Source organism: Pinus tabuliformis, chromosome 3_1 (assembly GCF_031772625.1).
Source record: "Pinus tabuliformis cultivar Carrire ecotype Pingquan chromosome 3_1, CPIR1, whole genome shotgun sequence".
Lineage (NCBI taxonomy): Eukaryota > Viridiplantae > Streptophyta > Pinopsida > Pinales > Pinaceae > Pinus > Pinus tabuliformis.
This window is the reverse complement of record NC_142301.1, coordinates 903,987,921-904,060,009: the sequence shown is the minus strand read 5'-3', so window position 1 is coordinate 904,060,009 and position 72,089 is coordinate 903,987,921. Positions and strand designations below refer to the sequence as shown.

At 37.1% G+C, this 72,089-nt stretch overlaps 1 protein-coding gene across 1 annotated transcript; it reads right to left on the bottom strand.

The window, feature by feature from the left end:
- Positions 1-43,274: 43,274 nt before the first annotated feature.
- LOC149190566 (uncharacterized) lies at positions 43,275-47,342 on the bottom strand. Its single transcript, XM_089410551.1, has 3 exons — positions 45,863-47,342; positions 45,381-45,502; positions 43,275-45,281 (listed from the first exon to the last, which is right to left on the bottom strand). Exons 1-3 carry the CDS (start codon positions 47,340-47,342, stop codon positions 43,275-43,277), a joined length of 3,609 nt encoding a protein of 1,202 aa, XP_089266677.1.
- Positions 47,343-72,089: the final 24,747 nt, after the last annotated feature.

Genomic DNA, 72,089 nt, shown 5'->3' with positions numbered 1-72,089 from the left:
CTTATACCCAATAAAGATGCACTTTTCAGATGTACTATCCAACTTGGTTCTTTCCTCCTTTGGAACATGTACATATGCATCACATTTAAATACCCTCAGATGTGAAGGAGAGGGTTTCTTACTAGTCAATACCTCTTGTGGATTCTTATCCTCCAATGCTAATGAAGGTGATCTATTGACCAGGTAACATGATGTCTCCACCGCCTCTGCCTAGAATTCCTATCCTAACCCGGCACTGCTAAGCATGCTTCTAGCCCTTTCCATCAACTTCTTGTTCATTCTTTCTACAACTCCATTTTTCTCAGGTGTGTATGGAGTAGTCTTCTGCCATGCTATACCACACTTATTACAAAATTCTTCAAATTCCTTGCTACAAAACTCTCCAACATTATTTGACCTCAACACCTTTATCTTCTTCCCTCTCTGATTTTCCACCAGAGACTTACATTTTTTAAACCTGTCAAAGACTTCAAATTTCTTCTTAAGGAAATATATCAACGTATCCCTTGAGAATTCATCTATAAATGATACATAGTACACAGACTTACCCAGTGATGGAACCTTCATAGGTCCAAACACATCACTCTGCACAAGCTCTAATATTTGTTTTTCCCTCTTACCACCAGAGGGGAAACTCACTCGATTCTGCTTCCCATATTCACAATTTCCACATAAATCAAAATCTAGAGATCTATTACTCATACCTTCTTCCATACCTTTACCATGAAGTATTCAAAAGCCCTTCTCTCCAATATTTCCAAGCCTTTGATGCCACAACATGGTATTCTCTCCAGATACCACTAGATTTTCTGCTCCACTTTAAGGAACCACAAAACTTTTGCACCCATCAACAACAGTGCAACCTTGCATCATGTACATAATTCCAATCCAAACTCCCCACATCAATACCAGTGCTCCCCGAACCATCTTGCAGGTATCCTTGAACACTATTTTTACAACTACATCATCCAGCTTGCTTATGGAAATCATATTTCTGGCCAATGCAGGAATATGCAGAACACCCAGAAGTGTTCTAACCCTTCCACCTTGCAACTTCATCTTTACTTTTCCATGACCAATGATTCTAGACTTCCTGTCATTCCCCAAGAAGGCATCACCACCATCATATTTTTCATACTTGCAGAACCACTCTCTATGGGGAGTGAAGTGAAAGGATGCACCTGAGTCAATCAACCATGCCTCGTGATCTACATGTGTACTTGAAGAATCCAAGTACACATACCCACCTTCATCTGAGGCGGTTTTCTCCTCTGTAGAAGGAGCATTATCAGATCCTTTTCCTTTGACAGGAGCTTTAGATTTACAGTCCCTTTTGTAGTGCCCTTCCTTTCCACATTTCCAGCAAACCACCTTTACAAGTTTTCCAAGAGATTTGGATCTCCCTCTAGATTTAGATCTCCCACTCGATGACTTATTTGTGTTTCTGTTCTGGGACCGTCCTCGTACAGACAAGGCATCACCATTCTGGATCTCCATATTTTTCCATCTCGTCTCCTCTGTGAGCAAGGATGAGACTATTTCATCAAACTGCAAGGCAGTTGCATTGCTACCTATTGCAATAACCAGACTATCCCACGAATCTGGTAGAGAACACAACAAACTGATGCACTTGTCTTCATTTGAAATTTTAATATCAACAGATAATAACTATGTTACCATAGTATTAAATGCGTTCAGATGCTCTGTCATAGAGTCTCCATCTTTCATCCTCAGGTTATACAGCCTTTTCCGTAGGAACAATTTATTCACCACAGACTTAGATTGTTACAATATCCCTAACTTGTCCCACAAAGCCTTAGCCGTAGCTTCCCCTGATACATTCAACAATACTAAATCTGAGACAAACAATCGTATTGTGCTCTTTGCCTTCCGATCCTTCTTCCATTCTTCATCAAACACTCTCCTTGGTTTAATACCTGGATCTACCACGATCCATTGATCTTTATCCACCAACAGATCCTCCATCTTGAGTTTCCACATCTGAAAACTCTTACCATTAATTTTTTTTATCTCTATCTTTCCACTTCTCGCCATTTTCTTTCACCACCAGAATCAATCCCGCAAATCTAACACTGAATAGGGTCTACCACAAGCCTGAGCCCCTAAGCAACAAAGGCATCCCCTTGAAGCCAAAACAGCTCTGATACCAAATGTAGGTTTTAACCCCATACAAAAAATAAACAATGTGAGAGCATAACACATAAAACACATATACACAGAGATTTTCCCTTGGATCCCAAAACTGGAACTACCAGCTTGTTTTTTTATTATTTTCCTTTCAATGTTACAATACATATTTATACATGTCGAAGCATCCAATACCATGGACCAAACACCATCGCATCCAAAACCATGGACCAAAAATCATCGTGTCCAAAACCATCGACCAAAAACCATCGTGTCAAAAACCATGTGTGAAAACCATGCACAATAGCATAGGTAGGTCTGCCCAACCTAATATAGGGTCCAAAAATATTTTCCTCAGGGTGCTTCCCCAAAATTTGTATAGGGGGGTTTCCTGCCCCCGTCAAACCCCCTGGATAGGGGGGGCTGTCGCCCCCCAAGTGACCCCCCCGCTACACAATGAGAACAATGAAGGGTGGGCTTCACCCCCCTTGTAACCCCCAGTAAACTACATAGGCTAGTCATGGAAAGAATATAAGACAACCCAACATATAAGCCATTTCTTCCTAAGTCTTGGGACACACCTCCTTAGTTTTAAATGGCTATCCAAACGTATACTAACTAGTTTTGAATTCTGCATAATAAATCTTTTCAACACCTTTTGTATGTGCTCACTCTGAGACAATGTTAATTTGCGATTCTTCCTATCTCTAATTATTCTCATACCAAGGATTTATTTTTCAGCACCCAAATCCTTCGTTGTAAATGAGTTTGCCAATTTTATTTTGAGAACATTTATTTCCTTCTTGTTAGAACCTACAACAAGCATGTAATCTACATACAATAACAAGATAATATAGATTCCATTAGTTTTCCTTTTGAGATAAACACAATGATCAGAGTGACATCTAGTATAACCTTGTTCAGACATAACCTTATCAAATTTTAGATACCACTGACTTGGAGCCTATTTTAAGTCATACAAGCTCTTCTTCAACATGCACACTAGTTTCTCCTTCCCTTTTACCTCATATCCTTGTGGCTACTGCATATATATCTCTTCCTCTAAATCCCCATGGAGAAAGGTTGTCTCTACATATAACTACTCAAGATGAAAATCTTCAGCTGCTACTAGACTTAAAATAGTTCTGATTGAAGTCATTTTAACAACAAGAGAAAATATCTCATCAATGTCTATACCATTTTTCTATGTAAACCCATTCACCCCAAGTCTAGCTTTATACATTTTTCTACCTCCATCTTCTTCCTTCAACCTATAAACCAATTTATTCTGCAATGTTGTTTTACCTACAAGAAACCTAACTAAGTCCCAAGTCTGGTTATGTGCTAAGGATTCCATCTCTTCTTTCAAGGATTTCTCTCACTTCTTCCTAGTTTCTACCTGCACTGCTTCTTCATAACATTCTGGCTCACCATAATCAATCAACAATACATAATATAATGAAGGAGAGTATCGTTCAGGGGGTCTACTGATCCAGGTATATCTTCTAACAATACTTTTAGGTGTTTGAGGTGCTTGTTACTGTTGTGGTTGTTGTTGTTGTTCTGACTATTGATCATTATGATTTTTAGGCACCTTTACTTTTTATGTGATCTCATCAAGCACTGTGTATTCTCTGTTTTCTTTTCCTGCATATGATCCTTATACAAAACCTTTTCATTGAATATCACATCTCTGCTCCTAATGATTTTGTGTTTTTTATAATCATAAAAGCAATAACCAAAATCATTAACACCATATCCAATAAAGGTACATTTCTTTGATTATGCCTCAAGCTTTGTTCTATTTTCTTTATTAATGTGGACAAAGGCTCCAGAACCAAAAGTCTTTAAAAATGAGTAGTTTACCTTTTTATCTGTCCATGCCTCCTTTAGAATACCACCATCCAAGAAACTTGAAGGCCCTCTGTTTATTAGATAAACATAAGTATCTATAACATCCACCCAAAATTGTAAAGACAATTCTTCATGCAATCTCATGCACCTTGCACGCTCCATGATTGTCCTGTTCATCCTTTCTAACACACCATTTTCTTGTGGTGTTCCTGGAACTATCTTCTTTTTGCAAATTCAATTCTCTAAATAGTACATATCAAACTCTTTCATGCAATATTCACCTCTATTTTCTGATCTGAGACACTTCCGCCTTTTTCCTTTCTCATTTTCATCCAAAGGTTTCCATTTATTGAAAGTATCAAATACATCAGATTTATTTTGAATACAATAAATCCAGGTTTTTCTGGTTGCATCATCAATAAAAGTAACATAATAACGAGAGACACCGAGAGATGATACCTGAGTAGGTCCCCATACATCTGTATACACAAGCTCTAATTTTTCTCTCTTCTTTTCTTTCCCAACTTTGAGGAATCTGAATCTCTTCTATTTTCCATAAACACAATTCTCACAGAATTCCAAATCAACATGCTTCAAACCTGGCAACAAATTTCTTGAGTGAAGAATTTGCATCCCCTTCTCACTCATGTGCCCGAGCCTATGATGCCACAATGTCGTATTTTCTCCTATAGAGGTTAAAGCATTAACAGAATTAGAAATACCATTACATAAATACAATGTACCAACCTTTTCTCCTTTTTCTATTACCAGGGCTCCTTTTGTGACCTTCCAGGTTTTATCTGTAAAATTAGTTACACAACCTTCATATCCCAACTTCCCTGTTGAAATTAGATTTTTCTTCAAATCTGGAACATGCCTTACCTCCTTCAACAAGCATTGATTTACATTATGTTATTTTATGAAAACTATACCCATTCCAATGATTTTACTGGGTTTATCATTAGCCAATCGGACCTGTCCAAAATCTCTTTGAACATATTCATGAAAATTTTCCTATCAGGTGTGGCATGCAATGAGGCCCCTGAGTCTACCACCCAGACATCAATAATATTTTCTAAGAAGAGAATCAAAGTATATTGCAACACATCACATGTCACATTCACTTTATGATTGTTTTCTTATTGCGTGTCTCCTTCTTTTCCCTTCCGATACTTGCAATCTTTCTTGAGGTGTCCTTTCTTCCCGCATTTCCAGCACATTATCCCCGATCTAGACTTGGATCTGCCTTTCCTTGACTTACTACGATATCCTGGGCTCTTTCCTCTTTCTATTTTTCTTCCCCTATTCTATGCAGTTAAAGAAATACGTGATGTCTCACAGGAGCTTTTCTGTCGCATTTCCTCGCTAAGAATTGCAGCAACAACATCATCAAACTAAAGTACTAGATCTAAAGACATAGTTACTAATGCCCATAACTAAACCATTCCAACTTTCTAACAATGAGCACATAAATTAAAAATCCCTAACTTCGTCATCAAAAGTTACCCCTACAGAACTTAACTGACTGGTGACTGTATTAAATTCATTTAAATGATCAGCAGCAGATCCACCTTCTGACATCTTCATATTAAATAAACTCTTCATAAGAAATACCTTATTTGAGGCTGAGGGTTTTTCATATAATTTGGCCAATGTTGAAATTAAACCCTCTTTTATTGTTCTTTGAAATATTAAAGGTTGTTGACACTGCTAGGCACATCCGTATTGTTCCAAGTGCCTTTCTGTCAAGAATATCCCATTCTGTGTCTATCATACTTGTCGACTTCCTTGTATTTCCTCTCAATGGTAGGTACAAATATTTTTGATATAAGTAATCTTCCATTTGCATCTTCCGCAGCTAGTAGTTTTTGCCGTTAAATTTTTTGACCCTAAACCTACCATCTTCCGCCATTGCTCCCACTCGAATCAGGAACCCTTCTCGCTTACAAGGTTATCAGCCAAATAGACCTCTGGCTCTAATACAAGTTGTTAGAAAAATATATATTACAATGCAATGGAACACATAAAATATTGCAAAAATATAAACACAGAAAACACATAAAACAAGAGAGATCCAGATATACGTGGTTCACCCAATTTTGGGCTATGTCCATGGAGAAACAACTAGTCCTTCCTTTTATATTATCCAGCAAAATGAATAGATAGAACCTAAAGCAGATCCATTGTAATTCCCTCTTGACTCTCACACAATATCCTCGCTCTTTCTTCCTCAGGATACACATCTACATAGATGCAATACAATCCCTTGATATATAGCGAGGGGTTGCCTTCTAGGGAAAAAAACCTTAAATTAAACATAACTTCTGTCGTTACATTTTTGCCTAATGAACGACCCAAATTGAGTACGAAATTAGAAAATTTTACAAGGCAATTTTACATCTATTTTTAGCTTCAGGGTCGTTGCCCTCGATCCCCGGCCAGGGGGGGCTCTAAATAATCATCATTTCCCCCCCTTGGACCCCCATGGTGGTGCTCATAAATGGGCAACATTGTCGCCACATTACGAACTGGGGTCCAATGCGGCGATTCCTTTGAATAAAGAAGATAATCAGGCTCCACACCCAACAACAGTCCATCGAGATAGTGTTTGTGCAATGTTCAACCTATGTTGATAGTCAAAGCCCACATTCATTGATAGTACCTCACTTTTGGTTTCAATTGTGCTTCTATTTCGATGAGTTTTTCCAACTGTCGCTTTTATGCACATTCACTTTTGTAAGTGTTGATTTCATTTTTACGACTATCACTTTTACTTATTTTTACTTTAATAAGTTTCATTTTCATGTTATATTCACTTTAGCATGTGTCACTTTCAATTTCATTCACATTTGCAAGTGTCATTTGTACTTTTCTCTTGCTATTGCAAGTGTCGTATTTTGGCATGGGAAGTGTCGCACATTGTAAAAGTAGAGTTATGGCTTGTTGTGAGAGGAAACTTTGGTACCAATGGGTCCTATTTACAACATAGGCATGTACTATACCCATTACCAAATTTTTGTTGCACTTTTGTACTAGTTTCATTATTGTCATCGCAAAGTGTATCTTAAGTATCACACCTAGTTGAAGGGAGTCAATTGTAAATTTTTAAAGGGAAGCTTTGATACATTCTCCTACACTACTATATCTCATTCATCATAAGGAAATACATCATACATATTCCCCAAGTCTTGAGCATGGTCATACTATTGTCGTCACTTTCTTTGCAAAGTACATTCTAAGTGTTGCACTTAGAGATGGTTTTTGTATTGTCATCGCATTATCGGGATCATGTTATTCTTGTGTAGTAAGTGTTCAATTTTGTGTCGTCAATTGTTCTGAGTGTGTGTGATCATTCATAAGTTCAATCCTGGTCTAAATTCTACCTTACTAATCTTACACTTAGTCAAATCCTGAAAACTTTTCTGCCCGACCAACTTGACCCAAGAAAACCTCCTTGAACTGTGCATTGCACAGTAGCAAGGCTCAAGCTCCCCCGTTTCCTGGAACTACAAAATACATAATCATTTCCTCCAAGTACTATACATTTCATAGTGGTAGTGGTCAAGATTAACCTCCTGATCCCTAAAACTACACAGTTCAACATTCCAATAAGCCTGTTTCTATGCATTGCGCAATTGCAAGCCTCATGTTCTGTCTTTGTCTCCTTGAACCGTGTAACTGCACAATCTTGTCACCCAACCTCTCTCCTGAACTACACACTTTTTAATATCAAGGCTCAAACCACCTCAATGAGCTCCTCAACTATGAAATCATATTTCCTAGGCCTCCAGAACTGTGCATTATGCAGTCTCATGCTTTAATCCATCACTCATGGCCCCTAAAATTGTGCATTGTGAAATCACTGAGTCTTCCTCCTTGTCGAGTACCTAGTGGCAACGCAACTAGTCATTTTAATGATGGAAAGTATACTTCGATATTTTGGTACTAATTTCATCTTTTCATGTGGATTCCACTTGTAGGTACTAAATCTTAACATGACAAGATGATGATCTCAGAGGAAGAGAAGGAGTACATATGAGAAGACACTTGTGAAGCTAGAACCATGAAGAAGTTATCGAGTAAGAATAGTAAGGGACACTAGCTTACCACATACGATCAAAGATCTAGGTCACATGAAGACTCCATATTGATCAAGCCCTTGGATGATGAAGATGAAACACATGCAATATCCATCATGGAGATGCAAACAAAGTGACACAAGGATCAGCTTGGTGATTCCACATCATCATGAATTTAAATGTCATCATTATCAAGAGCCATCTCAAGAGTCACATGTGTCATAATGTCTTACCACAACATTTGTGGAATTTAATTGTATAATTTCACCAAAATGAGAAAATGTTAAATAAGTGGAAGACCAATAGTCCCACATGGAATATGAAGAGTCACAATTGAGTTCTAGAGACATAGAAGTTCAAAGGTCATGTAATAATTTGAAAAGTCATTGTAGAAGTTTAAGAGTCATGAGGGGTGTCAAGAGTCACATGGGAGGTGGAGATTCACCTATTTTGTTATAAATAAACCCTCATAACACAACCAAATATAAATTTTGGGACTTGAACTTCCCACCTTGGCTTCTCTAGCATTTGCATAGGAGAGAACATATTTCTTTGGAGGAGAAAGTGGTGACATAATGTTCCACTATTGGGGCTAGTGTGGTAGCATTGTACTTGTATACCTTGAAACTTCCACTTAATATATGAAGCTTGATGGATGAGCACATTTTTGTGCATGTATCACGAATGTCGTAGGATTATTATTTATATTTTTTTGGTATATGTTTCTTCATATCTGTAATACCCTCCTCCCACATCTACCCACGTAACAGGCCAATCAGGTTAAACATGTGATGAGAGGATACTATGATTTGATTCAACCTTCTAGGTCACCTTTAGGAAGTGGAACCAACAAAACAAAACCAAATTGACCATCCACACATACTACATAACCTCCAGGAGTTACCCCACCTTTCTTGGTGACCAACCCTTGAGGAAAGTCAATAGTTCAAGAACATAGAGCCCCAGTCACTCCCTTGCTCAACCCTCCAAGTAAATGAGGGTCCCAGTCGCTCCCATGAGCCTACCTAAGTTCCACTATAGCATTTTTTTGCTAGTCCTATGCAGGTGATTGCGAGATTTAAGGCTACATTTTAGGGCTAATACCTAGTCACTACCAAGAAATTCATCGAATTTATAGAAATGAAATGAAACATAGAGAAAATTATTCCAATTCAAATTCTTGAACAAAGACTTGACTGGAAAACTACTATCCATGACAGACATTTCATCAAACATGTCACAAATATACATTCTACGGGTCATAATAATAGATCTGAGCATAGGGGTCTTATCTGAGAATCACTAAGAAGCATTGATGCCTTATCAAATTAGGTGCATTATCATCTAATAGGTCATGGATTTATTCCTCAATCATTTACAAATAAATACATGATGATAACCGTACATTTTCATTGTCATAAAACATATTCATAACTGACATATAAACAACAGAAATAATAAGGATACATCATCCATAAATGCCACATACAATCCAATACTTTGATACATAAATTAGCAAGGAACTCTTATTAATGAATGCAAAGGCCAAATCGGTATGGGACTACCACATTCCACCCAACCATATATATTGGCTGAGCCAAATCTCTCTTTAGCCAATCACCCATGTGCCATATTCTAAGCATGAATGTGGGACTCATACCCAAAACTGAACCAGGGCTTCTCAACGCTACACCACCTCACCCTCATCAATAGAACTTGGCTTTACAACAATACTCACCGAATCACTAGGCCATAACGAAGCATGGAATCTGTTGGATTTCTCCCCCTACCTCGTGAGGAATTTTCCTATCTCCTAGTCTCTAGGATTTACTACAGTCCATAGTCTGATCTAGAGATCAATAGGCCATAATCGAGACACCACTCTCCATTCTTTATCATATATCCCACCATTCCTTGACAAGGATTCACAAGCTTGATCAAGGGAAACCACCTCTAGGCTTTATTGTATATCCCTATATTCACTAGACAAGGATGCATAGGTCCACTGAGGCATACAATACATGGATTTACTACAACCTAGAGCGCAGTTCAGGGGTCACTAGGCCAGTGGATTTACCGACAAACTGATTTAGGGATCACTAGGACATGTGTTCTTTTATTTTTGAGATCAACTTCACTCAATTTCAAATCCATCCGACAATCCATCTCAACCAAAACATGAAAACCCATTATACCATGTCTATTTGAAAATGGAAAGGCAAGGCTGAAGAACACTATCACACCTAGAAAAACCCATGTCCATGGTAGTAAGAGAACCAAGAACAATCATGCATAACCATGCATTCTAAATCTAGCAAGGAATTCACACATGAAAATTGATACCTCCAAGTAAACCCGTTATTGTTGCTTGATCCTTCTCTATCTTGCTTGATCTTTTTCTTCCTCTTTGCCTTTTTTAATCCAATGCTGATGTGCTCCAAGAAAACTTTAAGTGTCGAAGAGTGAGAGAGAGAGAGAGAATAGAGAGATAACTCCAAAACTGAATTGACCAAAAACCATGAATTGATCCTCAGAAGCCTTTTTATTAACGTGGCCTCTATTTTCTTCCTTTTCCAATATTTTCCTTCATTTTCCTCCTCACATGCAACCTGTGACCTTTCACCTTCCTTTTCTCCTAATTTCCATTATTTTAATAAATAAATTGCAAAAAATGGAATTGTTCCTTTCCAAATCCCTTTCTATTTCCTTTTCCAATTTCCTAGCCATAATAATCGAAATGAACACCCACATTAGGATGTTTTGGCTAGCATTCAACTTGGAATAAGTGTCCAATAACCGTGGTTATTATTTTCCTTTATTAACTTTTATTACATGAAATTTTCACCAAGGATGTTACAGAACCCTCCTCCTTGGAGGCACACCGCCCTCGGTGTTCAATGACACCTATAACCAATGGGACTGCTGAAAGAAAACTAGACTACCAATGGAGCTGTATAACTTATCTCGTTGTAGTATTTAAAATGATCAACCTAGTGAGAATCAAACCAACATGACAACATAATAACATGGCAACTATAATGACATGACACCCATACTACTTATTGGAGCTTTATAACATAGCTCGTGGTGGTATATCAAGGACATTCACTTAACCAATGAATAGAGAAGGATACATAGCTTGCATTTTATCTTCCATCTCCCATGTAGCTTCATCGGGCCTAAAGTGCTTCCGCTGAACTTTAACCTTCTCGATTTCTCATTTCTAGAGAATGAGCACCTTTCTCTGTAATTTACACTGTGGTTTCAGCAAGAATTCTCCATTTGGCTCGCCCAACAATACAGACCAATCAATCACATGATCAACATATTTAACATACTTCTTAACCAATGACACAAGGAAACCATCATGGTCTTTCAATGTCGCAGGCAGTGCAAGTCAATATGTTACTGGTTCAATCCTTTTAAGAATAATATTTTAAGGTCCACAAGACGGAGGTGCCAGCTTGGCACATGATCCAATCCGCAAATAACTCTTCTTTGGCTGGATGTGCAAGTACACTTGTTCCCCAACCTAAATCTCCTTAAACAACATGTTCCGATATGTTTATATTTTCTTCCTATCCCATTCCACCTTTAGATTCTTCTTGATTACCAACATTTCTTGTTCCATTTTTGCTAACAAGTGTGGTCCAATCAATACCCTATTCACCAGGTCACTCCAACTAATGGGAGTATTGCAACTCCGCTTATACAATGCCTCAAACAAACTCATCCTTAGTGATTCCTGGTAACCATTATTGTAAGGAAACTCAATCAATGGAAGGTACTCCTCTCATCTCCTCTACTCATGCATCACATACATACTCAACATGTCCTCCAATATCTTGTTGTCCCTCTCTATCTGTCCATCTGTCTGTTGATGATAAGTTGTACCGAAGGCCAACTCTGTACCTAAACCTGCAAATAATTCCTTCCAAAACTTGGAAGTGAAATTTTCATCTCTGTCTGTCACAATATTCTTCGCAACACCACTAAATCTAACCACATCTCTGATGAACACCTTTGCCACATCACTAGTTGAATACGTAGTCTTCATTGGAATGAAGTTTTCTACCTTGGTCAACAATTCCACCACAACCATGATGGAATCATGTTATCTAGATGTCCTCGGAAAACCTGTGATGGAATCCATAGAAATTAGCTCCCAATTCTATTCTAGAATCGAAATCGGCTGTAGTAGTCCACCTGGATTCCTACACTCTACCTTTACCTACTCATAGTCCAAACATCTAGCCACAAACTGTGTCACATCATTCTTTAGATTCAGCCAATAATAAAACTTCTTTAGTGTTGTCAATGTCTTTTGATAGCCTAGGTGGCCTGAATACAATTTTGCATGAAACTCCATCAAGATAATATTCATTAGCTCACTACTATCTGACACATATATCCTGTCCCTAAATCTGATCAAGCCATCTACTGAGAGATGATAGTCCACATCCTGTGCACCTGTACCTCTACCTGTACATGCACTCTACTGTAACCTGTGCATGAGCTCTTTATACCTGTCATCTTGTTGGCCTACCTGTAAAATCTGATTCTGTAAGTTTGTCCCATAAGATCTCATAGTTGCAATGTGATTTACCTATATCCGCCTGCTAAGAGCATTTGCAACCCTGTTCTCTTTACCCTTGATGTACCTGATCTCAAAGTCAAACTCACTGATCATGGACAACCATCAATCTTGCCTGGAATTCATATTCGGCTGGTCAAACAAGTATCTCAACCCACTGTGATCACTCATCAATACAAACCTCCTGCTAAGAAGATAATGTTATCATCAAAAAAATGATCATCTAGCCTAATTTACTAGATGGATCGAAGTACACCATGCAAATCCAATTTTACCATATTAAAATTTCTTTCACTATGAGAAATTACCTAATAAACCAATTTTGTTAAGTAATTTATAGTTAAACCCATGAAGAATAATTCAATAAACCACTATTTATTTGATTTTCTTCTAGGAATAATTAATTAAACCATTGCTTTATTATTATTCCTTGTCAAATTTTACCCAATCATGAAAAATAAACAAATAAATCATTATTTATCTTATTTTTCTCTAAGAATAATTAATTAATCACTTATTAATTATTATTCTTTGTTAAATTTGACTAAAGCCCTTAGGAATAATTAAATAAATCCTTATTTGTTTATTATTCCTTAACTAATTCCTTGAGATGATAAATAAATCATTGATTTATTTATTTATTATTTATAAATAAAAGTTTAAATACTTTTTCCCTCCTAAACAAATATAATAAAATATTCCAAGTGGTTATTCTAAGAATGGGATCAATAATATTTTATTATTGCTCATTATTCGAGGATAACTCAATATTTTGTTATAAATAGAAGGGTTTTCCATTCATTATTCACTTTTGATTATTTTCATTGTTGCACTCATTGTTGTAACTTTGATTATTTTCATTGTCGCAGACCATATTTTTGTTGGGCTTATACATTATAGAGGAGAGAGACTATGCACAAGCTGAAGACGTTTGAGGATAGCCAAGAACCCATCCCATAGAGGGGGACTGGTAACATTTATCTGTTCTCTTCATACATATTATTATAAAATTATTCTTTACATATCTAGTTTCCATTAGATGATTGGAGTTATTACTCTTTCCTTTTGCTGTTTAACTATGATTGTGGCATAGATCTGGACTTTGGAAGGTTTTGTTTCTATCAGTTGTTGCAGATATACAATGTTTAACATCCATTTATATTGTTGAGATTGTTTGTCATCCACAATCTTAGGTGGGTTATTTTCGTATATCATTGCGAAGAGAACACTACAACAAAATTGGCAACTTCGTTGGGTTTTATACTTCAAATCCCGAAACCTAGGTGACCTTTGGCTTTCATCTTAGGGTTTCTTCTTTTTTCAATTCTCTCAATGTTTCCTAATGTTTTAATCCTAGATTTTTGATAAATTTCTGACTTCCGTAAGCTTTCTGGTTGTTTCCGTAGGTCATAGGAATTAGCCGTGACAAAGGCGACACCTTTTTCTGAAATTTGCAGACCGGGAGTCTCGGATCAAAAATCACAGTTTTCAGCCCAAAAGGTGTGATATGGGCTTTAGAATGCAGCTTTCACCCCAATATGTGCGATTTCATAAAAAAATGGGTCAGAACCTACAATTTCTGGGTTTTAGGGTTTTTCTTAGATCTATTTCTGGGTTTTGCTGAGAGCTATCTACTGGGTGCCTGGCCTTTGTCTCATCTTGCTTAGGCCTTGATCCACTCTGTTTTACTAGTCGAAGTCAAATTTAGCCTTCCCTAGGGCTTCTAGTACACTTCCACCTTTCTAGGAGGAGTTTAGCTGAGTGAGAAGTTTGAGTTTCTGCAGCACTTTCAACCACATTTTCCAAATTTGTAACCTTTTGTTTCAGATCTACTAAGATAGGTTTCTACCATCCATAGTTTCACATTCAAACTTTTTTGGTCATTCCCTTAGGGTCCCCTTCGTTGCCCTAGGTGTTTCACCCATCTCCCTATCTTTTTGCAGCAATCTTCCCCTCTGGTTTTTTGTTGTTATTGCACCACTTTCCAGCAGCTTAGAGTCACTTGATCCCAGTCACACTGACATTTAGATATCTTGACCATTTCAGTGTATTTTCCATCAGTTTAACCACCAAGCAATACAACGTTTGTAAACCTAGTTTGGGTGGGGTTTAGTTAATCGTTTTGCTGTTCATTTTCTGTCATTTATTTCAGTCTATTTTCAGCAAGGTTTTTTTTTTCTTACAAACAAAATCTAGTATTAATCAATTAATACACTTGCACACACAAGCACACCTTAAGAGAAGGGTGCTTCATTTACACTGCCAAGCCAAGACTTAACATAATAAATTTATCTCACCGCATTAGAGAAAAAAGTTATATTTTGATATCCCTTCACCATTTTTGTGTTTCGTCTATCCTACCATCATTGCACCACCAAGGCATGCATCGCAGACACTATTAGGCCTTCACCCCCAGTTTTTGCTTGGGCGTATTATCCCTCCCCATTGAGTTCAAGTTCATAGCCCTCTGAGTCCCCATACCGACTCTTCTCCTCATCCTTCTGATTCCTCATCTAATTCCAAGCCTCCTTCACTGCATATCGTCACCATGTCTGGACCCACAACTGGTCTAGGAACCTAAATTGGTGGTGGCTCTGGTGCTATACCGGTGGTCACATCAGGCGAAATAGTCTCAGGGACCATTTTGACAGCCCCCATGCTCCCCTTTATGGCTGGGCTAAGTCTACCCGATCTTAACCAGTTGATAAATGACCCCATACACCACGATGTTGGTTGGCCCTCTATGCCGACTAAGCTTCCCTTAGACATCCCAAAGTTTGAGGGCATTGCTGGAGAGGATCCTACTGACCATGTTTGATCCTTCCACATGTGGTGTTTGTTTAATTCCATAATCGATGACTCCATTCATCTTTGGCTCTTCCAATGCACGCTCATTGGAGACGCTGCAAAATGGTATGTAGAACAGCCCTCCGCCTCTCATTCCATTTTTGTGATGCTTGCTAAAGTGTTCCTTTTACATTTCCAGTTACCTCTCTAGTACAACACTGGTACGAAGCTATTGACTACATTCCATTAGTGCTCCGCCACTCTCCTTTGTGACGATGTTCAAGAGTGGCGTCAAAGGAGGAGCACATGTCATGGCTTGCCTTTTGAAGACCGTGTCTATTTCAATTGGTTTCTTAAGAGCCTTTTATTCCCCATCGGGAAAGATGTTGTGTCCCATTTTCCTTAGACCAGGGAAGAAGCTCTCCAAACTACTTTGAGATATGATTTGATTTATTCACAGTCCAGTTATGTCTATACCATCATTCCAAACCTCCCTCGTCCTAGAAGTGCCAATGCACCGGGGGCATATCACGTAGCTGACAGTATCATTGGATCCCTTTAACACTCTTTACCATATTCTTAGGAAAGTTATGGCTATCTGTAGGGGGCACCAGTTCCTCCAACATTTTTTCCCCTGCTGCTAGCAACATGTTTCCAGGGTCCCAACCCATCTACTAAATTGTTGCTTCTTCTTATGCATAGCCTGGTGCTCCAGCCCCTCAAGCATTAGCGCTACAGGATCCGATGCATCCTCATCCCTATTAGCCACCACCCCCTCAAGTCCAGGTGTTTGCGTAGCAGAGTGATACCAATCCCCAAAATTCGAATAAAAAGAACAAGGGGAAGGGTAACAAGGGTAACCAAGGTAACTAAGGTAACTATCCTAGTGAACCCCAGGGGAACTAGCCTAACACCAACAACCACCAACAAGGCAGCCAACCCAAGCAGAACAAGGTTATTCATATGAACAAGTCATTTTCATGTTGTGGTGTACATGGCCACTATACACGTGAGTGTCCCTTCTTACCCCATATGCACCAAATATGGGAAGCTCAAGCAGCTTCTAGAGGTCAGCAATCGCCTTAGAATCATGCGCCACCTCAACTGACAATGCTTACAAATCCTTTCCCTCAGTAAGGATTTTTTGCTGCTCAACCTCAGCCAGGTCAAGCAGCCCACCTCCCCCAACCTTCTGGTCCCAGTGACTACCAGATCCTTATGATGAACTCTGATGAGGTTAACACCTCTAATATCAACCTACAAACTCGGTCGCCCCAATATGACAAACCCTCCACTTCATCTGCTACCAAGTCCAAAACCAAAGTGTCTACTGAGCCTCTTATGACACCAAATGGTCCTTCACAGATCCCTCAACCTAAGGTTGAGACCATCACTAAGATCCCAGAGGGACCATTACGCTGTAATGCATCTTCTAACAAAGCTGCCCATACATACATTATAGTAGACGAATTGGTGCAATCACCTGCTACCATGACAATGCTATAAGTCCTCCAGTCGTGCCCATCCCAAAAGAAATACTAACTACCTTGGGTGCAGTGGATCTTTTGACGATCATTTGATTGTCTTCCTGGTTGATACATTAGAGCACCCCCCATTACCTTCATCGGTTTCTTTCCAGACCAGTTAGAATCTGTAATGCCATCATCTCTAGATGCACTATTGATGAAGGCACATCCACCTGTGTGATCTCTGCTATTATTTGTAAACAACTAAATTCACCTGAGTTTTCCCCCTCCACCATCACTTTCTGTGCTTGGGATGGACACTCCTCCAAGCCCCTTGGCATATACTGCAATTGTCCAGTGACTCTTGCTGGAAAGAATGTCCATGTCGATTGAAGTCATTGATGCCCCTTTGGATTACAACATCCTCCTAGGTCGTAGCTACACATATGCCATGTCAATTGTCATGTCTGTGGTGTTCCACAAGATGTGCTTCCCCCATGAAGGGAAGATCATTACCATTGATCAGTTGACTTACTACGAGCTGACATCCATGACCTCCCCCGATTCCATAATCTCTTCGATGTTCGACAACCAGTCTTCTACTCCTTGCACCAGTGTCTTGCTCAAAGTCTATAAGGATTCCTCATTGTTGGGTTCCTTCCCTAGTCCTCCCCCTCCCATTTTTGAACCTACTTCCATGAGTGCTTGCATGTTACAAGCATCACTAGCTGCCCTTAAGTAGTCTGGTACACCTGATCAATAGCCAGGTCCTTAGCATCATGATGTTGCTCTTCCAGCTAAACCCTCTAGACCCACTCCCACAGGACCTCCTCCATTTGTGGGTGCCTCTCCTATGGTCCCTCCAAGATATGTTCCTCTAGGTATTAACCATCCGGGAGCTATTCTACCGGGACATTATCCTGCCGGTCAGATACCTTTCTTACTCCCCCCTATGGGAATTTTTTTTGTACTTGTCATGGCATCGTTGGTCCTTCCTAACATGACTCTAGGGATCCCAGTATGGTAAAACAATCCCCCTGCAAACACTCCGTCTAGTCAGCCAAGTCCGTATCACACTTTGAACCCAATTCAACTGGTCCCCATGACCCTTGCCATTGCTTCAGTTCCATCACAACTTCAACATGAACCAGCTACTGTTGTGAAATAATCTCACTAGGAGGGCAAATACAAAAGTAAATATTCGAAGGACAAGGCTCCCCAAGCTCCTCCAGCCCCTAAGGTCCCAAAGCTGACACCCCCATGTGCTTTGTGTGAATTCATTGCGCACGCCACCAACAATTGTCCTGCACTTCCTCAACTTAAACATTTGGTTCATGAAGCATTCCCTGAGTTGAATATTCTGGAAGTCCATGTTAACTTACTGGTCCTACCTAAGAAACTCAAAACGCTTTGCACAAACAACCCTTGTGCCCTGTGTGATATTCATGGTCACTATTCCCATTGTTTCCCTCGTCTCGATGAATTTCATGATTGCCTCGGGGCAATTCATAATTACGAGGCCACTTGTAGTGGAGCCTCTACTCCTCTACTTACGGATTGTGGTACCACCAGTCAACCAGAACAGGAAAAATCTCGCCCTATTATTGTGATCCCTCCACCCAATGTCAAGATGATGAACACCACATGCCCCATTCTTTATCTGTCATCATCCTTGAGTTCCTCGTAGGAAAACCTTTCTGAGGTTTCTATGTGCACTTCTATCGAACCTCTTTCAATAGAATCCCAGGTCTCAACATCTGTAGATCCTCCATTTACTAGGTCATCGTCTACCATTCAGGACGATGTGTATGTGAACCTTATTTCTCATGTTGATGCACCAAGTAATGCCGCTGCATCATGTAGTCAATCTTCCTCTCGTCTGCCCATCTCCTATCCTGATGGGGACACCATGGAAGCTATGTTTACCCCTAATTACCCCTACCCTTAAGTAAGAGGGCATTTATTTGGAGGATTTTGAAGGCCATTTCCTTCCTGATTCTCTCCATGCACTCTACCCCAAGAAATTTCATTCATAGAACATCCCTTTGATTTGTGTGTCTTTATTTCTACAATGACTTCAGGTAGATTGCATCATCTCATTCGTTGTGTTTTGCACCTTTCAGATGGATGCATTATCCACATTGTATATCGGTCATGCCGACGGTGCAAGTCACTTCTCCCAGAATCTACGAGTGATAGCCTTGGCCACTTTTACCCTGTTGATATGTTAGCCCTTTGGAACGATGTGTGCATTGAATCTGCCACCAATAATCAGGCCAAATATGATGTAGTGATAGGTATGCTAGTCGATGCCCTTGCTCATCACATCCTTCATCTTCATGTTCGTTTAGATTCCTTGTTGCTTGTCATGCAATTAAATGGTGTGTATCATGTGCATAACCAAGTCCTATTTAGAAAATATCTACAAGCTATTGGTACGTGAAGTTGAAACCATTACTCTCAGTCATGTGCCTAGAGCGCAAAATAACTATGTAGATACCATTGCAAACAACATTCTAGATTGGCATTTATCACATGTATACCACAAAAAATAACCATAAACAAAACAAATGGTGAACCATAATCATTATACAAAATGCACAATTCTATTATGTGTCATATAAGTGTTTGGAGCCCATAGCTCTAAATACATCTGGTACACCCATAGCATACTAGGGGGTCACATAGGCTGCTACATCTCCTTTGGAGGATCTCGTGCCAAGTTGGGCTAAGATGCTTGAATCCCTTTTTTAGGCACTCAGAACACAATGGTGCTCCACAAACTCCTCCTGCTAGGGGGCATCATTCCCACCTTTACATACCAGATCAACATCCCATGCTTGGGGGCATGATGGTTTTCCCCTGGTCATCATTTCAATTAAGTCTTGACCTAGATCCCACTGAATCTAAATATGGTCGATTACCCTCCCATTCCTTGGATATTTTGTCCTACTAGCCTCTCCGATGAGCCATATGCACATCGCATATCATAGATGTTTGATACCATATCTTCAAATATTCTACAATATGTCCACATAGTCCTCATGTTTGATTTACTAGGTGAGAATGATTCTAGACCTCCTCTAGTAGTTCATTCTCGTTTTCCTCTCCCCTTAATTCTTCATCAGGAACGATCGTTCCAAGAAGCATAAAGGCCATCCTCAGAGATGTAAGGCCACTTGCCTGAAAGTTGTAGATCCCGATTCCAATGGTTGGTTTATCCATTATGATCTTCGTAACTCTGTTTGACAAGACATCAACACCATTAGAAAGATCTCACTAAGCTCTATAATGGGTCTTCCTCGGTTTTTGATGATTTGACATTTCACCAGGTAGCCCTTTTTCCAAGAAAGGTCACTTCATTGCCTCTCAATATTGAATTTTGTCATAAAGAGACACTTGTACTTTGATTTCCACCTCCTCTTAATACTTTTTTTTACCATACATCAATTTTGATCATGAGTAACCATGATTTACTCATGTTTTCATGGTCCCCACTGGACCTAGTCTGTGTGGCAGCATCATCAAGTCGCCCTTGTTCAAAGCACCCGCGATGAGTTGCCCTTGCATCCTTGGAGTCTATTTAATGTCCCATCATCTCATGTTACAATATTCCATCCATATTTGCGTACTTCCCATCCTGTGTCACCCATTTTGGCCTCTAGTCATACTGTCCCCATCCCCTCCAGAGTTGACTCAGTTGCCGCGAGGTCAACCATGCACTTTATGCTCTAACAAGGGAAGTCATCTGTTTGTCCCTTAGTCCCACTTTTCCCATTATCCCTGGTGTCATTCCAGCAGTCACATTACTATTTTCCCTCATGATTTATTTTAGGATCCTTATTGCCTCATCTATCGCGGGCCATATTTTGTCAACATCAACTCATTTATTCTGAAAGAATAGCCTAGAGGGCAGTGTATCTCGGTTCCAGCTTCCATTCTTGTTCAGTGCCTTGGATCGAGAAGAGGGTCTCATTATTACCCTTTCACTTGGTTGTTTCATGTTCGTGATCCATACACTTGATGGTCCAGTCATGCAGCAGATTGTACCAATGATTCCCAGGGGTGTGTGAGATGTTTCAGACCTCATGAGGGGGTGGCTCTTCAGGTATCCCCCCACATGCTCGGATGCATGCCTACTATGCTATAGCCTCAGATGCAGTTCTGTAAAGTTGATGGGTTCGGTTCCTACTGATTGCAGTGTTCATAGCATGCACGTCTCATCCAGATGATCCTAGCAAGGAAATCACACCATGCATGCCAAATCTAGCAAGGAAATCACACATGCAAATCGATAACTGCAAGTAAACCCATTGTAGCCGCCTGATCCTGTTTTGTCTTTCTCGATATCTTTCTTCTTATTTTCCTTCTTTTTATTTTCTAATCCCATGTTGATGTGATCCAAGAAAGCCCTAAGTTTCCAAGAGTGTGTGAGAGAGAGAATAGAGAGAGAACTTCAAAATTTAAATAACCAAAATCCATGAATTGATCCTTAGAAGCCTTTTTATTAATGTGGTCTTTATTTTCTTCATTTTCCATTATTTTAATTCATTTTCCTCCTCACATGGAACCTGTGACATTTCACATTCATTTTCTCTTAATTTCCATTATTTTCATAAATAAATTGCCAAAAAATGCCATTTTTTGTTTTGAAAGCCTTTGCCAATTTCCTTAGCCATAATAATCTAAATGAACACCCACACTAGGATGCTTTTCCCAAAATTCAGCTTGGAATAAGTGTCACATAACTTTGGTTATTATTTTACGTTTATTAACTTTTATTACATGAAATTTTCACCAGAGTTATTACAATAAGTACTAAGGAAATTGAACTATTTCAGTGCCTTTGGTACTTATCTTGGTTAGGGTATGTTGCATTTGATCTTGTGATCATGGTTGTCTTGTGAAATACTTTGCATGTTAACTAACAATCCTCTTATGCTCTTTCATGTCTATTTTAGCATAGTACTATTACTTTTATTTTAAAGCCTCACTCTCTTTCTCCTTCTTATGAAAGTACCGTATATACATCACACTTGTATGCCTCACAATCTTACCTTACTTGATTGTTTACAAGAATTTTTGTATAACCTATTATGTTAATAATGAAAACCAAGGAAATTCCCTAAGGAAAATAGAAATCGACCATATTTTCAGTTGAGGCTCCTACTCCAAATGGTGTGAGGTCTATTTGGGACTTCACATTGGCGAGATGGCCTTAGCTGAAATATTTCCAGCACCATCCACAGTTGGCGCTACAAGGAGGGCTAGATGACAATTTGTTCTTATTGAGTTTGTTTTGAATCTCTCATCTTAAATGGATCTTTCCCAAATCATAATCTCGGAATGTTTTTCTAGCCTATGTCCTAGTAAACATTCATTTCCATGGAACTGTTTGATGGTGAGGGTGGTACATTCATAACCTATCAAATGTCCAATTTTCTTGGTTTTGTAAATCTAGTGAAATCGATGATGAAAATGTTGTTTTTGTATTATTCACCCTCACTCTTGAAGATCGAATTAATAATTGGTGTCACACTTTACAATCCACTTCCATTCATTCATTTGATCAATTTCTCAATGAATTTCATCAAGCCTTTGAGAGGTATGATTATCAAGATCTATGTAATCTGATTGATCTACTCAGAATGAAATATTGTGAATTTGTATAGGATTAAATTAATTGTTTTTTTCACCTTTGTTATGAATTTCCCAAGGGCGTGATTGATTCAAATTTTATTAGTGAGAAGTTTTAGAGCTTGATTCTTCTCTCCTTCAAATATTTTGAATTTGGAACCCCGGATGATGCTGCTCTTCGAACTTATGTTGATCAAAAGACATCACAAAATTGTGTGGGCGAACCTACTATTCCTTTTGTTCCTTGTCCTCCTACTTTTTCAGTATCAATTTGGTTGCCTCCTAGAGAAAATATTGAAGTTGGAAAATTTGGGAATCGAATCGCTGACCCGTCCATTCAAACTCTACCCCATGATATATATACTATTGATAGAACTTGGAATGGTCTAGTAATTGGATAGAACCTAAAGTGAAAGCTGTTCCCTTGAGTTTTCAAGCTCATATTAGTGCACATACGTCGAATCTTGAGTCTGATCCAAATGAAAACTTGACTTCCTTGAGGGATACCTCTTAACCTCTACTATCCATATCTCATGATTCCTTGTTTCATGATTTTCTTGATCAAAATACTTTAACTATTAAGGATTTTCAACCTCTTGTTTCAAGAAGTAATCATATACAAGGTAGTTGTGTTTCTTGGGTAGAGGAGAAAAGTGGTGAAGAAATATTTCATCTTTCTTCCCTATTTCATGATGACGCGTAGGTTTTAACCCCCTATAGAAATTACCTGCATATGAATTCTAAAACACAGAAAACAAACAATGCAATAAAATAACACATAAAACACATATACAAAGAGATTTCCCCCAGATCCCAAAACTGGGACTACCAGCTTTATTTTTCATTATGTTCCTTTCAATGTTACAATACATATTTATACATGTTGAAGCATCCAATACCATGGACCGAAAACCATCGCGTCCAGAACCATCGACCGAAAACCATTGCATCCAAAACCATGTGTGAAAATCATGCATAAAACCATAGGTAGGTTTTCCCAATCCAATATAGGGTCCAAAAAACAAAAAAAATTCTAGGGTGCTACCCCGGACCCCATAAAGGGGGGTTACCTGCACCCCTCAAACCCCCTGCAACCCCCCTCGCTACGCAATCAGCGAACGAGGGGGGGGGGGGGGGGGGCACTTCACCCCCCTTCTAACCCCCTGGTTAACTGCGTGGGCTAGTCATGGAAAGAATATAACACAACCGAACATTCTCCCACTTATTGTTTTCTTTCTGTAAGGGGCCACAAGAGAGCTTACTCATTTATCCAACCCTGCAGTTCCCATTGTTTCTCTACACTAAGAGAAATTCTTAGAGCTCATATATTTTGTCAATGCATCTACAGTATTCTTCAAAATGTCCACCTTTACCAGCAACACCTTTTTCTCTTCTATCATATCCCTCACAAAGTTATGCTAAAAATCAATGTGCTTTGTCTTTGAATGATATGCAGGGTTCTTTGCCAAAAAAATTTCACTTTGGCTGTCACAGTCTATCCTTATAGCTCCCTGTACTAAACCCATACTTGAACACAATATCTGAAACCAAACTGCTTCCTTTCTTCCATGAGTGGCTGCCATGTATTCTGCCTCTGTAGTTGATAGTGCCACTATAGATTGTTTCTTACTCATCCAACTGACTGCACCTCCAAATAGGTTAAACACATACCCACTTGTAGATCTTCTTTGATCAATATCTCCAGCCTAGTCTGCATCAACAAAGCCACAAATATCGAACACTCTGTCCAATCCTGGTCTTCCTTGGTAGCACAAGCCATAATCATTAGTGCCATGCAAATACCTGAAAACCTGCTTCACTGCTGTCTAGTGCTCCTTCCTTGGTTCTGACATAAACCTGCTCAATACTCCCACTGCATGTGCAATGTCTGGTCTAGTACAAACCATCGCATACATCAGGCTACCGACTGCACTTGCATATGGAACACGGGACATGTCGTCTTCCTCTTCTTGTGTCTTGGGACACTATTCAGTAGATAATTTTATACCTACATGAATAGGAACCTTCATCGGTTTACTATCCTGCATATTAAACCTTTGCAGTATTGTCTTGACATACTTCCTCATTGCCCGATCTCTTGTATTTCCATGCCCAAAATATAGTTTGCAGCACCAAGATCTTTCATGTCTAATTTGGAGGACAATTGGGCCTTCAAATCCTGGATAATTTCTTTGTCATTTCCAACCAGCAATATATCATCCACATACAAGACCAGATAGATAACACGGTCACCAATTAATTTAAAATACACATAGTGATCTGCCTTGCTTCAGGGGAAGTCCAGTCCCCATATAAATCTATCAAATTTATGATACCACATCCTTGGTGACTATTTTAACCCAGACAAAGACTTCTTTAACTTGCAGACCAGGTCTTTCTTACCTTTCACCGCAAAGACTTCAGGTTGCTTCATGTAGATCTCCTCTTCCAGATCCCTGTGAAGAAGTGTTGTCTTCACATCCATCTATTTTACCTCAAAATCAAAAGCCGCAACAAGAGATAAAAGTAATCTAATCGAAGCTACCTTGGCAACAGGAGAAAAAATTATCACCAAAATCAATTCTCGGCACCTGGGAATAACCTTTTGCTACCAACTGAGCTTTGTATTTTTCCACCTTTCCTTCTACATTTGTCTACTTCTTGAGCAACCATTTGCTGCCAATGGGTTTCCTTCCAGCCGGAAACTCCACTAGATCCCATGCCTCATTTCTGTGCAAGGATGCCATTTTATCAACCATGGCCTCTTTCCAGAGTTTTCCATCCTATGAATCTACTGCTTCCTTCACATTTCTGCGATCATCATCAGTAATAGATAAAGAAAAATTTGAACAGAAAGCAGATGGACTATACTTTTTTGGTTGCCTTCTTTCTCGAACTGATCTTCTCACACCTGGAGTTTGTGGCTCTTCATCTTCCAATTCCTCCTCTAATGTAGAGTCTAATTCTTCCTCCTTTACCTCAAACTCTATCTTCTCAGGTTCCTTTAGTTGGACTTCATGTTTAATAACATCTTTCACTTATATAAACACCACATCTAGGTTGTACACAACCTTCCTTGTTACTGGGTTCCAAAGCTTATAACCCTTTAAACCATTCTTATACCTAATAAAGATGCACTTTTTATATTTACTATCGAACTTGGTTCTTTTCTCCTTTGGAACATGTACATATGCATCACATCCAAATACCCTCAAATGTGAAAGAGAAGGTTTCTTACCAGTCCATACCTCTTGTGGAGTCTTATCTTCCAATGCTGATGAAGATGATCCGTTGACCAGGTAACATGCAGTCTCCACCACCTCTACCCAGAATCCTTGTCCTAACCCAGCACCACTGAGCATGCTTCTTGCCCTTTCCATCAACGTCTTGTTCATTCTTTCTGCAACTCCATTTTGTTGAGGTGTATATGTAGTAGTCTTCTTCCATGCTATAGCACACTTCTTATAGAATTCTTGAAATTCTTTACTGCAAAACTGTCCACCATTATCTGTCCTCAGCACCTTTATCTTCTTCTCTATCTGGTTTTCCACCAAAGCCTTAAATTCTTTAAACCTATCAAAAACTTCAGATTCCTTCTTAAGGAAATATATCCATGTATTCCTTGAGAAGTCATCTATAAATGATACCTAGTACACAGAATTACCTAGTGATGGAACCTTCACAGGTCCAAACACATCACTGTGCATAAGCTCTAATATATGTTTTGCCCTCTTACCACCAGAGGGGAAACTCACTTGATTCTGCTTCCCATATACACAATTTTCACAGAAATCAAAATCCAAAGAGCTATTACTCATACCTTCTACCATACCTTTATCATGAAGTATTCGAAGGCCCTTCTCTCCAATATGTCCAAGCCTTTGATGCCACAACATGTTCTTCTCTCCAGAGACCACTAGATTTTTTGCTCCACTTTCAGGAACCACAGAACTGTTGCACCCATCAATAATAGAGCTACCTTGCATCTTGTACATAGTTCCAGTCCTAACTCCCCGCATCAATACCAGTGTTCCCCAAACCATTTTGCAAGTATCCTTCTCGAACACTTTTTTTACACCTGCGTCATCCAACTTGGTTATGGAAATCAGATTTCTGGCCAACGCAAGAATACGTAGAACACCTAGAACTGTTTTAACCCTTCCACCTAGCAACTTCAACTTTACTTTTCCATGAACAAAGATTCTAGACTTCCTATCATCCCCCAAGAAGACATCACCACCATCATATTTCTCATACTCACATAACCACTCTCTATGGGGAGTGAAGTGAAAGGATGCACCTGAGTCAATCAACCATGCCTCATGATCTACATGTGTACTTGAAGAAGCCAAGTACACATCCCCACCTTCATTTGAGGTAGTTTTCGCCTTTGCAGAAGGAGCATCATTAGATCCCTTTCCTTTGTCAGGAGCTTTAGATTTACAATCCCTTTCATAGTGCCCTTCCTTTCTGCATTTCTAGCACACCACCTGTATAGGTTTTCTTGGAGATTTAGATCTCCCTCTAGATTTAGGTCTCCCACTCGATGACTTATTTTTGTTTCTATTCTGGGACCGTCCTCATATAGACAAGGCATCACCATTCTGGCTCTCCATTTTTTCCGTCTCATCTCCTTTGTTAGCAAGGATGAGACTATTTCATCAAACTACAAGGAAGTTCCATTGCTACCTATTGCAATAACCAGACAATCCCACAAATTTGGTAGAGAACACAACAAACTGATGCACTTATCTTCATCTGAAATTTTAATATCAACATATAATAACTGACTTACCACAGTATTAAATGTGTTCAGATGTTCTGTCACTGAGTCTCCATCTTTCATCCTCAGGTTATACAACATTTTCCGTAGGAACATTTTATTCACCAGAGACTTAGATTGGTACAAAGTCCCTAACTTGTCCCACAAAGCCTTCACCGTAGCTTCCCCTGATACATTAAACAATACTAAATCTGAGACACACAATTGTATTGTGCTCTTAGCCTTCCAATCCAAATTCTTCCATTATTCATCGGACACTCCCATTGGTTTAGTACCTGGATCTACCGCGACTCATTGATCTTTATCCACCAACAGATCCTCCATCTTGAGTTTCCATAACTCAAAACTCTGACCATTAAATTTCTCGATCACTATCTTTCCATTGCTCGCCATCCTCTTTTACCACTAGAATCGATCCACAGATCTCCCATTGAACAGGGTCTACCACAGGCCTGAGCAAAACTCATCAGCAACAAAGACATCTCCTTCAAGCCAAAACAGCTCTGATACCAAATGTAGGTATTAACCCCGTACATAAATTACCTGCATACGAATTCTAAAACACATAAAACAAACAATGCGAGAACATAAGACATAAAACACATATACATAGAGATTTTCCCCTAGATCCCAAAATCGAGACTACCAATTTGATTTTTCATTATGTTCCTTTCAAGGTTACAATACATATTTATACACACTGAAGCATCCAATACCATGGACCGAAAACCATCGCGTGCAAAACCATGTGCGAAAATCATGCACAAAACCATAGGTAGGTCCGCCCAACATAATATAGGGTCCAAAAAACAAAATTTTCTAGGGCGCTGCCCTGGACCCCATAGAGGGGCATTACCTGCACCCTTCAAACCCCCTGTGACCCCACCTACTACGCAATCAGCGTAATGAAAGGGAGGGCTCCGCCCCTCTTCTAACCCCTTGGTTAACTACATGGGCTAGAATATAACACAACCAAACATTACGAACTTATATTTTTGGCTGATCACTGATCTCACAACCTTGATAACCTGTCAAATCATTCCATGCCCTTCATTCAAGTTGAGACCTTAGAGAAAGATCACCGTGACATTCTGTTTCCATTAAAACATGTGGTGATGGATATCCAAGTTGTTAGGTCCCTATACTACTAGTGTAACCCCTTATTGTTATTAGTACAACCCCTTTATTATATTGTTGTGCCCATGTATTCCCCATATTGTTATTATTTTGCCCCGTAGAAGCCCACTATTGTTATTATTGTGCCCTTACATTATTATTGTTATCTCGCCTCTGATTATATTATGACCCCTTAAACTCCTATATATAGAAAGGAGGTCTTGTCATTTGTATCATCCAAGAATTGTTCATTTTTGTAATGTAAAGGAGGTTTCCCTCTCAAAGAGGCTGAATTCTAAGGTGTTCATCTTTATTTTCTATCTTTTTGTGAGCTAGTTTCATAACATTTGGTATCAGAGCTTTGGATTCTAGGGTTTCGCTGCTCCAAACAGGCCATCGTGGCATTTTCGCTATAAATTGTTTTTGTGATATTTCGTAAGCCAACAAACTACCCATTTGAGTAGAAATCATTCTAAAGTTTAGGTCTAAATTTTAGAGCTTGGCTCCCTATAGATTCAGAGATATGATCTGAGGCAGTTAGGGTTTTTGCAGACTCCCGAATTATATTCCAACTAGGTGACCTGGGAAAATCTTCATAACTTTTGTTCTGAGCATCAGATTGAAATTTCGTAACAAGTTGCAGAAAGAGGATGACCTATAGTTTTCTGTATATCATTTTCAGGTACTAAAATCGAAACAGTGACAAGTGGCACTTCATACAAGTTCGCTCTACTGAACTAGTCTATAATTAGGTCACCATGGAAGATTTGGCATAACTCTTCCTTGGAGAATCCAATCTTGATCAGACTTGCACGGTTAGAAAGAGGATTCAAGGGCTACTGTAGGATGCGATTTCAAATATTCGAGATCCATAGTTACAGAGATACAATATATTCAATATCGATATCTTACAAAGTGAATAAAGGGTGTGTAGTTTTTTATTTTTATTTTGCGGAAGATGTTTGAAGGAATTCAAAGGGAATAGTGAGGAATTATTAGCATTAATTAATGCCCCAAATAAAGAAAATGGAAACACCTAGTAAGCAACCTGAAAGCTCTAGTATGAATCGTGAAGAAGAGGAATAAATGCAACATGATATATCAAAATTACAAGACCAAGTACAACAAATTTCACTCTCACATAAGGTAATTGAAGCCAAGCTGAATGGTGTGGAAGCTAATATGAATGGTGCGCAAGTTAATATGGATGGAGTGAAAGCTAAAATGGATGGCATGGAAGCTAATATGAATGGTATGGATGCTAAGATGAATGGCATGGATGCTAAGATGGAAGAATTGAAGACAAGTTTGAATAAGTTGCTACAAGAAATGGTTACTAATGGTGAAAGGGAAATAAAGGAAACTCATGATGAGAACAAAAGAAATGTTAATCATGATTTCATAGACTCTAATGTTGGATTGAAGACCCACCATGTTCCAAAAATCGATATGAGGAAGTTTGATGGCAACGATCCCGGAACATGGATACTACAGATGGAGCAATTTTTCAATCTCCATAATGTGCAAAACACACAAAAGGTACGTATTGCAGCTTTATATTTGGAACCAAATCATTTTGTATGGTATCGATGCCTTTTCTGTCGTAATGAAATTGTCACTTGGGCAATTTTTACGGAAGAAATGATAGCACATTATGAGGATACAAAAATAAACACCTTTTTTAGCCAATTGATCAATTTCAAACAAAAGGGTTCAATGATGGAGCACATTGAGGACATGCAAAAATTGAACATAAGGGTAAAATATATTCGAGAGGAGCATAGGATTGATGTGTTCATAGGGACTTTAAAGGATAATATCCAACATGAGGTTTGCCTTTGGGAACTTGATTTATTGGAGAAGGCATTTAGGTTAGCAAGAAAAATGGAAAGAAAAATTATGGCAACCAGGAAGCCTACCACTCACAACTATAAAGATGGAAGTGTTGTTGCCCCTAGCCTTCCAAAACCTAAAAGGTTGACACCACAACAATTGGAAGAAAAAAGAGCAAAAGGGCTTTGTTACAGTTGTGATAGCAAATACACTAAAGGTCATAAGTGTGCTGAGAAGAAATTATTCTACATAGATTGTGAAGAGGAGGAAGAAAAGGAACAAGAAATGTCAAAAGAAGAGGATATACTCTAGGAACAAACCCTAGTTAAAGAAGAAATGAATTCGACCATATCTTGTAATGCAATGGCTGGTATTGCCACTCGTTAAACTATCAAGATAGAAGGACATATCAAGAAGAAAAAGGTAATAGTTTTGATTGATTCGGGAAGTACCCATAATTTTATTCATTGTAAGATAGCAAAGAAATTGAATTGCTTCCTATATCCAGCCCCATAGTGTCAAGTGATTGTTGCAAGTGGAGGAACCATAAATTGCTCTGGAAAGTGCCATAATATCAAGCTATCCATAGGAGAATATGTATTGAATAGCCCAATGCTTTCCATTCCAATGGGTGGTGCTGAGGTGGAATATATGGATCATATTTTATATCATGAAGGTGTTAAGGTAGACCCTAGCAAAATTAAAGCCATTATGGAATGGAAAATCCCCACATCCATAAAGAATCTGGGAGGATTTCTTGGGTTGACACGGTACTATCACAAGTTTGTTAAGAATTATGGGAGAATAGCAGCACATCTAACAACATTATTGAAGAAAGATGCATTTTCATGGACTCCAAAAGAAACAGAGGCCTTCAAACATCTTATAGAGGCAATGTGCCAAGCACCGGTCTTAGCTACACTGGACTTCACAAAAACTTTTATTATGGAATGTTATGCTTCACGAAATGGAATTGATGCTATTTTGATGCAAGATGAAAGACCCATTACTTTCGAAAGTCGTCCAATTAAAGGAAAGTATTTACACAAAGCTATTTATTAGAAGGAAATGTTGGCAATACTACATGCACTTAAGAAATGACGACTCTACCTAATGGGAAGACACTTCAAGGTAAAAACGGATCATGATAGTCTTAAATACTTTTTAGAACAAATATTATCCTCTGAAGAGCAACAAAAATGGGTCATAATATGTTGGGTTATGAATTTGAAATAATCTACAAAAAAGGGGAGAAAAATGTTGTTGCAGATGGACTCTCAAGAAAGAATGAGGATGTGGAAGCATTGTTTTGTGCCATTTCTATTATCCAACTAGATTGGATAAATGAATCAAAGGATGAATGGAACAATGACGAAGTAGTGTGGCCACTCATTCAAAATGTAGAAGATCCCAGTTCAAACAATATTGTCAGAACTTGACGAGGAACAAAAAGTCATATTGGAACCTGGAGCAGTCACAGAAACAAGAACCTGCCATCTACGAAATCGATCAATTTCAGAGCATCTTATCAAGTGGAAGAACTTACCTGCTGAAGATTCCATATGGGAGGATAAGAATTTTATACAGAAGCATCAAGAACTACTCAAGCATTGAGGACAACACTTTTTGAAGGAGAGGGGCATGTTAAGTCCCTATACTACTACTGTAACCCCTTATTGTTATTAGTACAACCCCCTTATTATATTGTTGCGCCCATGTAGTCCCCATATTGTTATTATTGTTCCCTTACATTATTATTTTTATGTCGACTCTGATTATATTACGACCCCTTAGACTCCTATATATAGAAAGGAGGCCTTATCATTTGTATCACGCAAGAATTGTTCATTTGTGTAATGTAAAGGAGTTTGCCCCCTCGAAGAGGCTGAATTCTAAGGCATTCATCTTTCTTTTCTATCTTTTTGTGAGTTGGTTTCATTACACAAGTACATCGAATGATATCTTTTCTTTGTCTACAGACTTGGATTTGTATGGAATCAATTCTAAATCTACTTCTCATAGTTTGAAATATTAATTTATGTGATGGAATTCTCTTTCGATTTAGAATGATTTTGAAATTTCTTCGAGACATGCATCTTTAGATATCAAATTTGAAGAAATAAATTGTCAAGATTTTGAATATTTCGTATATCTTGTTGGGGAAAATCAAGATCAATCTGAAATTTACATTGGTATGCCTATCTTCGATCATTATGGTGATGAAAATAATCTTAATGTGGTATAACATGCATGTTGATCCATTTTTCGCACAAGATCAATTTGATTTTATTACAATTGATGCTCCTCCTCCTGAGTCTTTTCATCCTCCCTCTCCTGTATCACACTAGTCATCGTACCCAGATATGTGTGATAAGTTTGTTATACCAACAATCTCTCTAAATTCTTTAGATATTTATCCAATTGCTCACGCTTGAAACCAGGTACAAGATGGTGTGATTCTACCATTGGAGGATGAAAAGTTTAAATTTATTATTCATGATATATTCAATTGTAAATTTTTTATAAGTCAGGAGGAAGATGTTACAAGTGTGAAAGATAAAGTAATTTTTCTGATTGGTGTACCTCAATGCTCTATCCATAAATAATCTGATATGTTCAATCGTAAGTCTTATCAAAGCAGTCACATTAATAGTGTTTTCATTAATACATCTGGTGATAGTGGTGCATATTTACCTATTCATTTATCTAAGCCACCCAAATTTGATGATCCACCATCAGAAAGTTCAAAGACCGGTTAGGAAGTTGAGGCACTTCATCCCCTGCCGATGGTTATGTCAGTTTATTCCAATCTTGTTGAGATCTATGAACTAAGTTGGATCCATATTTTCGTGCATAATTATTTCCTTAATATTATTCCACTGGTTGTGAGATCATTCTTAAAGGACTTTTAATATTTTCAAGTTGATCTTCCTGATCTTCAAGATATAGTTTTTTATTAAATAAAAGATTCTTGTTTGGTTAATTCTTCATCATGTGAATTCGTTGCATCTCACATAGAGTTGGAGAGCACATGTTTTCCGATCTACACAGTTTCAAAGTCTATCATTTTGATTATCAAGATAAATGTCATTCTAGGTTGAAGGATTTATATTTTTCAAACATTTCTGAGATTGAACACCTTCTTATATATCTTGTGTATGTTATGAAACTAATCATCATTCGGGAACAATATCTCTTCTTGAATGATAGAAAATGCTTAGGTTATTCAGTGAATTAAAAACCTTGTGTTGATATGAATACATATTTTTATTTAACCCTTGTTTTCAATCTTTTGCCAACGTGACATCCTAGTTGTTTTACTAGGTTTCTGATGTCAATGATTGTATTTAATACCTTAATCTTTGATATTTTTGGAATAGTGTCTAATCAAATACAAAGTGAACCAATGGATAATCGAGGATGTTATAGTAACCAATCTGGTCATAGTCATTTTAAAATGTTTGATTTTGTTGAATCCACTTATCTTCATGGTTTATCATTTAAAAATTTAGATGCTTGTGAGATAGTTAAGGCACTTCAGCGTGAGCTAATGGTTATGTCAGGTTCTCACCACATTGACAAGGTTTCTGAACAAGATCATATCATATTCCCTGCAGAAGATTCTCTCTTTGATTCGAATACGTTAATTGAAAGTTCATTTTCTCATGAGTATATGGGTTTTCAAATTTGTTGTTCTGAATATTGAGATGCAATTTTTGAATGGTTAGAGTAGTCTTATTTGGAAAGCTTTGTTAGAAATAACAAGTTTCAATATTTGTTGATGTTTAATTGAAAACATGAATGAATGTACTTTTGTGAGCAGCCTTAAAGGTTTGTATTATTGTTAATTTAAGAAACAAGGTAAAGCTCAAGACTGTTTCAATATAGTTAGTATGTCACATTGTTTTGTTAATAAGCGAGACCTTCAATTCATTGTGATAGCTTTCAAATTGTTTTCTTTGCTCTTTTGCAATTCTTTATATTGATTTTAATTTCTTGTATCTTTGGTATTGCATGTCAGGAGTGGTTATAGTGGCGACACTATAAATTCCATCACACTTCTTATCCATGACCTTCGATCCCATTAGGTTAAGAGTGGGTTTAGGTACATTCTAGGTCTCTAGTCACATTGCATGATCCTACATTTCACCTTGTAGTAGTCCTTGTATTTAGTGGGTTTCTTTTGTTTTTCTCGCATGCTTATTTTTGGTTAAGATGTGTTTCCACTCTTCTTTTTCTTTTGTCTTTGTTATATCTCTTCCCTCTCTTGACTCTCCATGAAAATGCTCCCACTTGGCACAAAGGACAATCTGGCAAAACTTGAAAAGGGTAATTGTGACAATGAACAATACTTAACTTATTTTTACCCTCTTCTCTACCTTGGGTTTACATATTTTTAAATTCAATGATGTTTGAATGGAAAATATGATCCTTTTGAACCAAAACCCTTTGGTAAAACCATAAAGCCCATATCTATTCTAGGATCTTCATTCCTTAACTAGTTGTTGTAATTAAATGGTGTTCTTCTTGCCAATTCAATTGAGTAGAAGAAGGGAAAGGGGAAAATCAATATAAATCAAGTGAAGATTAGAGGTGTATATAATATTCTATGAGGGAACAACCTCTTCTACTCTCAATAATTCGGGATCCCTCTTTCGCCCTAGTGAAAAAAATAAGTGCCTTAACAGAGTCATATAAATAAATAAAGAAACAACAAAAGAAGAGAAAGGCTTCCTCCACAGAGAGGTGAAGAAAGTAACTTTGTTGAGGTACTATTCAAGCCCGTTGGTAGTGAAGAAATGATTTTGTTCATGTAGTGGCTCTGTCTGGTTATTGTCCAAGTCTATTGGAAGTAGAGAAACAATAGAGATTAAAACCGAATCTGAATATATTAAACCCATAAGTTTATGTTACCATTCTCTTGAATCGAAATAATTGTGATTTGGAAACCTTTGTGAATGTGTAAATCTCAGTAAGGAATAGAGGGGACTATATCTTTAACTGAGACAAGTGGAAAAGCTAGTGTAATCTGTATGGTAAATTAATACCTCTTGAAATAATAATACCTTGCACTTAAGGATAAAACCTGAATAAAGAAGCTGGAGTTCTACTAGTGTGTCACCAAGTGTTTACGCTACGATGGACACCATCCAAAATTTTGGTTACACATGAATTTTGGTTATCCGTGGGGCGAAGTCACTTTCACACACATGTTCAATGTGTAACAAGTCCATGAGCACATTATTTTACACAAGCTTGAACATGCATAGAAAAATCCATCAAGGCAGTTCCTCTGCAATTTTCAACCTATGTTGATAGTCATTGCATACTCTCATTGCCAATCCCTCACATTTGGTTGCAATTGTGCTTCTATTCCAGTGAGTTTTTCCAAGTATCACTTTTGCACACCTTCGCCTTCGCAAGTGTCACTTTCATGTTTACGAATATCACTTTTACTTATTTTCACCTTAATAAGTGTTTGTTTCATGTCATATTTCTCTGGCATGTGTCACTTTCAATATCATTTACATTTTCTAGGGTCATTTGTACTTTTCTCTTACTGTTGCAAGTGTTGTCTTTTGGCATGGGAACTATCACACATTGTAAAATTAGAGTTGTGGTCCATTACAAGAGGAAAATTTGGTACCAATGGGTCCTATTTACTATCTATATATTTGTTATAAATATTCCCAATGTTTTATGCATTATCATACTAGGGTCATCATTGTCGTTGCAAAGTGTATCTTAAATGTCACACCTACTCGAAGGGAGTCAATTGTATATTTTTAAAGGGAAGTTGAGATGCATTCTCCTACACTAATTTGTCCCATTCATCACAAGGAAATACATTATACATATTCTCCAAGTCTTGACCACTTTCGTACTAGTGTCGTCACTTTCATCACAAAGTACATCCTAAGTGTCACACTTGGAGGAGGTTGTTGTATTTTCATCGCATTGAGCGGATTGTGTTATTCTTGTGTATTGATTTTTAAATGTCATGTCATCAATTATTCTGAGTGTGTGTGATAATTCATAAGTTCAATTTCGGTGTCACTTCTACTTTCTTAATCTTGCACTTAGTGAAGTCGTAACAAGCTTTCTACCTTACCAACTTGAACCAACTCAGCCTCCTTGAACTCTTCATTGTGCAGTAACAAGGGTCAAGCCCCATTTCCTCTTGGAACCACACAGTGTATAGTCACTACTTCCAAGGACTGTGCATTGGCCACTCCCAGTGCTTAATATCAACCTTCTCCTCCCCAAAACAATGCATTTCAACCTTCTAATTAGTCTCTTTGTGCGCATTGAGTAGTAGCAAGCCTCAAGTTGTCTCGATGTCTCCTTCAAATACATAACTGCATAATCCTATTTCTTAGTCACTCTTCTGACTTGTGCACTATGTAGTCTCAATACCAAAAAAATCATCACTAAGATCCTTAACTACGTAGTCATCTTTCCCAGACATTCATAAATACACATTACTCAGTCTAAGGCTTTAGTTCAGTCCATAACTCTTGGCCACTAGAACTGTACACTGTGTAATTGTTGAGTCTTCCTCCCTATCGAGTGCCCAATCCAAGCTCAATCAATCATTTTCATGAAGCAATTTGGACTAGGATATTTCAGGACTAACTTGTCATGAGTGGATTCCACTTATAGGCACTACATCTTGCCATGACCGAATGATGCTCAGAGAGGAAGAGAAGAAGATCATACGAGAAGATATTTGTGAAGTTTGAACCATGAAGAAGTCAGAAAGCAAGAAGATTAATGGACACTAGCTTACCACAAAAGATTAAATATCTATGTCACATGAAGAATCCATATCAATCATCCCCTTGGAGGATGAAGATGAAACACATGCAACATCCATCTTGAAGATGCAAAGAAAGTAGCAAAAGGAGCATCTTCGCAATGCCACATCATCATTAAGTTCTATACCATCATTGTCAAGAGTCATCTGAAGAGTAACATGTGTCATAATGTATTGCCACATCATTTGTGGAATGTAATTGTATAGTTTCCCCAAAATGAGAAAATGTAAAATCTGTGGAAGACCAAGCGTCCCACATGGAATATGAAGAGTCACTATTGAGTTCTAAAGTCATATAGAAGCTCAAAGGTCATGTAATAATTTTAGAAGTCCTTATGTAAGTTCAAGAGTCATGACGGAGGTCAAGAGTCATATGGGAGGTGGATATTCAACTCTTTTGTTATAAATACACCCTCATACGTCAAGCGAATGGAACTTTTGGGACTTGAATTTCCCACCTTGTCTTCTTTGGCATTGGAATATGAGAGAAGATATTTCTTTAGAGGAACACGTGGTGACATAATGTTGCACTATTGGTGCTAGTGTGGTGGCATTGTACTTGTACATCTTTGCACTTCCACTCAATATATGAAGCTCAATGAGCCAACACATTTTCATGTATGTATCATGAATGTTGTAGGATTATTCTTTAGATGCTTACGATATATGTTTCATGATATGTACTAAGGAAATTTAACTATTTCGGTGGCTTTGGTACTCATATTGTGGAAGGTGTGTTGCATTAGGTTTTATGATCATGGTTGTCTTGTGAACTACTTTTCAATTTAACTAACGATCCTCTTATGTTGTTGTGTGTCACTTTTAGGATAATACTATTTCTTTTCTTTTATATGATCACTCTCTTTCTCCTTTCTGTGAAAGTACCTTATATACATCGCAATTGTATGCCTCACAGTGCCAGCTTACTTGCTTGTTTCAAATAATTTTTTTATTACCTCTTATGTTAATAATGATAGCCAAAGAAGATCGCTAATGACATGGAAACCGACAATATTTCTGGTTGGGGATTGTACTCGAAAGGGTGTGAGATCTAATTGGGACCTCACATCAGGGAGACCCCCTTGGTTGACGAATTTCCAACATCATCAACAATTAGTATTGTAATTTGTTATTTTAATATTTGACATGTAAGTATAAATGTAGGGACTTGGAAGTAATGCTTCCATGTGTATTATAGCTTGTCATTGTGACTTCCAAGGTATTGCGCAAGAAATCATTGTTTTCCTATGCCTGTGAGTTTTATTTGAGCCATGTCCATCTCATAAATCCACCTTGTCTAGATCTCATCTTCTAGAAGTTGGTTATATATTCTTATATATGTAGTTTATTATGTAATCAATAAAATATAGTGTGATTTTTGTTTTGTGTAAAACAATGCTCACTATCTCATTTTATTTTTCCAAGTGTGAGAATAGTTAGATTAAGACCATTTTTTATAATAATTTTAAGAAAAATTATTCATATAAAGATATATATATATATATATATATATATATATATATTCCTTTTCTTTTTTATTTTGATTATAACCTACATTGGTTTTAATTTAAAGAATATGTATATATATTTTTAAAAGGGACACAAACAAACATAACTAATCAATGAATGTACTAACATTGAACATGAATGAAATCACACATCGCCCTCATACTAACTTGTACAATGCACTTATCAACGTAATTAAGATGTAAGTTGTTTTGATTATCATGAGTAATAGTGATTATATATTTATTATAATGATTTTTTTAGTTGATATTAATTTATTTATATATTTTAATAATATAAAAAAATGTTTGAGAGAAATTTTATAATAATAGAATTAAATTTTTACTTTTCTTTATTTTCGTAATATTTAAACATAGTTTGAGATTAGATTAATATATATTTTCTTTAATTTCAAGAATCGAAATTTTCATATAGATTGTCTTGAGGATGGTTGTACATGTCAAATAATTTATTAATTAAAAGGGTATAATACAAATACAGATATTAAATTTGAAAAATAAACATATGTTAAAATTAATTTAGATTCAAATACTGACTTGGGATCAGTTACAGAAGAAAGGGATGCAAGGCCCATCCTTCTATTGGATGTGCCGGTAAAACAAAGAAGACCAACACATAATGAACTCATGCCCGTTTGTGAATCAACAATGGGGTCAAATATAAGGAGTCTTTGGAAGACTAGATAGGAACTACCAAATCATAAAAGAAACAACCCTAATATGGAGAAACAACAACTTCTCAAGCCCTATTCTGGATCGTGCATGGGGACTAGCCTTGGGATTCAACCCATGGACCATATGGAAAGAATGGAACAACAAAATCTAAAAAACAAAACTTCAACACAAAGCGCAAGTATGGGAAGGACTAGTTAATAACATCAGGGAAATGATTCTTGTTGAACAATGGAGCCCAGAAGACTAGAAAGTCACTCCCCATGAAGCAAAAATACTCTGGAGTCTTAATTTATCAAGCGAAATGGTCACCTTGAATGCATGGAAAGCGAGGAAGACCAATTGATTCCCCAAAGCATTTCACTTTCCTAGGAGAAGGATTCATCAAGTTGAATTTTGACAAGGCCTCAAAAGGGAATCTGAGAACAACAGGATTAGGTGGCATATTTAGAGATAATCAAACAACCACATGGCTTATCTATGCAGAATCATGTTGAATTGTAAGTAACAATGAAGCCGAATTTTCAGCAGCTGGTGAGGCCCTAATAATAGCTGTAAGGTTGGGATACAAACATGTGGAAGTGGAAGGAGATTCCAGCTTGGTCATCAACACCATGAGGAAACTTAACAATGGCATGCCATGGGAAAAACTGAGTCAAAGCTGGAGGAAAACCTGCCTTATCCAAGAGATAGGGGAACTCCTGCATAAGTTTGATTATCTAGTAATAAAACACATAAGGAGGGAAGGGAACAAAGCAGTAGATTTCTTGGCCAACTGGGGCTGCAACCAACAACTTGGATCAATGGAACAATTATGGCCAATGTGGTCCAGGGATGATAGACTTAAATCCCTGGAAGATATCCTACAATAAGATATCCAAAATGGCCAGGAAACAAAGAATCCTAACAACAATAACCATGATCGGGGTGTGTGCCCGAGTACGTCTACCAGTCATGGTAGTTAGGGCACCTAAGTGATGGGTACTACCCATCGCATCCCACACACTCATGGTGATGTGTGTGGTGGCCTCCCACATGACTACTGACAGAGGGAAAGGGAGAAGTGGCAGTCAATGCCAGGGTAGTGACGGAGGTGGAAAGGATAAGCCAGGAGGGTTGATGAGATGGAGAAAGGAGGAAGCAGATTATGAAAATAGGCAGGGTCATGGGAAGAGCATAGTTGATATGGGAGGAAGGAGAAACGATGCAACAAGCGAGGGAATTGACTAGAAAAGACCTCTACTTATCGCCTCTGGGTATGTTAACTAGCCTTACAAGCCTTATGCAATGCTTTCTGTGCTATTTCATGGCAGGGGGGTGAGGGAACAGACCAGGGAGGGGAATTGGGGAAAAGTCTGGGGAGACCACTACATGATGGTAGGGACGGGAAGCGGGTCTGAGCCATAGACACGCACCAGGAGAGATAAGCAGGGCTGGGACCTTCAGAAACCACCTGCAATTAATCAGGATAGCTAGATTACCAGGTGGGAGGGGAGAATGTAGATAAGCATGAGCGTGGGAAGGCAATTGGTTGTGGCAGAGAGGAGCGAAAGCAGCATAGGAGAGAGGGGCGAGGGAAGGTCATGCGAATGGGAGTGATGGTAACTTGGCTCGATGGGTTTGCGGTAAGTGCTGTAAGCATAATTAGAGTCAGGCACCAGGATATTACCCACGAGAGCAGGGGAGAGATATGCCAAAACCAGAAAGGTGGGGAGGCTATTGCCTGACAGGTGAGTGGCGCTGATAATTCAGGCAGAGGAGAGGCTCTGCATCCTTGGGCAGAGGGGCACTAGGGAAGAGGAAATTGTGGCTTGAAATGTGAGGGGAGGGGAATCAGCAGCAACCTAGAAAGACATGAACCTATGCTCCATGAACTAACGTGAATTGTCTATGAACAGGCTCGCACAACATAATTGATGGCTAGACCATCACATGGAAGAGGACGAGGCAAAAGGGGGAGGGAGCTACCTAGAGCGGTAGACTTGAGCACATCGGAACCTAGGCGTGGGAGGAAGCTGGTAGAACAGCTCATCAGTGAAGCAGAAATAATGTATAGGGTCAGAACGGATGCAGGCATCCACAAGATTTTAGAAGATTGGGAGGAACAGATAAAGGAGGAGGCAGAATCTGAAGAGGAAATGGAGACCTGGCGAGAGGTAATCCCAAATCCTGGGAATACTAGGGGTAGACTCACGTAGTTTAAGCATACACTATACTTGTACTAGCTCATGAAGAGCCTTCTGGGGAAGGCCATGGAGCAACTATCAATGGGGATGGCCATGACCCTCCAGGACATGCCCAACTACAAGAAAGACATGCAGACCATTCAATTCGAGTTGTGCAAGCAGGAAATCCACCTAGATTGCATTCAAAGGCACATCACTTGTATTATCGAGCTGGCGGACATACTCAGAGACTCAGCTGAAGACTCGGCTCTAGTGGACTCAACTTCAGAAGATTAGAAGGAATAGTTAGGTTCTCTTGCGGATAACATTTACTTTTTATTGATGTATGCTTATGATAGAAGACACTTAGACTCTTATCGTGATATAGATACATATATAGCTTGGGTATATCGCTTGAAACTATATTGTTTTTGGATGGCTTATAACGAGGATAGGTGGCCAACAGACTTGGTTTCCCACTGGGCAAGTTGAGGCCACCTATCTCATTTATGTGGTGTAAACTTGTCTTTTATAAATAGAAAACAGAAGGTCCAACCAAACTTTACAAAAAAAAAATTAATCTAGATTCAAAATAATATATATTGATGCTCCCATTTTTTAAATAAAATGTTTAAAAAAATATTTTTCAACATTTTTCAACATTTATTTATTTATATTTTTAGGTTTGGCACGAACTGTAGATACATCTTAATCTCATATCTATCAACGAGGGATCAAATATCTAAAGATGCTTTTTTTTATTATCATTGAGTTCAATTTCATGTATTAATTGATTCATATTAACTGATAAAAAAATTATAACTTGGAAAATTTGATCCACTTTTCTTTTTTATACATATTAATTTAAATTGAATCTACACTTATTTATTTTTTAGATGTTGTCATTTTTATATGTATATAAACTAATATAGATCCATCTTAAACCTCTTCTAGAGTGAAAATTTTGATGCAAAAAGTTGCACATGTCATATTTGATCCCTCTGGAAGCATCACACACACACACACACATATAATTTTTCATTGTTTAAATTACATATTTCAATGCATAAAATGATTCAATGTCTTCAAAAATTTACGAGATCTTGGATTGTGTACATTGGACAACTTAAACTTCCAATACTAACACATCTTTCCTTGATTTCAAACAAAATTGACTAAAAAATATACTTAAAAAAAAAGCCACAACTGTTTGAGGCATTTTTTTTCCAATTGCTTTATATATGTACATATAGTAGTTTTTTTAATCATATATAATATATACAGATTTAGATGTTTTTCTTCAAATATTTTATTTGTAAGTCATATTCAATTTTTTAATTTTAATAATGATTTTAAAATGCTACATATTAATTGTATATTAAGAATTTTTTTCCGAAGAAAAAGCGAACTTTTTATTAAGGAGATAAAAAGTTACATTGCAGATGCTTAGCATTTCCATAAGTTGCTGCTTGCAGAACCAAGCATACAAAAAACACTTAAGGCTCCTTTCTGTAGATGAGACACAGAAAAGCAGAGCAGTCAAGCAGTTACAGCCCACTGTAGCAAACAGCAGAGACCCAAAAAGAGCACGACCGAGCAATATAAACAACCCAGCAAAGCATGCAAAAGATCATAAACATACCAACGGGCCTCCTCAACAGAGAGGAAAACAGCCCACCAAAAAATAACCACGGGTTTTGGAACTGTAATAAGTCTGAGAGATAAAAAAGTCTGTGCAAAAAATTGTAAAGTCTAGAGTGTCGAAAGCAAAAGAAAAAAAAACACCAGCTGAAAAGGTTAAGTATAAGGCGGTGCATCTGACATAACAGTCTGTCCTTGACTGACTTCAACTATTTTCCACCTTCCCAGAACTTGCTGCAAACCTTCCTTAGAAAGTTTGTCCGCGTCATCGTTGCTATCCCTGTAAATATGGCGTATGGAAAAAGAGTTAAAAGATGATTTTAAGGCCTGTATTTCCTGAAGCAAGGGATTCAATAAAAGATTTCTGCAAGTACTTTTTCCGTTAACCCAGTTAACAACGTTGAGAGAGTCTCCAAAGATCTGAATAGTGAAGGTGTTCCTTTGAATGAGCCAACAGAGGAGGAGCCTTAAAGCTGATAATTCAGCGAAGTTGTTTGTGCCAAACCCCAGACCAATGGAGGCTTTGAGGGAGTGATCAGCGTTGTTGTGTATGACAATGCCAGCACCTGCTATATTATTTTGAGAGGCACCATCAAAAAACGCCCAAGGGATGCCAGCTTTGATTTGGACTGTTTTGTCATGAATTTGAGGTCTTTTTTCTTCGGGTTCTGGGATTGAATCGTAAATGGAAACAACTTGGATGGCAATGTTGGAAGACTGTGAATCCTTGTCTTGAAAGATGGACCTATTTCTTGCTAGCCAGACTCCCCAGCAAATGAGCGGTGGGAGATTCCTGAGATTCCCATCCGGATAGTGCTGCCACCAGTTTGACCAGGCCTCAGCCAGATTCCCATTGCCCCATAGAAATTTTTTGTTCATTAGCTTTTCGACCTCCCTCCAGACTTTGACAGTTTCCGGACATTGTAGGAACAGATGGGATATTGAATCCTCTGCAGCTTTACAGAGAGAACACCTTCCCGGACCATGCATGAATCTGGCCTGAAGAATGTCCCAGGTAGGGACTTTCCTTTTAAGGAGACACCAAAGAAAGAGTCTAGCCTTAGCAGGGCATTTGAGCTTCCAAATATGAGTGACCCACCACTCTGGATTGTCCCATCCTTTTCTAGATTGAATAAACTTGTATCCTTCTTTAGGGGAGTAGTCTCCTGTTTCCCCATGAGCCCAGATCAGGCTGTCTGGTCCATCAGAAATTCTCACATTTGAGCGAATAAGTTCTTGGGTGAAAGTGGACCAGACACCCCACCATCTCTGATCAAGCTGCAGATCCTCACCTTCTTTCCAAGCCTGGTTCCATATGCTCGACTGGCCCACCTTTTCCACCTGGTCCAAAGTGATAATGTTTTTATCTTCTAGGTGACTGATTAGGTCAGGTGGGAGAGCAAAGTTTTCGTTGCAGCCAATCCAAGGGTCTCTCCCAATCTTCAGATTTCTGCCATTCCCTATCTTCCAGGCCAGTCCTTGTTCAATAACTTTGAAAGAAGTTACTGTAGCCTTCCAAATCACTGACACATTCAGTAAATTCTTGATAGGGTTCCTTATCCATTCTTCCAACGACATTGGATCAATATATTTTCTCCTTATCACTTTTGTCCATAAGTTTTCCATTTTTATCAACCTCCAACCCGACTTTGCAGCCAAAGAAGTACTGAAATCTGGGAGGTTTTTAATCCCCCAGCCTCCCCATTCCTTGGACCTGGCCACTTTGTCCCATCCCACCCATGGGAGCACATGATTTTCCTTGGATCCATCCCATAAAAATCTGCTACATAGTTTCCTGATCTTTTCCAGAATCCCTCTGGGTACCCAAGTTAGAGCAGCCCAAAACACCGGGATTGCCAAGAGCACTGATTTGATCAAAATCAAGCGGCCTGCTCTAGAGAGCCATTTGAAGCTCCAATGGGAGATTCTGGATTCAATTTTAGCAATCAGCCAGTTCCAATCCTCCTTCTTATAAGCATTTGGCTTTAGCCAAAAGCCCAAGTATTTGAAGGGGAGGTCCAAGGAACTGGGCTGGAAAGGCAGGACCGCTTGAATCCTACCTCTCTCCTGAATTTCCAAACCTGTCATTAACAGCTGGGATTTCCTGTGGTTTATCTGCATACCTGTTGCTTTCATAAACAGCTCTAGAATGGAATTTAGTTCCTTTATTTCAGAAAGCTCAGAATTAGTGAAGATCAGAATATCATCAACAAAAAGGAGATGAGAGATAAAAAGATTTGTGGCTACCTCAATACCTTTTACCTTCCCCTCTCTTCTGGCCTTGTGGATTAACTGGCTGAGGCCTTCTGCAACTAAGAGAAAGAGCAGAGGGGACAACGGGCATCCTTGCCTCAGCCCCCTTTGCCCTCTAAAGAAAGGGGAAGCTGCACCATTTACAAGAATTGCATAGCTTACATTTGAAATACAACCCATTATCCAACTGATAAAATCAGGTTTGAACCCAAGGTGAGTTAGCAGCATCCTGAGGTATAACCAATTAATCCTGTCATATGCTTTGGATAAATCAATTTTTATAACAGCACCTTTCTGTTTCTTCTGCTTTACACTGTGCAAAACCTCCTGAGCTACTCCAATGGCTTCATGGATTTGTCTTCCCGATAAGAACCCAAACTGTTCCAGTGAAATTTGCCTTGACAAGACAGGTTTGATTCTGTTAGCTATCACTTTTGCAATGATTTTGTAAATACTATTGCAAAGAGAGATAGGCCTGAAGTCTTCAAAACTTTCCGGGACTTCCTTCTTAGGGATAAGGGCTATAAACGTGGCATTGAAAGGGCTATAGATTTCACCTTTTTTCCTAGCCTCCTCCACCACTTCGGTAATATCTGATCCTATGATTTCAAAAAAATGTAAGAACAAATCAATGGACCAGCCATCAGGTCCAGGGCTTTTCTCCTTTGCCATAGACTTGATAGTGGCTTCCACTTCCTCCTTGGTAACCTCACTCATGAGGTCCTCCGCTTCCTCATCCTCCAAAAATCTTGGGAAACATTGAGCTGTCCTTATAACCTCTGCAATAGTGGTTTCTCCTGGGTCTGCAAAGAGATTTTGGAAATGTCTCTGACCTAAAGCGGACAGAGCATGAAAAGTCTGCACTTCCCTTCCAACTTCATCTTTGAGGCTCCATATAGTATTTGCAGATTTTCTCCCTTTGGCATAATTATGGAAAAACCTGGTATTTTCATCACCTGCTTTTAGCCAAAGAGCCCTACTCTTTAAGCGCCATTCTTCTTCAATATCCAGGAGTAACTTAGATTTAAGCTTCTCAAGATGAAAGATCTTTTCTTTTGAAGCCTGTGTCAGGTAGCCCTCCCCTTCTGAACTTTCCAGCCTTTGTAATTCTTCACTGATCTTCGAAAGTTCTGCTTTCTGGGCTTCCTTTTTATCCTTAGCCCAGCTTATTGTAGCTTTCTTCAATCTTTTGAGATTTTCCATGAACCAGTATCCTTTGTCCTCTGGAGCATTTGCTTCCTGATGCATCCATGTTTGCTTGAAGAGATTTGAGAAAGACTCCTCTTTAAGCCAAGAAGAGTTGAACTTGAAAGGGGCAGGGGGCTTTTGAGGAGAGGAGGAGAGGTCCAAGAAAATGGGGAAGTGATCTGATAGTCCTCCTTCTTCAATCCATTGTCTGAACATAGGGATTTTTGAGGACAGCTCCTCATTGATGAGAAACCGGTCGAGCCTTTTTGCCACCCTAGCCTCCCCAGTTCTCCTATTCCTCCATGTGGGCTTTAACTTGATTAAATTTATGTCCAAGAGGTTGTTGCAAGAGAACATATTCAGAAAGAAGTCAGACAGGGGATCTTCTCTGGCTGATGGACCCCAAGCCTCCGCTCTTCCTATAGAGAAATTCAAATCCCCTCCCAGAACCAGATTTGAGTTTTTTAAAAAAGACTTTGACATCAGGTCATTCCAGAAAACGACCCTGTCCTGACAAGGCCCATAAACATTACAAATGGTGATAGGAAAGGAAAACTCAGTGGATTGAATTTCCATTCCCATGGCCTGTTTCATTCCCCAAATATTTCTGACCTTTATCCTTCCTTCCTTATAGCCAATGGCCAAACCTCCAGAGTGACCTTCAGAATCAAGAGCTATGAACCTCCAACCAGGCATCAGGGCATTTAAGGCCGCTTCCACCTCAATCCCTCTGCCTAAGGTCTCTTGAAGGAAAAGAATGTCAGATTTTGAGTTAAGGAACATATCCTTGAGGACCAGTTTTTTGGGCTTACTGGCCAACCCCCTACAATTCCATGAAGACAAGATCATTTGATAACCACTTCAGGGGGTTGCGCTGCTCTAAGTGCCCCAGGGATAGATTGCTGTTTTCCGTCTGCTACATCAAATTTAGCTTTAATCTGTGCCATGGAAAAGATTGATTTCCTGCCTCTTTTTTTTCTAGAGAGGCTTTGGGAAGGGAGAGATCCAATACCACCTACAGAAGGGGTGGATGGCTTTGGATCATGGGAACGAAGATTATATGGGCAAGTGGAAGGGGGGACCGAGGGCCCGGGTTCAAGAGAAGCACCTTCACTGTTCAGATCCAGAGAGGGAAGAGCGGCCGAGATATCATCTATACCATGACCTTCTATTGGGTCTTTACAAATTGAATGATTTTCCTTTATATTTATAGAATTTAAAATATGCGGAGGGGAGATTTCCATACAGTCTTCCATAGGATCAGAATTATGTAAATCCATAAGATCAGAATTTTGAATCGAGGGGGAGCAAGTAACATTACACGTACCCATAGCTCCTGTAGCAGATTGCAGAGGCCCTTCAGCTGGCTGTTCCGATGCAGGCACTTTCTCCGGTACTATATCTTCAACCAGCGGCGAGGCCTGATTGTCCTTCTGGATATGCTCCATCGTCTGCGTTTCCATTTGATCATTTATCTCCGCATCTACTCCTTTATTCTCCGCAGAGGGGAACTGTCCTTGAAAACGATGATAAGGGTTATAGAAATTCTCCCACTGTGCCTGCTCCTTTGGATATCTACGCCTTCTTCTCCCAAGGGGACATTCCTTTGCCAGATGCCCGTGTTCATGGCATCTATGGCATCGAAAGGGCAGATATTTGTAATCTAATAACTGCTCAAAAACCATGTCTTTATATTGCAGGTTGATTCTCTTTGCCAGACCGTTGCCGGGGTTTAAACTGACGAGGATGCGAGCCATAGCTTGATCCCCTGATTGAAGAAAAGACATGTCAGCTTCCAGATATGTTCCCAATCTGTCCCCTATGGATCTGAACACCGCTTCCGTCCATAGAAAATAGGGCAGACCTGGAGCCCTTACCCACACAGGGTAAACATCAGTTCTTTCACTTCTAGCATCAAATAACGGAGTCCAATGCTTTAGAAGTATTGGGATATTCCCAATCACCCAGTTTCTGGCCATAACCCAATCGGCCGCGGCTTTGTTCTCGAACCTGAAAAGAAACCATCCTTTTGCTAATGTTGCAGCTTTGAAAGGCCTTTTTTCTTCTATCGACCAGTTCTTCTCTCCCCATTCCTGCAGAAATTTTTTAGTGTACTTCTTCCCTCTGGCTCTACCCACAACTGTGCAGTCCGCCACCTCCAGGGAGGCTTCAATACTCACCTCCATTCCTAAAACCAAATTTCCTTCTAGCTCCTGTTCACCAATAGGCCTGTATTTCTTACGCTTTTCGCCCCTATTTCTCCCACCTAAAACTTCCTCCCGGGCCTCTCTATCAGCTTCTACCCTTTGTGAACTAGGGTTTGGAGTGGGATTTGTTTGTGAGAGCAGAGGGAACTCAGACTCATGAAAAGCAAAAGCAGAAGGGGGTATAGGTACCTGGACATCCGGAAACTCTGAATGGGTTCCCTCGAGAGGCACTGAGGGACCTGCTCTCGCTTTATCCGGCCTTCCAGCATTCCTTTTAGATGAAACAGCTTCTTTCCCAATAGAAGCCCTAGTTATAGCCGATGTTCCACCAGTCTTTTTCGCACCCGACCTCTCTGCATTGGAGATGAAATTTACAATATCTTCGAGCCCCCCCGAAAGGACTGGCTCTTCGAGAGTCGAAAAGCCTTTGCTGCCATGGCTCAAGTGGTCGATATTAGCAAGAAGGGTGTCTTCGCCGGGACTGAGAGAGGGCGAAACGACGCTGGGCCCTTGCTGGAATAATCCTGTCTCAGAAAACCCCGAGGTCAGTTGGAAATAGGTCTGTTGAATCCTCTGAGATTCTGGAGAAATGGCGCCCGTTCTGCATTTCCCCAACTCACCAAAATAGCGTTCAATATTTTTCGCGGACGGGTCTTTGCCCCAGGCAGACAAAATATCTTCCGCAGCCGGTTCCAAGTCCACAAACTCCTTGGGATTTACCATAGTTATTTAGGCAGGTAACAGTGAAGAAAACGAAAAGGAAAAAACGCCCGCGCAACTTACCAAAGGGTTTTTAACCCTTGTTCCTTGCTGACCGCCCAAACCCCCGGAGGTAACCTACACCTGCCCGTCTGCCTTGTCTGACTTCTGCTAAACTCCTGTGCGCCTTGTAAAAAACGCCTCCGGTCCACGCGCCCGACGGTGGCCCATAATATTACTTGTATATTAAGAATTAAATCATTATATCTTTGCTTTATTTTTTACTTTTAATTACTCATTTTCTTTAAGCATTGAAATATTTTATTATGATTAACACTAAAATAAATTTTCATTTACTTTCTCTCCATATAAATAGGAAAGAAGTTGAGATTGAAATTAGTTACTCAACATGAATATTTAAAAAGATAATGAGTTATGTACTAATATATTTTTAAAAAGTTTGTTTAAATCATGTATTAAAATATTTTTTTCATTTTTTTAATTTTTTAATTTTGTTTTAATTTTTTTAATTATTTTAGTTACTTTATTTCTTTATAGAGTTGGTATAATATTATGGTATTTTATATGGAGATCCAAATATTTTATTTATGATTCGGAGTGAGAGTAAAACATGTATATTAATTTTTTTATTATTGCAGTCAACATTTTTTTATTTATATAGATATATATATATATATATATATATATATATATAAAAAGACACATGTCAACTTGAACATGGATGAAATTATACATTTCTCTCATACTTAATTGTAAAATAAACACCTCAACTCGATAATTAATTAATTATTGTTTTTAATTTATTAACAATAATTAATTATTTATTATATTTAATTTATTAACATTTATTATATGTATACATATAATATTACAAAACAAAAATCGTTGATTTCTAGCAATAAGAAAATCAGATGAATAACTTCTTTTTTCTATTTCCAGAACTTATAATCAAAATATTTTTATTTTATTTTTGTCTGAAAACATAAGTTAAAATTTGATTTTAATGGTGCATTGCAAGTTTTTGAAAATTAAATATTTTGTCTCAATATTAATAATATAATGAAAAATTGACTATTTGTTTTATTCCTAACTCTAATTAGGAAACACAAATATAAATTTTACTTAAACTAAATTGTATTCAACTAAAGGTTGGCCCAAGCCCCTTCTCAATTTTGTCATATACATGTAGATGTTAAAGGGTTGTTTAGATGAAGCTCGTTGATGTGAGCACAACTTTAACAAGAAGAATCATTATGTTTATTTGTTATAGTTGTCATATTGTTTTTATGACAGGTTACATCTTTGTAATCTTGAGAAGTAGTAATGAATTCTGAAGGATTTCCACAGTATTATTATTCACGGTTATAGTATAAAGCTCCCTAATGATAGATTGAAAAAGATCCCTAACGATAATTTTGAGTATGATAACAGTAGCGAAAGGATGTGTAATGATAATTTTATGTATCATAACAATAATTTGAAGGAAGCAACTTCATACAGATATGTAGGAATTGATTTACATTGCAAGATTAACTAAGACTATAGCATTAAGGAAGGACAAACGAAGGGTGAAAAAGGTCCTTGGAAAAGATAAAAATCAATGAAACTTTGACAATGAGATAAAATAGAACTTATAATTAAGACTTATTTATTTGTTAATTTATTTGGGCATGCACGTTGGAATACAACATCACTAGGGGAAAGGGAAGAAAAATTGAAATATCTAGAATATTATAATGTGAAAATTATAGGTAATACACTATTCTCTATTTTTTTTCATTATTAGTCCATGCCTTGTCAAGGACTATAACATTTGCTTCACAGTAAAAATGTGTTCACTACGCATTATTTTGCTGTGTTTTTGTAATTTTAACGATAATTTTAGGAAAATGCTTAGAGAGAGTTTTATTTTCCTTTTTTCCAATGCTTGCCAGTTCATTTTAAATTAAAATAAAAGTAATTTTGTGAGTGGCCATTGCAAGGGTGAGTGCTTTGACATTGTCACTATTACGTTACCGCTCTGCTCAATGATGCGAGATTTGATGTGGTTGCAAGAAACTGTTATGTTTGTGCTCTATTCAATGATGTGAGAATTGATGCAGTTGCAGGTTGTTTGCATAGGCTCTGGGGGTGGCTGAACAAATGTTGAATTAATATTATAATGTTTCCTTATGTTGGGGACAATGTATGTGCAGGAAATCTAGGATCCTTTGCATAGTGAGTGTTGTGATACTGATTAATGATGTGGTAATTGGTATGGTTTCATTTTGCAAAATGTTAGTAGTGTGAGGGACAAAGTATCTGTGGAACAATCATGATCTTTTGCATAGAAGGGGGTATGGAAGGCTTTACCTTTTCTAATTATTATTTAGGAATATTTTTCGTAACTATGGAAGTAATTGTGCAAAGGTAGTTGTTAATGTAGTTGTAGGACACTATTATGTTAATACTTTGATCAATGACGTCATAATTAATATAGTTACAGGTTGTTTGCATTGGCCTGGGGGGGTGGCTAAAGATATGTCGAATTAATATTATTATGTTTTCTTATGCGAAGTATAAAGCATGTGTGTGAGATTTGAGGTCCTTTGCATAGTGAGCGTTGGGGTGATTGTGCGGAACATTTACTATTTGAAGGAAGTAGTATGTGCGGGAGAACTGGGGTCTTTTGCATATAAGGGGGTGCTAAAAAAATATGTTTTCAATCCCTGTTAAGAATAGGTTTTGTGGGGTAAAATGAAAGTGCATAATGCTTTGTATTTTTTAATTATTATTTAAGAAAAAAATTCAGAAGTAGATGTGTGAAAGTGATTGTGTGAAGCTAGCTACTCATAGGTATCATGTGTGCAGCTTTGAATGTCAATGACTAATGAATGGCATTATTAAGTGCAGAAGTAGATGTGGAAAGTTTACTAAGATAATAGATATAAAAATCCATCTTGTAGTTCTCATTTAGGGATGTATTTCAAAACATATAATCATTAATTAATATTAGTTTTGAATGTCAATCACTGAGGGCATTATTGAGTGCAGAAGTTGTTGTGTAGAAAACGTTATGCAGAGATGGTTGTGCATGTGTGGAGGTTATGCAGAGAACAAATCCATGTGTGGAATCTACGCAGAGTGAGTAAGGTGCAGAGGGGTCTTTTAATTATAATTTGTTTTGATATTAGTTTTATTATTAATAGATTATGTGGGATGCATAAGTGCATACAATGAAATCTTGAAAGTGTCTTGCACATAATTAATTGTGTTGATAAGAGGTAGCATGTTTGGAGAATCAATTCTCCATGCCCACGATATCTAGGACGCACATTTATTAATTTCACTTTCAAAGTCAATGATTGACGGAAGGGTGTTGCTGAGTCCGTAGGTTGTTGTGTGTAAGAGCATTGCTTTACAGTTTGGCACATTTTTATTTTTTTATGCTGAAAGTGTACACAAAATAGTCAGTGAATTGAATGTTGAGATTGTTGAAGAAAGTGTAACTAGGTTCTATCTTCATAAATATACTTTTGAGATTTGTATTTATTCAAGAAGAGAAATATTATTTTTATATTATTTGTCAACGAGTTTCTTGCTCATAGAAGTAGGTCAAGCACATGGTTAAGCATTTCTAGGAAGTAAAAGGGTGAAAGGAATACCTCCACGACAAGTGAAAGTCCTCTCCATGCATAAACGTCCTCCACACGAAGCTAAATGAGGAAAATAATGAAGATATGGTGAAGTCATCCTAAAGATAGAATGTTAGCCTAATGCTAATCTAAAGGAGGGATAGTCCTCTATATATAGAGGTTGTCCACTCCCTCATAGATAAAATAATGCAAGCTCTGAAATTAGCAAAAAGATAAGCCAAGAAAAATAAGGTGAAGCAAGTCAAAAGGGTCTCCAAAAGTGTAGCGAAGGAAGGAGGAAACTCAGCGAAGGTAGAGGATTGTTTCTAGGGTTAGAAATAGTCACACATGCGAAGAGGAGGGAATATTGTAGATATAACATAAGTAACATTTCAGTGCAAGATTCATTATTGTTTGGGCCAGATATTAGGCTTACAAGGCCTCCCAAGACAAGCGAAGAAGTCTCTCTCTCTAGTGAAGGTGAAAGGACCCTAATTCACTAAGGGTACCCTCCACATGTGGGAAAGCTAGGGCAGTAGAACTGCATCACCATCATACACCCACATATCAAGAAGGATCTTGTTTTGTCAAATAAGAAGTCTACTTGAGCAAAGGATAGATGAGGAACATCTCATCTAGAAGGCTCACTCAAGTAAGGTCTATCTCCAAACTAGAAACAAAGAGGGAGGATGAAGTTTTGGGGAGAAAAGTGCTGGAAGGAGGAATTCTATGTGTTGGGGAACCAATTATAGAAAAGAGGAATGGCTTGACTTATGCTTGGAGGACATCATAGTCAAGTGTTGGGGTTTGGCATTGATCAAGAAGGAAGCTTCAATAAGAGAAAACTTACGGAAGGGTTTTCCCCTCAAGAGAAGAGAGGTTTTGGCCTTGACAGAGAGTCAACATTTGTGTTCTTGTCTTTATGTTTTTGGTAGGAGTTTGATGAATCACACTACACCTTATTTCCCTAGATTCTTCAACATGGTATCAGAGCTAAGGTGACACATCAAGGAATGACATCAACAAGGATGAAGCATCAAGCCAAATCTACTCAAGGAAAAGAAGGACTACCATCTATCATTCATCAAGGAAGACTACATAGAAAGAAGAAGAGCCTTACACAAAGGCACCTACAAAGAAGAGCAGTTCAATGAGGGACCTACATCATCGACAAGTTACCAAGAAAATCTCTTCATCAAGCAAGTCCACTTGAAGAAGGCAACTTGAATAACATTAATATCTTAGGAAGGAAAGGCATCAAATCTTCAAGGAGAAAGAAAATCCACTACATCTCAAAATATATCATGTAAGTGTATGTCCCCTTCTAAATATACACCAATTTATTTTTGCAAGGAAAGCAACAAATTGGTAGGTACTAATAACTTTCTTACATCGAAGAAGAGGACTGATTTACTTCTCAAGGAGAATGAACTCCTAGAACATGTAAAAGGTAATATCACTATCCTTGATAAGGAACAAACTCAAGCCTTATCGAAGTATAATAAGGATGAGATAAGAGCTTAAAGGATTCTAACAGAATCTATCAAAGACTCTCTCATTCCTTATGTCTCCAAATTTGAAACATCAAACAAAATTTATGATAAGCTAGTAGAGTTATTCTCGGTATCCACAGCCGGAGAAGTGATATCTATAAGAAATGAATGGTACAAGATAAAGAGATCAAACGAAGGAATATCTCCCTACTTCATGAAGATCTCTAAGATGAGGGATCAACTTAAAGAGATTGGGAAAATCATGTCTGAAAAATAAATGACAATTGTAGTACTTAATGCTCTACTTGAGGATTGGGGCAACTTCACGTCAAGCATATATGCAAATAAGGAAGAAACCACACTTAGTGAAATGTGGTCTCTATGCAAGACAGAGGAAACCAGACTTAAATCAAAGGAAGATGTGGAATCAATGGAGTAAGCATTTGCTACCATGGGCAAGAGAAAGGGAAAATTTGGAAAATTTGGTCGACGAAGAACAAAAAACAAAGACATGTCCAAAATCCAATGCTATGGATGCCAAGAATATGGACACTACAAAAGGAATTGTCTCGAGCTTAAGAAGGACAACAACAACCAAAGAAAGAGGGAATAATCTCACATGACTCAAGAGGTGATAGAAAAAGAAAAGAATCGAAAGAAGGAAGATCCTCTGGACTCTACTATGACTAAGTCAAACTCTTTACTTCAAGTCTTCTTTCAAGGTTTTGAGTACGATATGAGCATGTAGGAATAAAATACAATTGCATGACTAGAAACATCTTCTAGAATCTAGAAGCATGAAGTACATAAAATTATAGATACTCATCAAGAAGTAGCATTTATAATGAGAATAAAAATGCATTGTTAGAAATATCTTCTAGAATATAGGAGCATGGTAGATATAGCTCAAGGTATTCATGTAGAAGGAGCATACCTAGTATATGATCTCATCCATGACGAAAGAAGATTGATCATGATTAAGAATATTAGAAGACCTCCATCATCAAAAGAAAAGAAAAATTTGTAAGGAAAGGGTCTTTAAGATCCTAGGATGGAATCTTCAAAAGAAGGTTCGTGAACCAAAGAAGATGTCTCATTGGGAATCCAATTCATGGGATTCAAAGAAAAGGCTAATATGCAGACAAGCTAAGATGAAGCAAGAAGGGACACACCAAGGACAACCAAATGAAGCTAAGATGATCAACGGAGAATCAAGATGAGGTATGTATGCATCAAGTTTTAGTTATGTTATGATTTGTATATTATTGAGTCATGGGAATAGTTCCATAACATGATCAAGTAGGAAAGAATCTCTTTAACCAATTACATGCTCGAAGGCATGTACTACAATGAAATAAAGGTAAAAAAAATATATTCTCACATAAGGAATATAAGCTTCCTGACTAAAAGGCAAGAAGAAATGTTGACTAGTCCACAAAGCAAGCAATGAAGAAGTACTCTGAAGAAGTATAAGGTAATTGACCAGTTTATCCAAAGAGAAGAAAATGAAGAAATATACCAAGCATGTAAATAACACCATGATCACTAATAATCACTATCTGACAAAATACTTTGAAGATATCTCCTGAAAGAAGGTAGGACAACTCTGAAAAAGGAAGGAAGGACCCTTGACACCCATGAAGGCCTTGGAGATATGAAATATGTAGATAACTTATTCTACTCTACAAAGATGTTGTGATAAAGAGGTCATCCAGCAAAATGAAAAGTAATGTTGAGGCAATATCAGGATGAAGTCATGATGGGCTACTAGGTTGAAGCATGTAAACAAGAAGGTACAATGAAGAATACATGGGAAGAGTATTCCAAAGCATGGAAAAATGACAAAGGAGTAGCCATATGACAAGAAAACCTGGTGTATGACAAGAAAGCCAATTTCCATGAAGGAAGAAATGACATGACAAACTAGGAAGGAAAGTGATCAATGGATGGTTCCCTACCTAGAAGAAGTTTGAACAAAGACTTCGTGACATCAAAGAAAGGAGATCAAGCAGTTGAAGGACCCGTGAAGAAGAAGTTTTTGATGAATAAAAGAGTACCTAGTTAAGAGGGACCTCTGACAGGTCCCTGATCAAGAGGAAGTTTTGGATCACCCTTGATTACAAAGGAGTGACAATTGTGTTTTTCCATTTCATGGGTCATGCAGTAGACCAGGACTAACATTTGTAGGTCTAGATGAAGGCCATGAATGGAGATGTAGACACAAGATAGACACAAAATTGTTGTCTTCACTTGGGAAGAAAAATGGGAGGATTGGGTAATCATCTGGCATCCGATACTCTTTTAGGATGTGTAGGGCATCCAAGAAAATAGTAGGCAAGAGGAATGATATTCTTTGAGGGATGGGAACACAAGAAAAGAATATTCCTAGAAGGTCATACTCAATGAAGACCCAGCTGGTTATGTACCTTGAGAGACAATGACTAATGTGTCTATAAGTCATTGGTCTCGCCAACATTGTGTTCTAATATATTGAGAGATAGAGTTGTCATTCAAGGCCTTTCTATGGAAGCAATGCTAGTTATTATGATGCTATAACAGATGGATTGCAAATCCAATTTCTCTTATGTGAATTCTTCAAGATTGAAACATAACCAAACACCTTGTATTGTTGTATGAATACCTCCCTAGTTAAGACAAAATGTTGAAGAAAGTGTAACTATGTTTGGACTTGATAAATATACTTTTGATATTTGTATTTATTCAAGAAAATAAATATTATTTTTATATTATTTTTCAATGAGTTTCTTACTTATTTAATTAGCTCAAGCACAAGGTTAAGTTCTTCTAGGATCTCAATAGGTCAATATATTTATATAAGACCCTTAGATGGCATGTTACACTATGTATAAGGTCAAAGGAATACCTCCAAGACAACTACAAGTCCTCTCCATGTAGCAACGTCTTCCATAAGACTCTGAACGAAGAAAATAGTGAATATATGGTCAAGTTGGCCTAAAGATAGAATGTCGGCCTAATGTTGGCCTAGAGGAGGGACAATCCTCTATATATAGAGGTTGTCCACTCCCTCATAAAGAAAATAACACAAGATATGAAATCAGCGAAGAGATAAGCCAAGAAAAGGAAGGTGAAGCAAGTCAAAAGGGTCTAACAAAGTGCAGCGAAGGAATGTGGAAACTTAACGAAGGTATAGGGATGTTTCTAGGGCTAGAAACAGTCACACATGTGAAGAGAAGGAGGGCATATTGCGGATACAACAACAATAACGTTTCAGTGCAATATTAGTTGGTGTTTGGGCTAGATATTAGGCCTATAAGGCCTCCCAAGACAAGCGAATAAGTCTCTCTCTCTAGCGAAGGTGAAAGGGCCCTAATTCACTAAGGGTACCCTCCACATGTGGGAAAACTAGGGTAGCAGAACAACACTACATTCATACACCCATATCTCAAGAAGGATCTTGTTTGGTCAAAGAAGAAGTCTACTTGAGAAAAGGATAGAAGAGGAACATCTCATCTAGAAGGCTCACTCAAGGAAGGTCTATCTCTAGACTAGAAACAAAGAGGGAGGATGGAGTGTTGGGGAGAAAAGTGTCAAAAGGAGGAATTCTATGTGCTAGAGAACCACGTCCAGAAAAGAGGAAGGACTTGATGTATTCTTGGAGGACATCAGAGTCAAGGGTCTAGAGTTTGGAATTGATCAAGAAAGAAGCTTCAATAAGAGAAAACTTACCGAAGGGTTTTCCTCTCAAGAGGAGAGAGGTTTTGGCCATGGAAGAGAGCCAACATTTGTGTTCATGTCTTTATGCTTTTGGTAGCAGTTTGATGAAACACACAGACTAATAATAAGAAGAAGATCAAGCTAAGATAATTGTAATTGTTTCTCACAAATTGTTATTAAGTCAAGAAGAATCACACTACACCTTATTTTCCTATATTCTTCAACAGAGATGACTTTTATTTATCTACAACTATGTTTTATAGTAATCAGAAGGAAGACATTGAGACGATGAAAAATATAGACAAAGGTTTTAACTTTGTAGCTTGTTTTAGACGCAAAATAACGGCATGTGGTGATTTCTACATAAACGAGACTGGAAATATTTGAAATAGCTAGTATAGTGAGGGGATAAATTATATTTATAGTGATAGAGAAAAAAATGGGGCATGTAGCACTTTCTCCTTGAAAATTTCATTTAATAACTTCAAGTATTGTCTGAGGTTCTGTTTCGTTACAAAAAATTTTATTTGGGAAGCTGAGATTGGACAAAAGCAGTAATGTAGAGATAAAAAAATTGTACAATACTACAAGCTTCTAAACTAATTTACCATTGTCAGTTTCCTATTTTCATTTGGAAACACTATAAGTTTTTGGTTCACCACGATTTTCTCTGTAATACTCTGCAATACAATATGAGCTTTAGTTTGATCTATAATACTCTAGAAGTATTTCTCTACAATACTGCAAACAATGAGTGTATTAAGTTATCCGTAAATCAAATTTGGTTTAGTTTTACAATGTAGTGGGGATAAACTATCAAATTTATTCGTCATAGCAGGTAACTTTACTATTTTGTGGCTATTATTGATAATTTTATGAGTTTTAACCTTCAATGATTAAATTATTTGCACATTTGAACAAATGAAAGAGTTTAAAATTAAATGTTACTACGAAGAATAAGGATTACATTACATAATAAAAGCATGTCAAATTTTGAGAGAAATAGTTGTGTCAGGTTATTTGTAAATCAAATTTGGTATGATTTTACAAAGTTGTGGAACTAGTTGTCAATTCAATTCGTCAGAGAGAGTAGTTGAATATGTGTTCACATAATATATATTAGTGAATTTCGTTGCACACTTTACTATTTGTAGTTTTATTGATGGCGTTCTCTATAGAGGCTACAATTCCAACCGAAGAACAAAATTGTATATGGGATCAAGTGAGTTTTTTTGAAGAAATCCAATGTTTGATTCATTTTTTTTTTGTGGATATAAATTCAACACCATCACAAATCTCTAGGGAATAAAATTTTTTGAATCTTGACAACTTTTTCGAGGCGAATGTGTGGTCTCATTAGACTATGAGATTATTGATAGCTTTATAGTTCTTCAGATCTTACTGGAAAATCAAACAGAATTCAGACACATTCGGATAAAATATGGCACTAATTTTTTGTAATTTGAGGTTACAATGGTCAATTTTCATGATATTGGTTGTCAATTGGGTGTAAATGAAAGAAAACAAAATAACCAAAAAAAGGGAAAAAAATGATTTGCAGTGATTTTTTGTGGCATTGGAAATTTTTTTGATGGGTTTTGATGATGGTGAACCTATTATTAGATAATTATATATTACAGAGAAATGGAACACATAAAATATTGCAGAAATATAAACACTGAAAATGCATAAAACAAGAGAGACACAGATATACATGGTTCACCTAGTTTGGGCTATCTCCACGGAGAAACAACTAATCCTTCCTTTTATATTATCCAGCAAACTGAAGAGATACAACCTACAGCAGATCCGCTGTAATTACCTCTTCACTCTCAATCTCCTCTCTCTTCCTCACTCAGAATACAAATATACATAGATGCAATACAATTCCCTAATATATAGTGAGGGGTTGCCTTCTAGGGAAAAAACCCTAAATTAAACATAACTTCTACCGTCAGATCTCCGCCTAATGAACGACCCAGATTGAATACGAAATTACAAGATTTTACAAGGCAATTTTACATCTATTCTTAGCTTCAGGGGCATTGCCCCCAATCCCCCCGCTAGGGGGGGGGCTCCGAAAGATCGCAGTCGCCCCCCCTGCAGCGAATATTTTACGGGCAACATTACTGCCCCATTACCAACTAGGGTCCAATGTGGCAATACCATTGAATACAAAAGATAATCAGGCTCCACACCCAACAATCTCCTACTTGGAGACTGATTATAGAAACTCCACTGTTGTTTCATTTCCTAGACAATGACTCCACTTTAGACCTGGCTATTTCTCATCTTCTTCATCATACTTGAAGGCCAGTTGAAACTGAGAAAATTCTCAATTTCTCCCTGGTTACAACTTTTGTTAACATATCTGTAGGATTTTGGCTGGTGTGTATCTTTTCCAGCTTCAACTGTCCATCTTCCAATGCTGACCATATGAAATGGTACTTGAGCTGTATATGTTTAGAATTGGAATGAAATGCAGAGTTCTTTGCAAGATGTATGGCACTCTGGCTGTCACTGTATAACTTGCCCAACTCCTGCTTCTTACCCAATTCATCTAGAAACCTTTGTAACCAAATCATTTCTTTATTAGCCTCTGTAGCAGCAACATACTCTGCTTCCGTTGTTGAGAGTGCAACAACACTTTGTAGTTTTGAGACCCAACTGACAACTGTTCCACCTACAGTAAGCACATACCCTGTTGTGCTTCTCATGTTATCTCTATCACCTGCCATATCTGCATCAACATATCCCTGTAGAACAATGTTTGAACCACCAAAGCATAATGCTTGATTTGTGGTACCTCTCAAATACTTGAGAATCCACTTCACCGCCATCCAATATTCTTTTCCTAGATTTTTCATGTACTTGCTTACAACTCCCACTGCATGTGAAATATCAGGCCTTATGCAGACCATTGCATACATTAAGCTTCCAAATATTGATACATATGGAACTTTAGACATATGAGCCATTTCTTCCTGAGTCTTGGGACACTCCTCCTTACTTAATTTGAAATGGTTAGCCAAAGGTATACTAACTAGTTTTGCATTCTACATATTAAACCTTTTCAACACCTTTTCTATGTACTCACTTTGAGACAATGTTCATCTGCAATTCTTCCTTCTCTAGTTATTCTCATACCAAGGATTTGTTTTGCAGCACCCAAATCCTTCATTGCAAATGAGTTTGCCAATCTCTTTTGAGCGCATTTATTTCTTGCATGTTAGAACCTGCAACAAGCATGTCATCTACACACAATAACAATATAATATAGCTGCCATCATTTTTCCTTTTGAGATAAACACAATGATCAGAGTGACATCTAGTATAACCTTGTTCAGACATAAACCTGTCAAATTTTAGATACCACTACCTTGGAGCCTATTTTAAGCCATGCAAGCTCTTCTTCAACCTGCACACTAGTTTCTCCTTCCCTTTTACCTCATATCGTTGTGGCTGCTGCATATATATCTCTTCCTCCAAATCCCCATGGAGAAAGGCTGTCTTTACATCTAACTGCTCAAGATGCAAATCTTCAGCTGCTACTAGACTTAAAATAGATCTGATTGAAGTCATTTTAACAACAGGAGAAAATATCTCATCAAAGTCTATACCCTTTTTCTATGCAAACCCTTTCACCATAAGTCTAGCTTTATACCTTTTTCTACCTACATCTTCTTCCTTCAACTTGTAAACTCATTTATTCTGCAATGTTGTTTTACTTGCAGGAAACCTAACTAAGTCCCAAGTCTGGTTATGTGCTAAGGAGTCCATGTCTTATTTCATGGCTTGCTCCCACTTCTTCCAGGTTTCTACCTGCACTGCTTCTTCATAACATTCTGGTTCACCAGAATCAATCAACAATACATAATATAATGAAGGAGAGTATCATTCGCGGGGTCTACTTATCCTGGTTGATCTACTAACGCCATTTTTAGATGTTTGAGGTGCTTGTTGCTATTGTGGTTGTTGTTTGGCTATTGATCATTATAATTTTCGAGCACCATCACTTTTCCTGTGATCTCGTCAAGCACTGTGTATTCTATGTTTTCTTTTTCCTGTTTCTTTTCCTACAACTGATCCTTATACAAAACGTTTTCATTGAATATGACATCTTTGCTCCTAATTATTTTGTGTTTTTCATAATCATAAAAGCAATAACCAAAATCATTAACACCATATCCAATAAAGGTACATTTCTTTGATTTTGCCTCAAGCTTTGTTCTACTTTCTTTATTAATGTGGACAAAGGCTTCACAACAAAAAGTCTTTAAAAAAGAGTAGTTTACCTTTTTACCTGTCCATGCCTCCTTTGGAATACCACCATCCAAGGAACTTGAAGGCCCTCTGTTTATTAGATAAACAGGAGTATCTACAGCATCTACCCAAAATTGTAAAAGGCAATCCTGCATGCAATCTCATGCACCTTGCACGCTCCATGATTGTCCTATTCATCCTTTCTGACACACCATTTTCTTGTGGTGTTCCTGGAATTGTCTTCTCTCTACGAATTCCATTCTATGAACAATACCTATCAAACACTTTGCTACAATATTCACCTCTGTTGTCTGATCTGAGACACTTCAACCTTTTTCCTGTCTCATTTTCAACCAAAGCTTTCCATTTCTTGAAAGTATCAAATACATCAGATTTATTTCAAATACAATAAATCCAGGTTTTTTTGGTTGCATCATCAATAAAAGTAACATAATAACGAGAGCCACCAAGATATGATACCTGAGAAGGTCCCCATACATCTGTATGCATAAGCTCTAATTTTTCGCTTTTCTTTTCTTTCCCAACTCTAAGGAATCTGACTCTCTTCTGTTTTCCATAAACACAATTCTCACAGAATTTTAAATCAACATGCTTCAAACCTGGCAACAAATTTCTTGAGTGAAGAATCTGCATCCCCTTCTCACTCATGTGCCGAAGCCTATGATGCCACAATGCCATATCTTCTCATGTAGAGGTTAAAGCATTAATAGAATTAGAAATACCATTGCCTAAATATAATGTACCAACCTTTCATCCTTTCACTATTACCAGGGATCCTTTAGTGACCTTCCAGATTTTATCTATGAAAGTAGTTACGCAACCTTCACCTACCAACTGCCCTGTTGAAATTAGATTTTTCTGCAGATCTGGAACATGCCTTACCTCCTTCAATAGCCACTGATTTCCATTTTGCTGTTTTATAAAAACTGTACCCATTCCAATGATTTTACAGGTTTTATCATCACCCAATCGAACCTGTCCAAAATCTCCTTGAACGTAATCATAAAAATGTTTCCTATTAGGTGTGGCATGGAATGAGGCCCTTGAATCTACCACCCAGGAATCAATAATATTTTGTAAAGAAATAATCAAACCATCTTACAACACATCACTTATTACATTCGCTTCATGATTAGTTTCTTGCTGCACGTCTCCTTCTTTTTGCTTTCGAGACTTGCAATCTTTCTTCAGATGTCCTTTCTTCCCGCATTTCCAGCACACTATCCCTGATCTAGACTTGGATCTACCTTTTCTTGACTTACTCTGATATCCAGGGTTCTTTCCTCTTTCCATTTTTCTTCCCCTAGCCTCTGCAGTCAAAGAATTACCTAATGTCTCACCAGAGCTTTTTCGTTGCATTTCCTCACTAAGGATTGCGCTGACAACATCATCAAACTTTAAATTACTAGATACAGAGATAGAGTTACTAATGGCCATAACTAAACCATTCCAATTTTCTAGCAATGAGCACAGAAATAATAGAGTCCTAACTTCATCATCAAAAGTTACCCCTACAGAACTTAACTGATTGGTAACTGTATTAAACTCATTTAAATGATCAGCAACAAATCCACCTTCTAACATATTCATATTAAATAAATGCTTCATAAGAAATACCTTATTTGAGCTTGAGGGTTTTTCATATAGTTTGGCCAATGTTGACATTAAACCCTCTGTTGTTGTTTCCTTTGAAATATTAGACGCTACCGATGCCGCTAGGCACAACCGTATTGTTCCAAATGCTTTTCTGTCGAGAATATCCCATTCTGTGTTTGTCATACTCGTCGGCTTCTTTGTCTTTCTGCTCAATGGTTGGTACAGATCTCTCTGGTACAAATAATATTCCATCTACATATTCCACAATTGGTAGTTTTGGCCGTTAAATTTTTCGACCCTAAACCTACCATCTTCCACCATTACTCCCACTCGAACGAGGAACCCTTCTCTCTCCTGCGAGTTTATCAGCCAAATAGACTTCAAATTTGATACCAATTTTTAGAGAATTATATATTATAGAGCAATGGAACACATAGAATATTTCAGAAATATAAACATAGAAAATGCATAAAACAAGAGAGACACAGATATACATGGTTCACCTAGTTTGGGCTACATCCACGGAGAAACAGCGAGTCCTTCCTTTTATATTATCCAACAAACTGAAGAGATACAACCTATAGTAGATCCACTGTAATTCCCTCTTCACTCTCAATCTCCTCTCTCTTCCTCACTCAGAATACAAATATACATAGACATAATACAATTCCCTCATATATAGCGAGGGATTGCCTTCTAGGAAAAAAACCCTAAATTAAACATAACTTCTACCGTCAGATCTCCGCCTAATGAATGGCCCAGATTGACTATGAAATTAAAACATTTTACAAGGTAATTTTACATATATTCTTAGCTTCGGGGGCACTGCCCCCGATCCCCCTACCAAGGGGAGCTCCCAAAGATCGTAGCCACCCCCCTTGGACCCCCCCTGCAACGAATATTTTATAGGCGGTGTTGCTGCCCCATTACAAACTAGGGTCCAATGCGTGTGATACCTTTGAATATAGAAGATACTCAGGCTTCAAACCCAACACCTATTTCCACTATTACAAAAAATGATTCAAACACTTGTGTTGTCGAGGTTTTACTAAACCAACAAAAAAACTAGTTATTTTTGTCTGTGTGGACGAACTTACTGGTTTGATAGACAATGTATGTTATTGTAGATCATAATTTTTTGTTTCTTACAGCACATATATCAATGGTATTGAAGCAGGAGTAAAGTACAAAGTGATTCCACATTATGCTTTTGGAATGTCAAAATTTTTTCCTATTATTGTTCGTAAAACTTGCCTTTGCTATCTTTAATTGTTATTTATTCAGAGCACTGTATGTAATGAATTTTTCACTTGAGTAATAATAACAATAAATGTTTGCAAAGAAAACATACAATTGTAAAGTGAAACAAGAATTGAATGCATTATTCATTAACATAATTTCCCCCCCATGCAAATGAAAAATGGTTAGCAGGTGAGGAAAATCAGCTATTTGCAGTGATACGGTTAACTCATTTTCTAAGATCGATGATATATTTGACTTGTCGAGAACTTATGAGTGATATATGAATCTTCCAAAGAAAGAGAGAATAGGTGACAAGATTTAGAGTATCAGATTACCGAATGTTGGGTTTGTTCTAGACGTCTTTGATTTCAGATAAATTATTTGTCTTTGTGTTGAGAATTTTGATTTAAAAAGAAGGGTAATTGATTTGGGAGAAATAAAGGTTTCTATAAATCCCAATGTATTCATATTGTTATTCAAGTTATTGTAATTGAACAAGCATTTAGAATTTTCCATTGCAGATAGTTTCCTAGAGGCAAAAGGGCATGGAATTGACATTGTGTAATAATTCATCGCTGCAAGTTCTAAGGTTCCTTCCAATCTTTCTATTGTAGAAATTTCTTTGTTTAGGCAACCATTTAAGGATTTACATTGGTTCTTTTCCTATGTAGTAGGGATAGAAAGTGCATCACATATCCGAAATGCATTTTCTATGTGCTTTATGACACATACAAAAGATAATTGTATGTTTGATTTGGCTTATGTCATTTCGAATGAAGTAGTCATTCAATTAAATAGATTTCCCAAGAATAATAGGTTCTTTACGATGTTGTATTTGATAACACTTCTCATGTAAAGGCATGTTCTTGACGAGTTTCCCTATAATCCTATATTCAAGTTTTATGAGGACCCAATGTGGTTCCGGTATCCAATATTGTGGAAGCATGAAAATTCTTTAAATTTTTTCATAATTCAGGATGTGTTTGTGAGGAAATTATATTACATGCTAACTAGACAAGAGCCTTATAGAATATCTGTAGAAGATTAGGTTTTCCTACTTCACAAGGGGGAATATGAGGAAGAAGAAAGTAATACGGTTATACAAATTTATGGTTTTGAAGTAGATCATTTATTTTTCCAATATATATTTTAGATAGATATTTTGTTGTTGAAGTCTGTGGGAAATATCAGTGTTGGATGTTTATATTTGAACAAAAAGAGAGGAGACAATTTATTTCTTTTCTGTTTACTATTGGAAAAGTGAATGTGAAGAATACGGCTCATGCTCTCATTTCTTAAAATTATTTGGATGCTTTCAACTTAAGTAAATTTGAAGCTATTAAAGGCCTTGATAGAGGAAGAATTTTCACGGACTACCTTGTATCTATGCGATACGATAGCTTATTTATGACAAGTAGAGAGTAGAGCGAGGAAAGTCACAATCTATCAACAAAAGATCAAAAACCACTAGTAGATGTTGGATAAATTGCTGAAAAATATATCATCACATCAGGAGAAAGATCTAAGCAAATGGGCGCACCCTACAAGGAAATCTCAATCTTGGAGATGCATTACTAGTGTGACTTCATTTTCTAGCAAAAAAAGAAATATATCTACAAGAAGGGAAAAACTAGTTAATGATAGGTTATAAGGTGGCGGGGATGACAAAAATCCTCCTCATAAAGTAAGATCTAAGAGTGCACCTAAAATGAAGAGAATTAATGAAATGGTGGACATGGAAGTTGATAACATTGTACTTCTTGACTGGGTTAGTACTTGTTTGCAAAAAAATCAAAGAATAATGGAGGAATTCGCTGAAGAGGTCATTAGTTTTGATGACCATTTTGTCACATTGAAGGATGAAAATTATGATAAGGGAGGTAAGAAATAGAATATTGAAAGGATACAACTTTCTGACAAAAAGGTTGTTGATTGGGTAAAATTGAATGTTGATCTTTTTTCGGTTGTAATTACCGAGATGATGAAATTGCATCAATATAGTGGTGAAACGCTTGTGAAATTTGTTGGTCAATGAAAATAAGAAAAATCAAAAGTTGAAGGAAAAAATAAAAGAGATAGAATATTCTCTCTAGGTGGGTCCTTTACAAAATACTCCATTGATGATAGGCAGACCATCATTGGCAATTTCTACTACTAGTGGATCTAATAGATTTGAGAAACTTTTCAATATTTTGAGAGTATTGAAATCATGTATCATTAATAATATATCTAAAATGTTTCAGATTATTGAATCTTCATGGTAATTTTATTTTGATTTACGACATTTAAATAAGATTACTAGGTCTTCTCCCAAATTGGTCAAAAGTGAGCTTGAGGGAGATAGGAATTCATGGATAATGAACTATTAACTTTTAGTCTGAAGCTTGATTCATTATCTGAAATAGAAAGAGATAAATAAGGGCTTCTTGATGTTGATCGGATGAAGCAAATCAAAGCTACATGGTCTAGGAAAATCATAACATTGGAAGACATTATTTCAGAGTGTGGAGAGATACAAAATCAAAGAGAAGATTTGTATCTCAAGTAGTAGTGATTATTTAGGGTTTAAGCAATCCATTTATTACGTATGAATCTATATTAATTTCAAAGGAGAAGTTGATGGTTGATTTGGAGAAGTTGAGAAAATCATAGGAAATAGAGTTCGATGATATAACTAATTTTAGTGCAAATGAAATTAGCAAATGGCTAATTAATTTTCTTGGTGTTGATGAAGAGTACTTTGCCTCATTTTTGAAATTGCTGAATAAGGAAAAAGAAATTGAGGAAGATATATTTAATGAATGCATTGAGAAGGACATTACCATTACTCCAATGAAATAATTCATTGAAGCTAAAGTGAAGGAATTCATGAAATGAATCCTGATTACAAGAGATAGCTGAAGGTTTAAGAATATCATAGTTTTCTTTTCCATACTGTAGGTGTTTCAATACAGGGGAACTTATTTTTACATAAAAGTATTTTACTATTTAAAACTTATGTGCGTGTTGTGATGGAATATTCTAATTCTTGAATGCATTTCCTTTTTTCATGTTGCTGATGACTTTTGGAGATTACAGTTCACAAGATTGCAACAACAATTTTCATTGGGACAAATGTATTTAACTTTGTGATTGAAGTATTAGCATTTTCTTCAATGCTATATGTAGCAAAGGCTATTTCTTGAACCATGGATTTGAAGTCACAACTTACTGGAATTCTAATTACTATTTTCTATCTCTTATTATGTTTACTATTTATGTAAAAGAATATGAGATAATGTTTGACATGGGATGTTGTATGGAACTGCGTTCTCTAATGTTATATAGAAAGAAATAATTGAACAAATGTTTTCCAGTATTTTCTTTGAAATTTTATATATTCCCTAATTTTTCTGTAATGAATAATAATTATAATGCATTTCTATTTACTTTGCTCTAATACTAAAAATATTTACAAGTTATTTTAATAATTCTTAGATAATTTTTTACATGTGAGGTTATATTTATTGCATTTGTTATGACTAGCATTTGAATGTGAATACAATTACACTTGATATAACTACGTTGATAATTGTTTAAGGTGTTTTAGCTAGAAAGCATGACTATTATGTTGTAATTGTCCTTATTTATGAATTTTTTACAAGAGAGAAAATGGAACACATCAATGTTTCATTGTACGAAGTTTTCATTCTTCCAGAATTAGGATAAGAGTTTTCATTATGAATGGTAAGTTGTTTGTAGTGAAAACTATGCACAACAATATATGATGATAATAATAAATAGTAATAATAATAAATAATAATAAACATACATTTAAATATGGGGACTATTTTTTTGAAGCATTATGAAAAAACTCCATATTTCGTTTTATAATGGTCAACTGTAAACTAGTTTTTCTAATTTCATTTTCTTATAAACATATACAATTTATTTACTTGAATAAAATAAGTATTTAAGTAGTTCTTACTGAAGATAGAAACCTCTTTTATTATAGAAATATTTTTCTTGTGCAAAACCCATATGGAAACTTATATTGTACGTCATAAAAGTTACATTACTCAATTGTTAATGAGCATTTGTAACGTGTTATTGAATACAAAATAGCTATGTGGAAGTGGTTGTGCATGTGTGGAGGCTATCCAAGGAACAAATGCATTTGCATAATTAAGTATAATTAAGTATTTATATAACTTATGCTACATATAGAAACTTGTTTCACTGTAAGCTTTATTAATTAAATAACATTACTTAATAATAAATTTTACCAATTGCAAAATAAATAAATAATAATAATAATAATAAGTTGTAGCTATAGATTTATTGGTGATTATAATCAATGTGAGAGGCATATACTACATATGGAAAAGAGGAAAAATTTCAAAATCGCATTATGTAGAAGTGAAAGAAAGGAGAAGAAGAAGAAATAAAAAAAATGCTTTCTTTTTGTCGAGTGTTGTTTTGTCATTTTTGTACATGGCATAACGGCAATAATAGTTCAGTATCCATTTGGTAAAATGGACGGATCAACATGTATTAGGGAACATAAATTCTATAACCTCTAAATTTATATCGATGTAGTATTGGATGTGATTGTTGACAAACCATAAGCTAAATGTCATTATTAAAAAATATTCACATTTAATTTGTTTCCTACATGGAGTAACTGGTTTCCAAATTTCGAGATTTGTTTTCAAACTATTGCTTTTATTTCTGGGAAATGCCTACTTTTCTAATTTTTAATCTCTATTTATTTCATAAAACATATTTCACGCACAAAATTGTAACATGTACCAGAAATGGAAAAAGGCATAAAGTTTAGCAATATGAAGGCATGAAGCTGGGTTACACTTTTGGGCCAAATGTGGCAATTAAATTTCAAGTTTTTCCTCTTTTATCAAATTAAAACCCTAAAAAAACATATAAGCACTGCGAGTTTTGATTCTGAGTAAAAATGTAAATTGTGGATATTTATGTTATAGTCTTAATGATACTTTTGGCAAAAAAAATTAGTGTCATCTAATATGTCAATTTTCCATTTAATGAAATGCTTGTCCTTGCAAATTTTCACACATCTTAAGAGGTATGAGTGTGTTCACGTAGCATAACTTAGAATAAAATGTGTAATTTTAAAATATATATATGTGAGCATGACCTACATAGAGAGGGCTAATTTTTTCATATCAAAAATTTATTTTTTTTGTGCAAAATTGTATTTTTTATTATTTTTCGAAGTTGGAGAAGTAATATTTTCATTGCACTTTGAAGACACATGTGTTCATGTAAGATTTTTTTCAACTATTTTAATAAATTGAAAAAACAGCAGTACCCTTTTGAATAGGACTTGTAAACGAAGATAGTGGTATTTTTTGAAAAAATTTTGTTGTGTATATTGTATGATACTGATTATTTATTCAACCTCTTTAAAATTGTTCAAAAACATTTCAAGCATTATGTTTAAAAAATACCATATGAAAAATATCATATGAATTTGAAAATTTCAAATTAATATGCCATTTCATACAGGATTCTTGCATGAATCCAACATCATAAACCTCACCACCTAAGGACAAATTTTTCCCTAAGTTTACTAGGGTACAAAATGGTGTTGCAGGAAATTTTACAAAAGGGGTGTTGAAATTGTGGATTTTAGGACTTTAAGATGTGATCAAGTGCTTAAAGCGCTTTATCAAACATTTAAATTTCAAATTAAAATAAAGTGATTGACGATTTCGAAAACCCTTGATCGAGCCATTTACATGGTTAGCAGGGGCTCAATCAAGCGTTATGGCTTGATCAAGCCTTTATAAAAGAAATTTTGAATCTCGTAATTTAGATTTTAGAATCAATAAGATCCAAAATTTAAGTTTTAACACATTTTTAATTCCAAATTTTATTATAATTTTTGTTATCATGTCATTTAGAAACCTTATTAAATTTATTATTAATATTAAAAAAATATTATTATTATTATTATTAAATTAAATTATGAAATCTAATATTAATATAAAAAAAATTAATGTTTTAATATATTTTAATGTTAATATTAAATTTATTAATTTTGGATTAATATGATATTATTAATTTTAATATAATAGAAAATTTGTTATATTATAATTGTTGACACTTAATATTTGGGATTAGGAAAATTCATGTAAATAATGTAAATAAAAATAAAGATGTTGGAATATGAAGAGGCATTGGGAGATGAATCCCAAAAGTCTCCCTCTCCTTGTATATATCCATGCCTTCTCTTAATGCAAAAACACGATTTTGATTTGTGGAGTTTCTCTCCTAGCCTAACATAGTATTAGAATCTGCTCCCAAAATCATTTTTCCTGCCCTTGTAACTCTGTCCTCTATCTCATCATTATTATCTAAATAATCTTTGCATTTGGACAGACCACCCTCTGCCCTATTTTTGTTCTATGAGTTGGTCCATTGAATAACTATCATGTTCATGGTCCTATTATGTTGAATGTTGAAGGGGGCGTGTTAAATTATTTTTGATGATAGTGCACTATCCTAATTGAAAAGGATAGATAATTTTATGTTGGGAATAAGCCTTGTGGCCACCTATATTACGGGTGTATCCTATGCTGTAGTTTCACATGATTCTACATTAATGGCATGTGAGTTACATTATTTCTGAATTGATTTAATGCTCAGCATTCGTATGTG

Coding starts and splice junctions, on each gene's coding strand:
- LOC149190566 (XM_089410551.1), bottom strand. CDS start 47,342: ATGTTCCTTAACTCAAAATCTGACATTCTTTTCCTTCAAGAGACCTTA. Junction 45,503..45,862: donor TAAGAAGGAAGTCCCGGAAA/GTTTTGAAGACT, acceptor TAAATGGTGCAG/CTTCCCCTTTCTTTAGAGGG. Junction 45,282..45,380: donor AGGCCAGAAGAGAGGGGAAG/GTAAAAGGTATT, acceptor TCTGAAATAAAG/GAACTAAATTCCATTCTAGA.